The sequence below is a fragment of the Mytilus californianus genome, unplaced genomic scaffold, assembly GCF_021869535.1.
Source record: "Mytilus californianus isolate M0D057914Y unplaced genomic scaffold, xbMytCali1.0.p SCAF_5, whole genome shotgun sequence".
Taxonomy (NCBI): Eukaryota; Metazoa; Mollusca; class Bivalvia; order Mytilida; family Mytilidae; genus Mytilus; species Mytilus californianus.
In genome coordinates, this window is record NW_026262701.1 from 61,578,919 (window position 1) to 61,651,007 (window position 72,089).

The 72,089-nt window shown below is 33.2% G+C and overlaps 1 protein-coding gene across 2 annotated transcripts; it reads left to right on the forward strand.

Annotated features, from left to right (window-relative positions):
• Positions 1 to 23,762: 23,762 nt before the first annotated feature.
• LOC127701177 (transmembrane protein 231-like) lies at positions 23,763 to 59,457 on the forward strand. 2 transcript variants are annotated; one of them, XM_052205005.1, is made up of 7 exons: positions 23,763 to 23,908; positions 24,892 to 25,058; positions 38,144 to 38,272; positions 38,997 to 39,140; positions 41,445 to 41,526; positions 49,828 to 49,933; positions 58,043 to 59,457. In XM_052205005.1, exons 1-7 carry the CDS (start codon positions 23,770 to 23,772, stop codon positions 58,206 to 58,208), a joined length of 933 nt encoding a protein of 310 aa, XP_052060965.1. In that variant the 5' UTR covers positions 23,763 to 23,769; the 3' UTR covers positions 58,209 to 59,457. The 2 variants fall into 2 exon arrangements, with proteins under 2 accessions (XP_052060965.1, XP_052060964.1); XM_052205004.1 differs by lacking the exon at positions 58,043 to 59,457 and adding an exon at positions 53,399 to 54,813.
• The last annotated feature ends 12,632 nt before the right edge of the window (positions 59,458 to 72,089 follow it).

Genomic DNA, 72,089 nt, shown 5'->3' on the forward strand with positions numbered 1-72,089 from the left:
TTGCGTCATTGCGCTGCAATTCATGTATCGATTCGACACTAAATCCCTTTTTCCCGAAAAATGTCAAACGATGTCAAAATATTTACATTTGAATCAGTAACCAGTAACAGAGTCTCGTTTTTTGGTATAATTGTTCATGATTTCATTTTCACTCATATCATTATAACTAGTAGCAGTAACCTGCGTATCATTAATGTCAGTACTTTGTTCAAATATTTTGTCCGAATCCTGTATATAATCACTTGCAGTACTTTGATTAAATATTTTGTCTGGATCTTGAATATGAGAGCTTTCAGTGCAAAAATGTTGCATCAGCTTGAGAAGTAGCACTATCAGTACTTTGATCAAATATTTGATCCGATTTATGTAAATTAGTTGTTTGAGTGATTTGTTGATAAACGTTGTCTGACTGATTCAACTGATCCGAAATCGACATTTGAATATGTTTTGAATCACAATCGGTCAGTTTTAACTTTACTATGGATATCCAAAGGTTTGAAATCTTTCACTACGTTATATTTCTTTCGTGTGTAAAGTTGTATTGTTTTTTGCGGTTTGCGTTTCTTTGATACATGTATATACTGTTGATCAATGTCTTCAATGTCGGCACCATATTCATTTTGTGTCTGCAACATTATAATTATTACGTGGAAGACTATTGACGACGGTGTACATCGGAACTGGCGCAAACAGACAGATATTGTTCAGTTGTAAATTTTTACTGTCGCTTGTATCGGAATCACGTAATAAAGTGGTCAACTGTATACCTCCTGGAACAATAATTTGTCCTGTATTATCCGGTTCATGGGGGAAGTACGGATCGTTCTCGTCTGGACTTTCAAAAGCATTACTTGTATCTTGCGTGCATCGTGACAAGGAATCCAGAACAATTTCCCTCGCAGGCTTGTATTGAATTTCAAAGTTATACTGCTGCAAAATAGCGACCCAACGCTCATGAATGGCGCCTTTCAGTTGGTTGCTAAAGAGTGGTTTCAGCGCTTGGTGGTCGCATTCTACAACAAACGGCTTTGTTCGTAGGTACGATGAACATTCTAGAACGACTGTAACCATGCCAAGTAATTCTAGTTTTGTTGGACGGTGTGATTTCTGCCATTTACTTAGTGCCTTAGATCCGAATCGTTTAACACGTATTTCATCAATTTCCTTCATTTTCTGATATATCACGTAACCAATGCCCTTACAACAAGAGTCTACAGCAAGTCTAAATGGTAAATTGTAGTCTGGAAAGGCCTGAATAGGAGAATTCAGCAGGAGCAATTTAGCATTCTGAAATGCACATTGTTGTTCATCGGTCGAGCTACAACGTTCACATTTCTTTAAGTCTAGTCATAGGTTCCATTTCAGCACTGAAATTTTTCATATATTTTCTAAACCAATTAAATAGACCAACAAGGCGACGTAACTCTTTGACACTTTTTGGTATAGGGTAATTAACGATGGTTTGAACACGGTCCGGTGGCGGCTCAATTCCTTTATTTGAAATTTTATGACCTAAGTATATACAACAGTTCTGATCAAAGGTGCACTTTTTGGGTCCTAGCTTTAAACCTGCATTCGAAAGTCTTTGGAAAACGTTCCGTAAATCTTCAATATGCTGATCAAATGTTTCGGATGCAACAAGGACATCATCAAGATAGCACAAACATGATTTAAAAGTCAATCCTTTAAGAACTTTGTCCATCAAAAGTTGAAAAGATGCCGGAGATGTGCTCAGTCCCATCGGTAATCTTAAGAGTCTGAAAGTATACCAAAACATGTATTAAAGGCTGTGTAACGTTGACTTTCTTTTGAGATCGGTAACTGGAAAAATCCAGATGACAAGTCTATTGAAGTCAGAAAATTCGGTGTTTTATTTCAAACCGATTCGGTGAGATCTTGTAAATCAGGAATTGAATAAGAAAAGTGCTGAGTTATGGAATTTGAATACCTAAAGTCGCAGCAGAAACGAAACTTAGACAAACTAGTCTCTTTCGATGAAGTATTTGCTTTGCCTTTTTGGTTCGTTCATTTCGACACAAGTACAACCGGACTTGTAATAGTGACATCTTCTGTTTCGTCTACCGGTGCAATTACTCCTTGTCGTAAAAGTTCATCTAAATGATGTCTTAGAATATCCTTCTATTCAGGAGTTAAACTATATGAACGTTGTTGTTTCGGTTTAAAGTCGGACTTCAGACATATTTGGTGTTGGACAACATAAGTAAAGCCTAAGTCAGGGTTTTCCTCGGTTACAAATAATCCTTTATGAGAATGTAAAAATTCAATCAAGGTCGATTTCTGTACTTCCGTTAAGTATTCGGGAATATTGAAATAAGAAATAACTTTAGAGTCGATCTCAGTACCTTTATTCACCAGTTCAGTCGACAATTGAATATTTTGAACAAAATGAGTGCCATTATTTTCACTCAAATGCATACATACATGATCCTTAGAAAATGGTTCAAGCTCCGCTAAAATCTGTCCTTTATTCAAATGTACAGTTTCATCGGTAAAATTCAATATCTTAATCGGGATTTGTTTCTCTCGATTCACCGTCACCACAGCTTTTGATACTATGAATCCTCGGTCTCTAGATACTTTAGAAGTACATATACCTTGCATTCCGTATTGCACTTTTCCATGAACTTGTCCCCAAATAAGTACTTCTGAATTCGGAGGTATAGAAGCGGGACTTTGAGTTAAAACTTTGAGCTGTTTCGATTTTATGCAACAATCACTAAAGTCAAGAACGATATTCTTGGAAAATAAATAATGCGTTCCTAAAATTAAAGAATGCGATGTTTACACTAAAATATATACATGAATCCAGTGCTTTCCCTGAGGCACAGCAATCTTAACCTTAGCAGTTCCATAAATTTGCACCGTTTGATAATTCGCTAAAGTAATTTTGTCATTTGTAGCACTAAACTCTAACTTCATGGAATCGGGTATCGAGTTAAAAAGTTGCGAAGACATGACATTTATTGAACTACCTGTATCAATTAATGCGGAAATTTCCAGATTTGCAATTCGCACAGGCATATACAAAAATTTACAAACAAATGATGAATCGTCGTCATTTGTACATTCAGTTGATGATGAATAATGATTGTAATGAAATTTATTGTGTTCATGGTCAGAATCAGGCACAGTATTATTAGAAATGTTAACATGGGCAGACTGGTGTATATCTATTTCATTTAGTTGCCACCCCGGGGGTCCTGCCCTGTGAACCCCGGGTTCCTCCGGTTTCCCAAATAATTTACACACTGTGGACTCTTATGGCCCGTTTGGCCACAAATATGACAAATAAAAGAGGAATCTATATTGCCCCGTTCATTCCAATTGCAGGCACGTGCAAAGTGTCCAGGCGCTAGACATTAACGGCACAATCCACGGTCAGATTGAGATACCTGACGATCTCGATTTCGAGGACGAGGAAAATTATCATTTCCTTTCACATCACGAGTACAGTCTAGTTGCTGAGCAAAAATCGATGGTAAGTTTTGACACGGCTTGTGTGAGACTGTTTATTTGTCCTTGTAATTCACTAACCACATCAGTTTAAAAATTGTTTAAATCTTTCACCGCAACGGGTGTGTTATCGGCAGATTTAGTAGCAGCAGCTACGAGCGGTGCATCATCCTTTCGATAACCGTAAGCTTCGCCCATTTTGGCAGCTGCTATGCAATTGGCGCTATCACTATGGTGACCTGCCCGAACAAAAAAAGGCGAGCTGATCAGACAACCCCTTTATAAATTTAATCAGTATTTCGTGATCACTTTTGTGCAAAATGGTTGCTTTTTCAAGTAGTTGAGCATAAACATCGTCAATTGATTGCCCATTCAAAGTTTCAATGTTTCGAATATTTCACCTTCAAGAAGTATAGTTGTACTTCGAAAGTCAACATCGACATATTGCTTCTTGTAAACCTGTTCAAAAATTTGCCATGATTGTTTACTGTCGGCTGGAAGAGTATTGAACCAAGTCAGAGCTGGGCCACAAAGGTGCAAATGTAAAGCGGCAATTTTTCCAGCATTCTCTTCAGGTAATGTATATGATGCAACACGGCATAAGTCTCGAACTCACTCAAAAATTGAAATGCATTTTCATGTGTGTATTCCCCAAATTTTCGACAATTAGCTAACTTTTCCATTTTGTGAACAGAATTATGTTTTAAATCAGATATGACATTTACTCAATAAAAATACAATGTTATATATGCAACACAGAAAAATCAGTAATCAGGAAAACAATCTTACATACTGTACACTCAGCTGTAAGTAAACGAGTAGAAATGAGATAAATCTCACATTCTACATAAACGAAAATAAATACAAGCAATGCATATTAGTTTATTGGTGAATCTTTATTTTTGCAATCTTCAATTATCCTAAGTAAAATTCGAATCAACCACAAACGTGCCAAATATGTATGTGGGTGAATTCCGGCTATATAAAGACCATAGTTATTTGAATATACTGACCGACGACCATGATGTTTTCTGACTTTAATTAAGTCCAAACCAAAATCTGGTGAATGAACACGAAGCAAAATATTTGTTTCCCTAATAAATCTGTTGACCTCGGCAACCTGGTATTCTAATAATCTATCCTGCACACGAAACTGCTCCGGTTATGTTGAACGAATCTATCCCATCGAACTAGAGATAAAGGATACTACAGATACAGTTAAGACTGCCTCATATCTTGACTTACATCTAGAAATTGACAATGAGGGTCGGTTGAAAACAAAACTTTACGACAAAAGAGATGATTTCAGCTTCCCAATTGTGAACTTTCCATTTCTATGTAGCAGCATTCCAGCAGCGCCTGCATACGGAGTATATATCTCCCAATTAATACGATATTCCCGGGCTTGTTTTTCCTATGATGATTTCCTTGATAGAGGATTGCTGCTCACAAGGAAGCTATTAAACCAAGCGTTCCAAACGGTGAAGTTGAAATCGTCCCTTCGTAAATTTTACGAATGCCATCACGAGTAAGTTGACCGTTATGGAATAACCGTTTCACAGATGATATCGGATATGTTCCTTATGTCGTAACTACAATACCCTTCCCTTTTCACGAATTTGATCTACCGAATTAGACTATTTACCGGATTTGTAATAACATAAGCAACAAGACGGGTGCCACATGTGGAGCAGGATCTGCTTACCCTTCCGGAGCACCTGAGATCACCCCCAGTTTTGGTGGGGTTCGTGTTGCTTAGTCTTTAGTTTTCTATGTTGTGTCATCTGTACTATTATTTGTCTGTTTGTCTTTTTATTTTTGGCCATGGCGTTGTCAGTTTGTTTTCGATCTATGAGTTTGACTGTCCCTCTGGTATCTTTCGTCCCTCTTCAGGGTGTTGTTGAAATAAATTCCACAAATAAATTGAATAGTAGGGAAGCTCGAGAAAAACAAGTTTGAATGTCGGGTAATCTGAAAGGAACTTGTAAATTTGTTTGTATGTATCACATATGTGTTTTACTCGAATTTTCCCGATTTTTCTGTCAGGTCACAAGTACCTAGTCAAATGTATATTGTAAGATGTCGTGAGGAAAGTACGTGAATTTTTGAAACTAAATTTGGTTTAAGCCACGTAAACTGAGTTTCAGTGTCCGCACCACTTTTCCACCACCAAAATATTTTATTTTCAGAATGTGATGACCAGTCAATAATGTTAGATAAATATTTGGCCTTGTTATCCGACAGTACAACAGGTATTGTGCGCAAAAAGGGCGCTTGGTGAAGTCTCTGGTCTAGATTACGCACTTGTTTACGCACATGGGCAAGACTCATTTACATATAAATAGCGAATACATGTGTTAAAATAGATTTCTATGTTTGTGTGGAAATACATGCAGTGTTATAAAATGAATATTTGTTCGTTTAAGTCACTGGTCAAAATGCTCTCATAATTTATCAAATTTGTCTTGACCACATTGATGAATAACAACCACGTGTCAGTACTCGTGTACGAGGTATATACATGTATGTAAAAATGCACGAGGTCACATTTTCGGAAATAATTTTTTTTAGTAAAAGTCTTCTTAAAAGCTTTTTAGGGTCTCTCCACCATGTGACGATATGTGCCTCGTCTTTTAACTTTAGATTTTGGTTTGGGAACTAGCTCATAAAATCAGAGAGAGAGTAACTAAAAAGGCGTTTCCGAACATCACTTGTACAATTCCGTATAAACATATGAAACTGAATTACACATATATATATATATATATATATATATATATATATATATATATATATATATCTAAATATATAACAGGAGTATCATATACTATTTCAAATCCACAAGGCTTCATGAACGAAGCCCAACTTATTATTGATAATGACAAACAAAGTAAAGGATTTGCAAAGTTCTATGAAGTCCTTGCCGTTCCAAAACAACTTGAACAATTTGATTCTGACTCATCAGGAAAACATTCAACTTCATATAGAGCTTATTCGACAAATAATTCAAGAAAGTGGTGATGCCTTTTCACCTATTATGCCTGCTGAAATGGAATCCGCTATTCTGAAACTCAATAACAATAAATCAAGCGATGAATTTGGAATTTGCGCAGACCATCTTCAAATTGCAATTCCTAATATTTTCAGTGTACTGTCTGTCCTATTTAATGCCATAATTGATTATTGTCACATACCGTTACAATTTCTATCTGGAATCATAACACCAGTTCACAATCAAAGTACTGAAGTACTGAACATCGGATGGCCACAAGTTCTTGAGGATGGTCAAAAGCACTTGTCTCAGAAAAAAACAACATATCTCTTTACCTGAAACTGAGGTTAATGTACAGAGATATATTTTTTTCTGAGACAAGTTCGTGCGTGGATGATGAATAAATGACAGGAAATTCAACTTCACCGTAATAACTATTATATTGTAGTGATACAAATCAGTATACATGGTGGACACTTTTCTGTAAAAATTCGATTTTTCTAAGATTGGATACGAGTAGGCATTCATATTTTCCCGCAAAAACAATTACAGAGTTACCGGTCCTCGCAAAAAGTTCTCTGAGATATTCTTCCGCATGCTTTAACACAATTTTTCGGTACGTCTGCATTGATATTATCAATGATTTTTTACTTATATATATATATCTAACTACAAAACATTTTCATATTATTAATTTATGTTGTAAACAAAAATATTTTTATCAGTATTCATTGAAGAGGTGTATTTATATCAAACGATAAGGAATGTTATTTTGCATTCGTTTATGTGCGCATATTTATCATGTTTATAGATCGGTTACAAACCCAAAACTAATTTACATAATGGAAATCTAGGCGATAGCAATACATCTGAATGACCCCAAGGTCATCGCGATGTAAAAAAGGGAACGATGCTGCTGATATTGGAAATTACAGAGGCATAACTGTTTCATGCACCATAGGAAAAGTACTTGAACATGTCATAATTAACAGGATTGAACATCTGTTACCTTCAGATCAGTCATCATTACAATTTGGCTTCACCAAAAATACCTCAATATTACTGTCAGCTCTACTGATCAACAAATCCATCGTAAGGAAGCAAAGGAACCCAATCTTCCACTATTTTAGCTTTTCAATATGACCAACAGGTTAACTCAGATTTAAGTTATAAAGTTACGTAACAAAAAATTGTCAGGTAATGTAAAGGAATAGCCATCCGGTGACTTAAGCATCCTGTCAGTGTGTACACATGTATTTCCAGAGTTTAGAATTAGAGATGAGGGGGCGGACAGGGTAAAGGGAGACAGGGAGAGAGGGTGGGAGAAAGAAGAGAGGGGGGCGGGAGAAAGGAGAGTGGGGACGGGAGAAAGGAGAGAAGGGGCAGGAGAAAGGAAAAAGGGGTAGAAAAAGGAGACAAAAATGTATATGAAAATTATTAAAATTTAACTGGAAAACAATTATCTTATTAAATTAGTTAATAAAAAGCTTCAAGAAAGTGCTAATAAAAGTAAAATAACAAAAATACCGAACTCCGAGAAAAATTAAAAACGGAACGTCCGTAATCAAATTGCAAAATCAAAAGCTCAAACACATCAAACGAATGGATAACAACTGTCATATTCCTGACTTGGTACAGATATTTTCTTCTGTAGAAAATGGTGGATTAAACCTGGATTTATAGCTAGCCAAACCTCTCACTGGTATGACAGTCGCATAAAATTTCATAAAATGTCATAGAAACGAAAGCGATCTCATAAATACTCCGAGTGTCGTCACTAATTCATTGCGATCTTTCATATACGGAGAAAGACTAAACACTAAAAATTTCTAGGATTTTATAGTGAGTCTGTGCAAGTAAAGAGACACATGTCACCATCCTTAATTTTTAGATAAATTGCTTCAAAGTTGACCGATATGCATAGAATTTGGCAGATAAAGGTTGACGTTACTGAATATCTGAGACTATATGTGTTATAGTAGTCTCAGTGAATATAGAGTAAAGTTATTTTTACTCAGAGGTATTGAAAAAATATGTAACGGGATCTGATTCGTGTTTGTTATTTTGTTTTCACTCCCTGTCTGGTTTCGTAAATTTCCTATTAATTTTACTGATTTAACTTTCTTTCGAACTAACTATGTGCACATTCAGCTTAGAAAAAAAATATCTTCAACTTTACCCTACCAAACTAGACAAAGATAATGCCACCGCTACTTCCATGCATGGATAAAGTGCTTCAAAAATTTGATTCAGTAAACAGTGATTTTCAAGTACAATTTGAATTGATTGATTTGAGGTTGCAAAATGTCTGGTGGCAAATATTTCAGGCATGTTCAGGACGATACAATACAATTTGAAATAGGTGTGTCTAAAAGACACATTTTTAATGCAGCCATCAAAAGGTTTCTTATAAAAACATTCCGTCAGTTGTAAAAGTGATATATAAAATAATATATACTCTGTATGATGTAAACGTGTGGGTTGTGTGCGGACAAACCTTGCAAACTGTATTTCAAAAAATACATTTGAAAAGACAAAGTTCAACATTCTGTCATTCGAGAAAACTTATACAATAAATCCTGAGAATATATATGCATCCTCTATAAGTAAAACAATCGGCGCATTATAAAAGTTTCACCTTGAAATTGTACACTGTAGGAGTATGTCGGACTATGTGCTCTGCGTGCCTTTATATATTTTCAAAATGCCAAATTTAGCAACCTGTCATTAAAAAAAAAATCCTGACAATATGCACACTTTTAGTATATATATATATATATATATATACTAACACCAGGTATATAATGTAAAGTTGAAGCTAAAAAAAATATAGCACTAAGAAATAAATTGTATAAACCCTTAGCTATATACCAAGTGAGGGACGGGCGGTCAAATTTACACGGGTACAACAGTATGCTCCCCGCATTTTGCCGAGGGACCAAAATATATATTAAGCGTATATGATTATGTTCTGACTATTTTACAAGGCATTTGGTGACAACATATATTTTTTAATAAGCAGTTCATAGTGGAATGTAATTGGGAAATCTCAATTGTACATCATGTCCAATTCAAACAACAAAACACACCCATCCCTGTACACCCAAGTGTAAATTAACATGAATCTAAATCAAAATGATGTTAAAATGTCAGTTTGTATGCCCCGGTAACTTGAAATTGGGGGGCATTTTGTTTTACCCCTATCCGTCCGTCCGTCTGTCCGTCCTTCCGTCAGTCCGTCCCATTATATAGTTATTCCGCAAAACTCCTCCTACAGTTTGAATCCTAGGAAGTTTTCACTTTGCTGTCTGTTTGTACACATATTGAAGGCGTGCATGTGGTCAGGGTTTTGATTTTTATTAATATTTGCTCTTTTGGGAGATAGGTGAACTTTGTCATTTTTTTGGAGTATTTACTTGCATAAGAGGAGCGTTTCCAGATAACTCCTCCTACAGTTTGAATGCTAGGAAGTTTTCACTTTGCTGGCTGTTTGTACATATATTGAAGGTGTGCATGTGGTCAGGGTTTTGATTTTTATTAATATTTGCTCTTTTAGGAGATAGTTGAACTTTGTCATTTTTGGGGTATAAACGGTTAAATGTTATAGTTATTTTAAAATAACACTTTGCATCTGCGGGGGCATCAATTCAGTCTTGCATCCAAACCCTACAGAGTGAAATTTTCAAATCTTCTCTCAATTATAAAATGGTTAGCTAAAGCTGTAAATCTGTCACCTGATGCTGATAAAGGGTCAGATAATAATACTTGACAAACAGATGTTTAAAACAAAAAACTGAGTTTGTAATAACAGTAGAGATGATAATACACAATGTGTCCAGTTTCTGATATTACCATTACCATTCCAGAACAGGAACAATGAAATTAATTGAAATTTTGATTATTTTAACATTTTATTAACTACTCATGGAAATTAAATATTAAAAAGGATGAAGGAAAGTTTGTGATGTTATATTTACCTACACATTAAAAAAGAAATTTTTATTTGTCTTCCTATAATTTTTAATTTGTATTACATTTTGTACATGTTTACATTTGTAATTAACTAAATATTCACATTTGTATTTACTATTAATTCATTCATGCAACAAGTACCACCAATTATCAAGAAAACTAAACATGTGGTATCCATCAACTAACAAACTTATAATTGGAGTGACAAATTTATTTGAAAATTTTATGTTTTCTAAGTGGTGTTGGTGATAAGCTGATTTTCAATCCAACATCATTTTGATGCAATTCTTGGGCATAGTTGTAGGACTGAATTGTGATTCCCAGACACAATAATATCTCAAAGAAAGTCCTACATTGACTTTGTTATAATACAGTTACTTCAGAGTGGAGTGCGGGGGCATCACTTTGTCTAGTTTCAGTTTGTTTCTGTCGTTTTAAAGGGGCACTAGCTACGAGATACATAAAAAATATAAAATATGATTTTTTTTGTTCAAATATTAATGAAAATGAAATAGTGGAATAATAATTCGCTTTTAGTAGCCAGTATGGTCGAATTTTGTCAAAATAAGCTAAGAAACATTGCTTGTGAATTATTCACGTGCAAGTGAATAATTCGACCTCATTGAATCCGTATTCATGTGAACTTCAATTTAACCCCTTAGCTAGAGATGGATAACGCATGAATTGTGTGCGTGTTTGATTATTTAAAGGAAAAGAATGTCAACATTGAAAGTGAAACAAAGGTAAATCATTTGATTGACTGATTCGATCCTCAAAAAAATCATTCTTATACATATGGCACGCCTGAACCACTTTTATAGATAATCCTAGATTATCTCAGATAAACAATGATTATCTCAGAAGAATCCAATTCCACGAGTTCCGCTATCTATTTATATCTATATTTATGTTTATATCGCTAATATATATCGGTGGTATTTGGGAGGTCAACTCGATTGTTAATTAGATGACGTCTAAATTAAAATACACACGAAACGAAGCTACGTATTATGATGCCCATGCCATGTACACTGTTTATTTTAGACTTTTTATAATTTGGATAATGTTTTACATTGTTATAAAACAAATATGAGAATTTGAGTCAAATCGGTGAACATGAATTTGACAGCTAGTGCCCCTTTAAGTGTTGACATCCCAAAATGTGAAGCCTTTGTTAACTTTTTCCTCATTCCGATGTTGCTGTCCCGTGTAAACTGCGCTTATACGATTACAGTGTTGGCAATTTATTTTTTACAAGCTTCCGCAACCATATTTTCTGTACAGTCCTATAATATTCAGAAACTGGTTACACTTGGAACATAGGGAAAGTTGTGCGGCAAAATAACCAAGTTCAAAGACAATTTAATTATTCTTCTTTGTTAATTCCACTCCAACAAACCATTTTCTGCCTGATTTTCCGCGGCTGCTTGTACTATGAATTTTTTGCCAAATCATATCCCATATTCTTTTCCTTAAAATTATATAAGTCAGTGAAAAAGTTATTGAGGTTCTTAAGTAGAAGAAACAACACTTCTATCTTGTGAAAGGATAAGACAGGGACGAGCCATAAAAAACAAGGCATTTGATCGATTTCTTTTAAAATGAGCTTCCTTTACATTAGTTTTGGATGTTTTAGGGCGGGAGTCAATTAAGAGAAATGGGGCGGGAGAAAGGAGAAGAGGGGCGGGAGAAAGGAGAAGAGGGGCGGGAGAAGGGAGAAAGGTACCCCCTGTCCGCCCCCTCAGTGATATACACAAGTTTTCTAAAATGTACAAACAGAGACATATAATACAATTGTATTATATGTCTCTGGTACAAATATATAAAATTTTCTTTCCCGTGTACACTACCGAAGAAATATATATCATAAAGAACTTTAAGAAAATGTGAACATTAAGAAAAATTCTTCGATAAGTTGATTTTTGATTAAAAAAATAACCAAATATTAATGTTTCACGATAATTGTTTAAAAAAAAATACTCTCAATTCAAATTTTATATTTAATAGATATTTTTATTTCATAGAAAATCAAACGAGACTTCATTGCATATGATTTTTGTCATTTATTTTATTAATTCAATGTTGTCTCCCTTACTTGCAGAGTGAGTGTTTTTAAGCTCCGATAAATTTTTGATTTTCTATTGTAATATAGTCTTGGAGTCTAAAACTTTTTGGATTTTCGTATGCATACAGGATTTTGCTATGTGTTTCCTGTATTTATAGACTTTTTCAGATAGGAGATAGTGAGATTCTTTTCACTATTGACATTTTTATGTGTGCGACATCTGAATTCAACTCACCAGTTTTTCAAAATGGCCAATAGTGGTTCTGCAATGAGAACCGTGAGAGGATTTTCCGGTTATGCTTGAATGGAGTAATTGTCATCGCTTCCAAAGGTATGTATATTTCTAAATCGCAATTTTCTAATTCAACTGATCAAAATATTGAAAATCGGAGAATGCTATACTGTGGTGAATACGTTAACGAAGAGACACATGTATCATTTACTGTTGTGCATGGAGTAAAACTTCTACAAAATCAATCGTCCCACGAGTAATTGCCGAAAAAAGTGACATTTAAATTTTCAGATGGTTCTATTTACAGACCTACAAGTTCAAATTAAGTTTTTTTTCTGTCAACGGGATTGATTGTCGTTTTGGGCGGCGTGTACGCTGTCCGAAGTTGATAGTCGTCTTAATAAATCTAAAAACTGCTAATTTTCATTATTTCATGCGTGAGGGGATCGGTTCTGATTGAGGACATCGTGAATGCTTGAGTGGAAGTGCAATCATATCTTTATATCGAAAAATGCAACAATCACTTCAAAGAAAGGCAAGTAACTTGCATAGTTTTATTGAAGTTCATACTAAATATAAATTGACAATGGAAATGAAAATGGCTACAACGTAAATATAAGTGGTTTAGATTTATGATTGACTATGATTTTTTCTCGTGTAGTTCTGCCAAAAAACCAAGGCATTTATAAAGTCTAGTATATCACATTTTTTTGGTATTTACTTGACCAATATAAAACAAATAAAATATAATATATAAATAAACCTGAGTATGTACGAGATCACTTCTCGAACAAATAAAAAAAATAGAACATATATAAGTAAATTAACTGTCAATAAATTAACTGTCATGTTTTCTCATCTGGTGTCTCCTATAGGAGGACTTATATGTGAAAAAGTGTCCACAACGTTCACATACAAATGTTAAATTCTTGTGTTGACTGTTCACATGTGATGTAAGTGCTCTCCTTGTTGTGAACGATGCAGAGCAATTTCCATTTCCACAACAGATAAATTTTGGAGGTGATCTTGTGCCGCAACTTTCTTTGTGTTCCACCAATGTAACTATGATAATAGGAAAACTCCCATCCACAAATGTCACATTTTAATTTCTCCGCGTGCTTATGTCTTGTATGTTGTAGCCTTTTCCATTTCCATTGTCAATTTATATTTAGTATGAACTTCAATAAAACTATGCAAGTTACTTGCCTTTCTTTGAAGTGATTATTACATTTTTCGATATAAAGATATGATTGCACTTCCCCTCACGCACTCACGATGTCCTCAATCAGAACCGATCCCCTCACGCATGAAATGATAAAAATTGGCAGTTTTTAGATTTTTTAAGACGTCTATCAACTTCGGACAGCGTACACGCCGCCCAAAACGACATTCAATCCCGTTGACAGAAAAAAAACTAAATTTGAACTTGTAGGTCTGTTAATAGAACCATCTGAAAATTTAAATGTCACTTTTTTCGGCAATTACTCGTGGGACGATTGATTTTGTAGGAGTTTTACTCCATGCACAACAGTAAATGATACATGTGTCTCTTCGTTAACGTATTCACCACAGCATAGCATTCTCCGATTTTCAATATTTTGATCAGTTGAATTAGAAAATTGCGATTTAGAAATGTACATACCTTTCGAAGCGGTGACAATTACTCCACTCAAGCATAACCGGAAAATCCTCTCACGGTTTTCATTGCAGAACCAATTGTTCTGCGTGTGTAGATTACCAGCCGTGAATATACAAAGAACACTATCGGTTCATTTTTATACTCGTGGTTTTAAGGGGATAACACACGATGAAATAATAAAGGAACTTGAAAAACAAATTAGATTAGAGAGTTTTAAATCCATCCAATTGACTCAAAGGTTAGTACAGTGTGATTTAACAATAAAAAGTAGGAGCGTCAAATTTATTGATGTAGACAACACAATAACAAACATAACAATCAAAGACCTTCCATATGAACTAAATGACTGCTATGTAGCTACACAAATGCTTCAGTATGGCAATGTCGTCCCGGGTTCAATAAAGCGGGGATATATTCGAGGAAAAAATATAGAAAATGGTTCAAGATACATTCAAATCATTAATTGTGTACCGACAATACCAAACAAAAAAAAAAAATTTGGGAGATATGATGTCCGAATGTTTGCCATAAATGGTCGTACTGAATGTACACATTGTAAACAAAGAAATCACCCTCCCTATGCTTGAAAAGATAAACCAGATCATAGTAAGCGCTGCTATAACTGTTCAGAAATTGGGCATTTTGCAAGTGGACCGTCTTAACGAAGCTAAATGTTCCTTCTGTAAAAAAAACGGGCATGTCCGTAATGACTGCGTTGACTTTAAACACCATGCAATGATTAAGTCTTATGGTAATTATGCTAGCGAAATTCTAGAAGGTAGAGAAGCACAAGAAAACAACAAAAATGAAAGCCAGTCCATCGACCCCTTACAAGTGGCAACCAACCATCTACAGACACCTGATAAATACTACACCAAATCAAAAGGGACAAACGTAATGTTAGGAGCTTCAAATTGTTTGAGAGTTGGTCGATTTGAGGACAATTTAATCAATGCCTCTATCAATGGTGCCTCCCTAGAAAAAATAGATCAGTGTTTGGGTGCGGCTTTTGAAAACCATCGTGTGAAAAGCAATGGTTCAAATGTAGGCAAGGTCATCATAAGCTTGGGTACTAATGACTTGGATAAAAACAAACATGACAGTGATCAGGTGAATGTTTTTGCAACACAAGCCATAGCCAAAATCAAACAAGCATTTCCGAATGCGGATATTGGACTTTGTGGTCTCATTCTGAGAAAACGGGACAGTAACCATATTCACACAGTAAATGAAACAGCTACAAATGTGAATAAGTTTTAAAAAAAAATATGTCTCATATAATCAAAGATGAAGTACTGACCTATATTGATGTAGAACTCATTTTCATAAAAAATGGTACCGTGATTAAGGCGCTTTATGAAAAAACAGATACTAGTGGAGTTCATATCACAATTGTAGTGTCTCAAACATTTCGAGTCAAACTACGTGAGTTTCTTCGCCCTAAGCTGGCACAAATTCAGCACAACACTTGTCCTGGTGACACCAAGCGCAAACTTAGTGACATATTGCTGACGCCAATGTCTGCAGAGAAAGAGAGTAAACAAAGCAAACAAGGTTCTCCAGATGAAACTGAGTGATAATACACAAACCAAAACTACTATCGTATATGTATATGTTACTTTTTATGTAAAACTATAAAAAAAAAAAAATCAAAAAATGTTATTTGTACATATGTTTTATTTTTCTGAATTGCAGTTTTTGAATTATTTTTATGGATTATTTTTCAATCTATTGTACTTCAAACTGAATCGATGTAATTGTTATATTTTTAGATAGACAATTTGAAATGTGTTCCCTAATAGTGTATTGTTATAATCGGCCAATGACTCGTAAAATTGAAAGTAAACATAAAACGGTGGCGTTGATCGTGAATGTTAAGGTTCATCATATCATAACCTTTTGGCTAATATGGCCGTATTTACACCACAAATTTTACTCTAAGTACGGTGCCAAAATAAACTAAGTTGGGAAAGAGATTTGAAAAGCTTCCCTCATATAATAAATGTTGTGAGTAGTATTGGTTTATAAGGACAATAGACATCTGCAAACAATAGGTGATTTAAACTGGACCGTATCAAATGAAACTCGTGTCTTTGTTTATTTTGCTATCTTCTGCAGACTGGAAAAAAATGCACATGAAAATCCAGGTCAGTTTTTAATTTTCTGAAACATAGACTACATATAACTTTTATATATCTAGGTCCTGCCATGCCTTAAAACTTTCCTAGATGCATCAGTTTGTCTGTACTCATAGTAGATTTTGTGGAGTAAACACGGCCATATTTTTCTATTCCTTTTGATGAACCTTATACTGTTTTTTTTTCAAACTAAATCAACGAGGCATAGCGGTGTTAAAATGTTACAGTAAATCAAATCGTGTACCTTAAAAAAACTCTTAATAATGTCGATCCAAATCATAACTTTGAATGTAAACGGCTTACGTGATAAAAAGAAACGTAATTTAGTTTTGAATTGGTTAGCTAACAAAAAATATGATTTAATTTGTCATTGCACAGTAAATAATATAATACAGTGGCAAAATGAATGGAAGATAAATGGGGGCGATAAAAGTGCTTGGAATTGCGGAACCTGTGATTCTCGCGGTGTCTCTATTTTACAAACCAAAAATTGTCCCGGCGAAGTTGTGTTTGATAATACTAACTCGCAGAAGGTCGAATAATAAAATGCAGCATCAAAACGGAAAGTGCGATTTATCACATATCAAATATATATGCCAACAATAGTGGCATCGAGAGGAAACGGGTTTTTGAATCGTTTCATAATTTTTTTTGGTAATTTTACAGATGATAGTGCAGATCATTACAATATCTTGGCAGGTGATTTTAACTGTACACTTGACAAAACAAATGATAGAAATCCTACTCATTCTCGTGATGATATTGGTACAAAGGAATTACTTTTTTTATTGTCACAATATGATCTAACAATTATATGGAGGGACAGATATCCAAAGGACATAAGGTATATGTTTCAGAGAGGAAACTCTAAGTCTAGAATCGACTATATCTTTTGTGATAAAAGTCTTACAACCTTGAACAAAAATTAGAAAAACTCAAATTAAATAGTATCACGTCTGGGGAGGTTGAAAATAAGATATCAGAAATGGAATCACTAATTAAAAACTGCTATGAGAACAAATCAGAGGCGTCAAAAATAAGGGCGCGTGTTAAATGGGCGGAAGAAGGGGAAAATCGTCAAGCTATTTTTTCAATCTCGAAAAGCAAAACGGAAAAAATAAATTATGGAGTCGAATCAAAACAGAAAATGGGCATTATAAATACAATATAGACGAAATACTAAATAAACAAGTTAAATTTTACTCCAACTTATTTAGCTCCGAGGGATGGCATTTAGAAAGTGCTCAAGATTTAACAAGCCACATCGAAAGCAAACTAAATGACGACGACAAAAAATTACTAGACCGTGATATTACCGCGGGGGAAATAATGAAAGTTTTAAAAATAATAAAAACAAATAAATCCCCAGGGGAGGACGGGATCATTTCTGAATTCTATTTATTGTTTTGGAATATCATACAAGAAGAATTGTGTACGTTATTGCGAGAAATATCTAATAAAAAAACAATGTCGGACTCACAATATAAGGGAGTTTTAACATTACTATTTAAGGGCGGGGAACGAGAAAATATACGAAATTGGCGCCCTCTTACACTACTGAATTGCGATTACAAAATTATAGCAAAAATACTAGCAGAAAGATTAAAAATAGTCCTCCCAAAACTTATTCACCCCGACCAAAAAGGGTTTGTAAAAGGCAGACATATAACTGAAGCGAATAGAATAATACAGGATATCATAGAATATATTGATGATGATGATGTCTTTTTAGACCAACAAAAAGTCTTTGATAGGATGGAATGGGGATGGCTAGACTTCGTTATGAAGGAATTTAATTAGACAAATATTATAACAGGCACCGGGTTCTAAAATTAATTACGAAAAGACTAAGGGAATAAATATTGGCGCAAATAAACGCAGACGGCCTACTTTTAAAAAGATAAGCTGGACAACAGATAACATAAAAACACTAGGTATTCACCAAGCTTATAACATTGATAATGACAAAATTTGGAAATCAATATTAGAAAAGGTACAAAATTGTGTACACGTCTGGAAAAGTAGAAAATTGAAATACTCTGGTCCTTATTGTTAAAATTTTAATTATTTCAGTGTGTGGTTATGAGTAAGAAATAAGAGGTATACCTGAAAAATTACAAAAAAGATTTGAATAAGATAATATGGGATTTTATTTGGGATGGTAGGGGGAATCAAGTAGACCGTAAGGTTTGCTGTTTAGATCTTAAAAAGGGGGGGCATGTGGATGGTAAATTTGGATAGTTGGATAGCAATTAGATATATCAAATCGTTATATTCGGTATTACACAAGCCATTATCTATAGTTGGAATGCAATAGGTAAATTTTGGTTAAAAAATTTTACTCAAATTTATTTAGCTCCGAGGGATGGCATTTAGAAAGTGCTCAAGATTTAACAAGCCACATCGAAAGCAAACTAAATGACGACGACAAAAAAATACTTGACCGTGATATTACCGCGGCGGAAATAATGAAAGTTTTAAAAATAATAAAAACAAATAAATCCCCAGGGGAGGACGGGATCATTTCAGAATTCTATTTATTGTTTTGGAATATCATACAAGAAGAATTTTGTACGTTATTGCGAGAAATATTTAATAAAAAAAACAGTGTCGGACTCACAATATAAGGGAGTTATAACATTACTATTTAAGGGCGGGGAACGAGAAAATATACGAAATTGGCGCCCTCTTACACTACTGAATTGCGATTACAAAATTATAGCAAAAATACTAGCAGAAAGATTAAAAATATTCCTCCCAAAACTTATTCACCCCGACCAAAAAGGGTTTGTAAAAGGCAGACATATAACTGAAGCGAATAGAATGATACAGGATATATATCATAGAATATATTGATGATGATGTCTTTTTAGACCAACAAAAAGTCTTTGATAGGATGGAATGGGGATGGCTAGACTTCGTTATGAAGGAATTTAATTAGACAAATATTATAACAGGCACCGGGTTCTAAAATTAATTACGAAAAGACTAAGGGAATAAATATTGGCGCAAATAAACGCAGACGGCCTACTTTTAAAAAGATAAGCTGGACAACAGATAACATAAAAACACTAGGTATTCACCATGCTTATAACATTGATAATGACAAAATTTGGAAATCAATATTAGAAAAGGTACAAAATTGTGTGCACGTCTGGAAAAGTAGAAAATTGACATACTCTGGAAAAGTCCTTATTGTTTAAATTTTAATTATTTCAGTGTGTGGTTATGAGTAAGAAATAAGAGGTATACCTGAAAAATTACAAAAAAGATTTGAATAAGATAATATGGGATTTTATTTGGGATGGTAGGGGGAATCAAGTAGACCTAAGGTTTGCTGTTTAGATCTTAAAAGGGGGGGCATGTGGATGGTAAATTTGGATAGTTGGATAGAAATTAGATATATCAAATCGTTATATTCGGTATTACACAAGCCATTATCTATAGTTGGAATGCAATAGGTAAATTTTGGTTAAAAAATTTTACTCAAATTTATTTAGCTCCGAGGGATGGCATTTAGAAAGTGCTCAAGATTTAACAAGCCACATCGAAAGCAAACTAAATGACGACGACAAAAAAATACTTGACCGTGATATTACCGCGGCGGAAATAATGAAAGTTTTAAAAATAATAAAAACAAATAAATCCCCAGGGGAGGACGGGATCATTTCAGAATTCTATTTATTGTTTTGGAATATCATACAAGAAGAATTTTGTACGTTATTGCGAGAAATATTTAATAAAAAAAACAGTGTCGGACTCACAATATAAGGGAGTTATAACATTACTATTTAAGGGCGGGGAACGAGAAAATATACGAAATTGGCGCCCTCTTACACTACTGAATTGCGATTACAAAATTATAGCAAAAATACTAGCAGAAAGATTGAAAATATTCCTCCCAAAACTTATTCACCCCGACCAAAAAGGGTTTGTAAAAGGCAGACATATAACTGAAGCGAATAGAATGATACAGGATATATATCATAGAATATATTGATGATGATGATGTCTTTTTAGACCAACAAAAAGTCTTTGATAGGATGGAATGGGGATGGCTAGACTTCGTTATGAAGGAATTTAATTAGACAAATATTATAACAGGCACCGGGTTCTAAAATTAATTACGAAAAGACTAAGGGAATAAATATTGGCGCAAATAAACGCAGACGGCCTACTTTTAAAAAGATAAGCTGGACAACAGATAACATAAAAACACCATGCTTATAACATTGATAATGACAAAATTTGGAAATCAATATTAGAAAAGGTACAAAATTGTGTGCACGTCTGGAAAAGTAGAAAATTGACATACTCTGGAAAAGTCCTTATTGTTTAAATTTTAATTATTTCAGTGTGTGGTTATGAGTAAGAAATAAGAGGTATACCTGAAAAATTACAAAAAAGATTTGAATAAGATAATATGGGATTTTATTTGGGATGGTAGGGGGAATCAAGTAGACCGTAAGGTTTGCTGTTTAGATCTTAAAAGGGGGGCATGTGGATGGTAAATTTGGATAGTTGGATAGAAATTAGATATATCAAATCGTTATATTCGGTATTACACAAGCCATTATCTATAGTTGGAATGCAATAGGTAAATTTTGGTTAAAAAATTTGATAAGAATTTTGCCGATAAACTTTTTCTGTGCAGATGTTCTGACCTTTCAGGTCTTGATATCAAAACCCTACCACATTATTACAAAAGCGCTTTACAATCGTGGTCAAAGTTGACAGGGATCACACAGGGTAATGTTTAACGAAATGGATGTAAAGAAACAGAGATTATTTGGAAACTCAAATATTTTATTTCAGGGCAGATCTTTATTTTATTCTTCTTTTTCAAAAAGTCGAATAAAAACTATTGGTGATATATGGAACGATAATACACCAAAGATTTTAAATCGTGCAATGAAATATATCAACAACTAATAGATAAAGGTAATTGTATTTCGGAATACTCGCGAATTAAAAGTTCCATACCACAAACATTCATGCAGATTTAAAAAAAAAAAACACATATTTTCAACGCACTTTAAAGAGCCACAAAATCAAAATTTCTGAAAACTTGTCAAACAAAATGGGAAAATTTGTATAGCGAGTATATAAATTGGGAAAAAATTTGGCTAAATCTCAGTATATATGTAGAGCAAAAGTTGAACTCTTTATCGAAAAAATATAAGAAGATGTACTTAGTTTTACGGTTTTAAACTAAAGGTGTGTTCGATTCCATATATAATAATCTTATTGTATCTTAGGAAGAACTTAGTGAACAATGTGTTATTTTTACAGAAGAAAACTAATATTTTTACTGTAATCGATATTTGAATCTATGTCTGTGCATATTATGTATATAAGTAAATTACCACATATATCATGCTTCTAACTACATTATTACTTACCACGTGTGCTTATCAGGTAAAATCAATTGTATTGGGTATCTAAATATATGTATGTAAAACTATTTGATTTTTTCCCTGGTCAAGTGAGGCTGTTGAAAATACAGGGGTCCCTAAGTATGCGACCTGGGCTACTTAGGTATTTATATATCAGGAAAAGATTGAATACAAATATTTGTTATCGTTAAAAAATAAAAATGTTTTAAGCAAATCCAGGCATTAACAAAAATCAATATTGAAATCTTAACTTGTGTACAAAAATATGTCATTGCGTACATTTCAACATTGTATACCCGCCAATATTTATCGACAGAGTTATCGGTCCGGAATAGGACTGATATAGTTGGGTATGTAAAGCAATATCACTTTGATGCTCTAGAAAAATTTTATCTTGATTTTCTTTGAAAAATTCAGTGTTTACCTAATAGATCAGTTAAAGGTATTACTTATCTACTTCTTGGTGTCAGACCAGCCACAGCCGAGCTCCATATTAGACAACTGAACCTTTCAGGCGGTATCATTAGAAGTGAAAACTTAATTTAAAATCACTACATAGACAGATGTCAACAAAATCAGAAATTTCTGACAGTTTGTGTACCTATGTAGATAAGCTTCTAGTGCAATATGAGCTTCCTAGTATTGCAGAAATGATGAAAAATATTTTTTTTAAAAACACGCCGTGTAAGTTGTCGTGGAAAAAGAATGTGAAATTAACAATTGACAAATTTTGGACACGTAAATTATCATTTGACTGTCAAAATAAATCTACCCTGTCATACTGCGATCTGTCAAGTTTGAAGATTGGAACTATTCACAAATTGTGATCCTCAATTGAAAGTAATATTAAAGATGTCCACCGTGGTGGTATAAAAACTCGTCTAATCATAGGCACATAATTATGCTTTACTCCAGTTCAACAGAAGTTAATTCAATCAACACGAAGTCAAAGCTGTCTGACCACTTTGCAAATATGGAGATGAAGAAATTAAACATTTTATTTTGAAATGCAACGCTCTATTTAAATACAGAAAGACATATATAGAGGAATTAAAATCAACTATAAACATCATAAGTAATCCAAATACGTGTTTATGGAAGAGGCTAGCCGGAGATATTTGTCTATTAACCCAATTGATTTTGGACCCAAGTGTTTTGATAAAACAGAATATATTATCATGCAGCGACAATATTCTCACTAAAATAGAGGACTGCTCAAGAAAACTGTTCTTCTCCCTGCATTGTGGAAGAACATTGATTATAAACTCAGAGACATCAGTCAAGGGTGTACTTAATTTCTTAGGCCCAAATTTTAAATATCGTTAATTTTTGTGTAAATACTAATTGATAAATTATCCCCGAATGTGACTATACATTTGTACTCAAGAACATTTATCTACTTTGGGGTATACAAACTAAAGAAGAAGACATGTTTCTGTCGTTACTTACTGAAAGAGGCTCTTATGTTGTCAACATTTCTTGATTATATTAAAATATGATTCATTTTTGCTTGTTGTTGCAAAATATAGATATTTGTTGTCACAAATTTTAATTGGTTTCAAATGTCCTATGTTAAAACTGGGACTATTTACTATACTAATATATTATGTCCCAGGTCCAAAAGGTGGAAGAAAATAGAAAATAGGTTCACGTAATGCTTTTCTTTTTTCGCAGCTAAGAGGATAAAGGGGCGTAACTGTCTATAAAACATTTTTTAAATACAAATTCACCAATTTTCTCATGTTACAAAATTAATTCGAATCAATCGTGACGAATAACCGAAAAATAACTCATATTGTTTGTTTTCTTTATTTATTTATGTTATAAGCAATCATTCACTTCGTTCCTGTTTTGTTTGAAAATGGCTGTGTACGAAGTATTTTCTCATCCAGAACTTCGACGTTACAAAACTCACATCTGTTCAAAGGCATCTATAATATTAATTGTGGTGTTGTTTGTTACAGTTATTCCGCCACTGTTCGTTGTTTATAGGAGTTATGGTAAGTGGGATGCAAGGAAAATAAAAAAAAACCCAGAATTTTTCACCGGTATCATATATATATCAAGTTGAAGCACGTTGACAAAGAAATATGGTTTCGTGTATATTGACAAAAAAAAAATATTGTGACTAACATTTGAACGGAAATTGTCACGTGGCTTGAACAAACACTTTCAATTTGTAGAAAATTTACATCACCTTTGAGGGCTTTCATGGGGGAAAATATCATATTTTTGACATTATCATGATAATGAAATAGGCTAGCTCTTAGCTGTTGGACATATGATTTAAGTTTTAAATTTTCTAAACCATACAATGCATTTGAATTTTATTAATCTAGGGCATGCTATGTTTTGAAAACTTTTCCAGATGCACAGTACTCAGAGTAAATTTTGAGGTGAAAATGCAGCCATTTTAGCCAAAGGGTCCACATGAACCTTAATGTTAAACTGTTCATATTTTGAAGTTGCTTAAAACTTGTCTTATGATTTTGATATTTACCTAAAATCAGTTTGCAGTAAGAAGTACATTAATAGAAAAACAAAGGATATGAGGTATCCTTCCATGAGTCATGACACAAAATCAGTACATGCACAGTAAAAAAGCACACAAAAAGCAAAGGAACACCACTTTCATTGCCGATCTTCATCTCAAAGTCACAGTGAGGCCTTCAACACGAAGCTGTTCCAAATATTGTATTAACCTCTCATGATTTTGGCCACGGTGACTATAATGTTTTATCAAAGAGGATTTCCTATGCTTTTAGCCAATGAGAAAACAGAAAATTTACAGTTGTTTAATAATATATGTTATGCATGTAGGCCTTATAACATGTATAAGGATAACTATGCACCAACTTCTGTTTTATACTTCTACTTTTCTCACTAAATTGATGTGCCAATTAATTATGAATAATACAAGACTCCTAGTCCATATCATATGGACATTGTTGACCTTTTAGCTTATTTTCATGTATATTTTCAGGATTTTGGTTAAAGGAGGGTTTTTATGAGGAAATGCCTGACATAGAGTTTAAGAGGCAGCTACTCCTGGTTTTAGAGCTTGAAAATGAAGGAGATTTTATTACCTATAGTACTTACCAAAGATATAACCAACTTCAACAACAAAATCTACGAGTACCACTGATTCAAGTAAGACAACTAACAAGGCAATACAGAATACAGGGATATATTGGGAAGGGGTTTCTTAGGTTAAAAAATTTGTAAGGATGTCTCGCCTGCTTTTGCTGTTAATCGCTCGCTCAACAAAAATGAGGGAAAAAAAATAAAAATATTCCTCTCTATACTCATGATACTATCTTTTGAAGATCTTGTATTGCTGATCACTTATGCTGTGTACAATTTCTAGGACAGTAAGGTTACAAGATAATAATGCTATAAGGGTGAATTCATCATTTCACTCATGCAGGCAGTATAGTAGATCCTTTATTATATAGGCAAAACTGTTAAATAAGAACCAATAAGAACCTTATTTGTCCTTATTCTTCACAGAAATTTGAATTTTGAACTAAGACTTAAATTTATATTCATTTTCAAGTTGGGACAAAACTATGAACAAAATTAGGAAGTTTAGGATACATTACATGTACATAATACATGTCATAGTAAAGCCGTTATCAACTATTTATTTAATTATATGTAATACACGTGTGCATGATAAGACACTATAGTATGTGAAGTTATTTCAACTAATGAAACTAATATCCATCAAAAGAAAAAACTTTTACAGGTAATAAAATTAACAAAACAGTGATTTCCTGCCATTAGCATAATTAGATCAACCTTAAAATCCTTGTAGATGAATGCATTCCCATTCAAAATTAATGATTTACTTGAAACCTCTTGTTTTTATTTTGTTTCTCAAAATCTATTCCTGAGGAATTTATTAAAATTTGATTTTAAAGTGTTGCTTTCCACAAATCGTTCTTAATTTTAAAAAAAATTCGTAAGGGTTCCGCGGAACCCAGTGTCTCGCCTACTTTTGCTGTTAATCGCAGGCTCATCAAAAATGAGGAAAAAAATTAATAAAAATATTCCTCTCTATACTATCTTTTGATAGCCAGAATAGTTTAAGAAAGTTATTAAAATTTCAAAAACTTTAACCACAGAGTGAATGTAATGTTTCCCGGCAGGAAAAATTAAGTCCATTTATAAGTAAAATACGGAAAGAAATAGATTTTTTTTTTTACAAAATTTACTTTTTGATATTATCTTATGATCATAAACAAGCTTCTGTCCAAGTTTGGTAGAAATCCAGGATAGTTTAAGAAAGTTATTAAAATTCAAAAACTTTAACCACAGAGTGAATATTTGTGGTCGACGCCGCCGCCGACGGAATGTAGGATCGCTATGTCTCGCTTTTTCAACAAAAGTCAAAGGCTCGACAAAAAATCAAGTTGTTTAATTTTTATATGACCGCAAAAATTTTTTGCGGTCGTATATTGGTATGACGTTGGCGTCTCCGGCGTCATTGTCGTCGTCGTCGGAAGACACATTGGTTTTCGCACTCTAACTTTAGTTTAGTGAATGGATCTCTTTGAAATTTTACCATAAGGTTCAATACCACAAAAGGAAGGTGGGGATTGATTTTGGGGGTTATGGTACCAACAGTTAAGGAATTAGGGGCTAAAGAGGGGCCAAAAATAAGCATTTTCTAGTTTCCAGACAATAACTGTGGAACGGTGTATGGATCTCTCTGAAATTATACTACAAGTTTCCATACCACAAAGGGATGGTTAGGATTTGCTTTGGGGGGTTATGGCTCAAACCGTTTAGGAATTAGAGGCAAAAAAGGGGGAAAAACAAGGTTGTCCTGGTTAATGGACAAATACTTTAGTACAAAACATAATTTAAAGCAGTGTAAGGGAGATAAATCAAATACATCATTGAAATTATCTCCCTTACACTGCTTTTAAATTATGTATAAAGTAATGGTTAATAAACAATTAAGATAATTTAAAACAGTGTAAGGGAGGTAATCCAAATACAATGTTTTGGTTACTTCCCTTACACTGCTTTTAAATTATGTTTAAAGAAATGCATATTTATAAAGGAAGACCAGTGAAAATATCTGCAAATGTTGCATCTTTTTTTTTACAAAAAAATCCATATGAAAGATTTGACACTATATTTTAAATTCTATTATAAAATAGATTAAGTTAGCACTATGGTAAATTTAAATGGGTAATTATGGTTGCAAACTCCATTGGAAATTTGATTGAGATTATGACCATATCTTGAGGGAAAGAATTTTTTTGGGGGAAAAAGGGGGGTGGGGGTAAAAAGAAATTGTGGGGGGTCAATTTTTTCTCATTTCAGATATCAGAAATTAAAAAGAATTATTCTTCAAATATTGTTTTTTTATCAAATTTCAAATATTGAAAAATTTCAAGAAGTAATCTTTAATTGCATAGTATGGCGCATTAGATTTGTAAAATCTTTGACCACATTTATTTATTTGTTATGCCGAATCTAACCGTGTATTTAGATTTTTAATTTTGGGTCCAGTTTTCAAATTTGTCTACATTAAGGTCCAAAGGGTCCAAAATTAAACTTTGCTTGATTTTAACAAAAATTGAATATAAAGGGTTCTTTGATATGCTGAATCTAAACATGTATTTAGATTTTTGATTTTTGGCCCAGTTTTCAAGTTGGTCCAAATTGGGGTCCAAAATTAAACTTTGTTTGATTTCAACAAAAATTGAATATATGGGGTTCTTTGATATGCTGAATCTAACCATGTATTTAGACTTTTTATTTGTGGATCCCGCTATCAAATTGGTTCATATTGAGGTCAAAAGGGTCCAAAATTAAACTTTGTTTGATTTCATCAAAAATTGAATTATTGGGGTTCTTTGATATGCCAAATCTAACCGTGTTTTTAGATTTTTAATTTTGGGTCCCGTTTTTTAAATTTGTCTACATTAAGGTCCAAAGGGTCCAAAATTAAACTTAGTTTGATTTTAACAAAAATTGAATTCTTCGGGTACTTTGATATGCTGAATCTAAACATGTGTTTAGATTTTTGATTATGGGACCAGTTTTCAAGTTTGTCCAAGTTGGGGTCCAAAATTAAACTTTTGTTTGATTTCAACAAAAATTGAATATATGGGGTTCTTTGATATGCTGAATCTAACCATGTATTTTGATTTTGGACATTGGACCATAATAGGTAAATTAAAAAAATTCAAGTTCTTATTAGACCACATTCTTTCTGTGTCAGAAACCTATGCTGTGTCAAGTATTTAATCACAATCCAAATTCAGAGCTGTATCAAGCTTGAATGTTGTGTCCATACTTGCCCCAACTGTTCAGGGTTCGACCTCTGCGGTCGTATCAAGCTGCGCCCAGCGAAGCATTTTATTATACATTTATAGGAGTCAATCATGTCAAGGTCACTTGATTCACTTAATCGAATTTATCTGGCCTGTGTTGTTTTCATTAGGCCATTCTTTGACATTCTCTAAAATTTTCATTTTGTCAATAGAATTTTCTTTTTGTTATAATAGCCAATATCCAAATCACTTTCTATAATTAAACTTCTTCAAATTCTGTCTTAACTACTTATTTTATGGTCATGATTACATCATGCATAAGGTTTGCAAATCATTGAAAATGGCAGATCTGAATAACAAATTCTTATAATGAATATATATACCATGAAACATGAGACTATTCAACACACAATAATAAGGCTAATAAAACATGCATTCCACTAAAAATAACAGGGATATTAAAAAAATGTATTCCTTTCACAATAACAGGGTATTAAAACATGTATTCCACTCAATAACAGGGTTTTAAAAACTTGCACATTCAAACATATTCCTGGGGCCTCGGTGGCTGAGTGGTCTTAAGTAGTCCCTGTATCACTAGCTTGTTAACACTGAGGTTGTGAGGTTGAGTCCAGTATGTTGCATGTACATTAGACTCCACTCTTAATTTACAAGGCTTCCTCCACCAATAAATATGGGCAGCCACAAAAATAGCTAACAGTGCTAAAAAGTGGTGTTAATCACCAATCAATCAAATGTATTTCACACTCAATAACATAGGTATTAAGAACAAGAAATGGGAAATATAAACCTAAACATGTCTTCCACACACAATAACAAGGCCCTTAGGGTATTAAAAACAAGAAAGTGATTGAGCTATATTTCAATTTACACATTCTGGGTTACTAATAAAGGAGTAGGGAAATTATGGCACGTTTTTTGTTCAAGAAAATAAAGTTTTGATTATTATATTTAAATTTACCTGTGTACGTTACTTTATTTAACGCCATTTTGTCTTAGGATAAAGTTGTCTTTTTGACATTGATACATCTTTTTTATTTATATATATTGTGTCATAGATCAAACTTATTCGTTCAGAGTAAATTTACTTGTTTTTGTGTATTGTCTTTTTGATCGAGTTAAGCCATTTCAATTATTATTTTATTGTGTGTTTTTTTACGTTGTAATGTACATGTTATACCACTGTTTCCGGTTAGGGTAAAGGTTGGCACCTGTTTAAACCCGCTGCATTTTTATGCACCTGTCCTTAGTAAGGAGCCTCAGCCCTGTTGTTCAGTGGTTGTCGTTTGTTGGTGTAGTTCATAAGTGTTTCTCGTTTCTCGTTTTTTATATAGATTAGACCGTTGGTTTTCCTGTTTGAATTGTTTTACACTAGTCTTTTTGGGGCCCTTTATAGCTTGCTGTTCGGTGTGAGCCAAGGCTCCGTGTTGAAGGCTGTACTTTGACCTATAATTGTTTACTTTTTATACGACCGCAAAAAAATTTTACAGTCTTATATTGGTATAACGTTGGCGTAGTCGTCGTCGTTCGAAGACATATTGGTTTTCGCACTCTAACTTTAGTTTAAGTGAATGGATCTCTATGAAATTTTACCATTAGGTTCAATACCACAAAAGGAAGGTTGGGATTGATTTTGGGGGTTATGGTACCAACAGTAAAGGAATTAGGGGCCAAAAATAAGCATTTTTGTAACTTCCAGACATAGCTTGTGTGTTAGTGCATGGATCTCTCTGACATTGTACCACAAGGTTCCATATCACAAAGGGAATGCTGGGATTGATTTTGGGGGTAATTGCCTCAAAATTTTAGGAATTTAAGGGGGCAAAAAACAAGCATTTTTCTAGTTTCATGACAATAACTTGTGTGTAAGTGTAAAGATCTTTCTCAAATTGTACTACAAGGTTCCATATCACAAAGGAAAGCTGTAATTGAGTTTGGGGGTAATTGCCCAAAATGTTTAGGAATAAGGGGCCAAAAATGGGCCAAAAATAAGCATTTTTCTAGTTTCCAGACAATAACTTGTGCTCAAGTGTATGGATCTTTCTGAAATTGTACTCCAAGGTACCATACCACAAAGGGAAGGCTGGGATTGATTTTGGGGGTAATTGCCTCAAAATTTTAGGAATTAGGGGCAAAAAAGGGGCTAAAACAAGCATGTTTCTAGTTTCAGGACAATAACTTGTGTGTAAGTGTATGGATCTTTATGAAATTGTACTACATGGTTCCATATCACAAAAAGAAAGATGGGTTTGAGTTTGGGGGTAATTGCCCTAAACGTTGAGGAATTTGGGGCCAAAAAACAAGCATTTTTCTAGTTTTATAGACAATAACTTGTGTTCAAGTGTATGGATCTCTCTGAAATTGTACTGCAAGGTACCATACCACAAAGGGAAGGCTGGGATTGAGTTTGGGGGTGATGAATCATAAGGGGGTTCAAAAAATTGGGGGGGGGAGGGATTTTTTTTTCCTTTTTATACGACCGCAAAAAATTTTGCAGTTGTATTTTGGTATGACGTTGTCGTCGTCGTCATTGTCCAAAGACACATTGGTTTTCGCACTCTAACTTTTAATAAGTGAATGGATCTCTTTGAAATTTTACCATAAGGTTCAATACCACAAAAGGAAGGTTGGGATTGATTTTGGGGGTTATGGTACCAACAGTTAAGGAATAAGGGGCCAAAAATAAACATTTTTGTAACTCCCAGACATAACTTGTGTGTTAGTGTATGGATCTCTCTGACATTGTACCACAAGGTTCCATATCACAAATTTTAAAGGGAATGCTGGGATTGATTTTGGGGGTAATTGCCTCAAAATTTTAGGAATTAGGGGCCAAAAAAGGGGCAAAAAACAAGCATTTTTCTAGTTTCATGACAATAACTTATGTGTAAGTGTATGGATCTTTCTGAAATTGTACTACTAGGTTCCATATCACAAAGGAAAAGCTGGGTTTGAGTTTGGGGGTAATTGCCCAAAACGTTTAGGAATAAGGGGCCAAAAAGGGGCCAAAAATAAGCATTTTTCTAGTTTCCAGACAATAACTTGTGTTCAAGTGTATGGATCTCTCTGAAATTGTACTGCAAGGTATCATACCACAAAGGGAAGGCTGGGATTGATTTTGGGGGTAATTGCATCAAAATTTTAGGAATAAGGGGCCAAAAAGGGGCAAAAAACAAGCATTTTTCTAGTTTCAGGACAATAACTTGTGTGTAAGTGTATGGATCTTTATGAAATTGTACTACAAGGTTCCATGTCACAAAGGGAAAGCTGGAATTGAGTTTGGGGGTAATTTCCGTAAACGTTTAGGAATTTGGGGCCAAAAAGGGGCCAAAAAACAAGCATTTTTCTAGTTTCCAGACAATAACTTGTGTTCAAGTGTATGGATCTCTCTGAAATTGTACTGCAAGGTACCATACCACAAAGGGAAGGCTGGGATTGAGTTTGGGGGTGATGAATCATAAGGGGGTTCAAAAAATTGGGGGGGGGAGGGATTTTTTTTTCCTTTTTAAACGACCGCAAAAATTTGCAGTTGTATTTTGATATGACGTTGGCGTCGTTGTCCAAAGACACATTGGTTTTCGCACTCTAACTTTTAATAAGTGAATGGATCTCTTTGAATTTTTACCATAAGGTTCAATACCACAAAAGGAAGGTTGGGATTGATTTTGGGGGTTATGGTACCAACAGTTAAGGAATAAGGGGCCAAAAATAAACATTTTTGTAACTCCCAGACATAACTTGTGTGTTAGTGTATGGATCTCTCTGACATTGTACCACAAGGTTCCATATCACAAATTTTAAAGGGAATGCTGGGATTGATTTTGGGGTTAATTGCCTCATAATTTTAGGAATTAGGGGCCAAAAAAGGGGCAAAAAACAAGCATTTTTCTAGTTTCATGACAATAACTTATGTGTTAGTGTATGGATCTTTCTGAAATTGTACTACTAGGTTCCATATCACAAAGGAAAAGCTGGGTTTGAGTTTGGGGGTAATTGCCCAAAACGTTTAGGAATAAGGGGCCAAAAATAAGCATTTTTCTAGTTTCCAGATAATAACTTGTGTTCAAGTGTATGGATCTCTCTGAAATTGTACTGCAAGGTACCATACCACAAAGGGAAGGCTGGGATTGATTTTGGGGGTAATTGCATCAAAATTTTAGGAATTAGGGGCCAAAAAGGGGCAAAAAACAAGCATTTTTCTAGTTTCAGGACAATAACTTGTGTGTAAGTGTATGGATCTTTATGAAATTGTACTACAAGGTTCCATGTCACAAAGGGAAAGCTGGAATTGAGTTTGGGGGTGATGAACCATAAGGGGGTTCAAAAAATTGGGGGGGGGGATTTTTTTTCCCTTTTTTTCCTATTTTTTTTTTTTTAATTTTCCATTTTAGATTGGTTTTTTCTGATTTATATATAAAAGCAAATAATAATGATATGGTTTGAATAGGTAAATTAAAAATCTTTAAATTCTTAGACCACATTCATTCTGTGTCAGAAACCTATGCTGTGTCAAATATTTAATCACAATCCAAATTCAGTGCTGTATCAAGCTTGAATGTTGTGTCCATACTTGCCCCAACTGTTCATGGTTCGACCTCTGTGGTCATATCAAGCTGCGCCCAGTGGAGCATTTTATTAACATTGAGGTTGAGTTTTACTTCTTAATCAAAATATAACCTTTACAGTATACAAAAATGATCTGTTTTTATACGACCGCAAACACATTTTTGTGGTCGTATATTGGTATGACGTTGGCGTCTTCGTCGTCCGAAGACACATTAGTTTTCGCACTCTAACTTTAGTTTAAGTGAATGGATCTCTTTGAAATTTTACCATAAGGTTCAATACCACAAAAGGAAGGTTGTGATTGATTTTGGGGGTTATGGTACCAACAGTTAAGGAATTAGGGGCCAAAAATAAGCATTTTTGTAACTTCCAGACATAACTTGTGTGTTAGTGTATGGATCTCTCTGACATTGTACCACAAGGTTCCATATCACAAAGGGAATGCTGGGATTGATTTTGGGGGTAATTGCATCAAAATTTTAGGAATTAGGGGCCAAAAAAGGGGCAAAAAACAAGCATTTTTCTAGTTTCAAAGTTCATGACAATAACTTGTGTGTAAGTGTATGGATCTTTCTGAAATTGTACTACAAGGTTCCATATCACAAAGGGAAAGCTGGAATTGAGTTGGGGGGTAATTGCGGTAAACGTTTAGGAATAAGGGGTAAAAAAAGGGGCAAAAAACAAGCATTTTTCTAAATTCGAGACAATAACTTGTGTTCGAGTGTATGGATCTCTGACATTATACTGCGAGGTACCATATCACAAAGGGAATGCTGGGATTGATTTTGGGGGTAATTGCCTCAAAATGTTAGGAATTAGGGGCCAAAAAAGGGGCAAAAAACAAGCATTTTTCTAGTTTCATGACAATAACTTGTGTGAAAGTGTATGGATCTTTTTTGAAATTGTACTACAAGGTTCCATATCACAAATGGAAAGCTGGAATTGAGTTTGGGGGTAATTGCCCAAAAAGTTTAGGAATTAGGGGCCAAAAATAAGCATTTTTCTAGTTTCCAGACAATAACTTGTTTTCAAGTGTATGGATCACTCTGAATTTGTACTGCAAGGTACCATACCACAAAGGGAAGGCTGGGATTGATTTTGGGGGTAATTGCCTCAAAATTTTAGGAATTAGGGGAAAAAAACAAGCATTTTTCTTGTTTCAGGACAATAACTTGTGTGTAAGTGTATGGATCTTTATGAAATTGTACTACAAGGTTCCATATCACAAAGGGAAAGATGGGTTTGAGTTTGGGGGTAATTGCCCTAAATGTTTAGGAATTTGGGGCCAAAAAACAAGCATTTTTCTAGTTTCCAGACAATAACTTGTGTTCAAGTGTATGGATCTCTCTGAAATTGTACTGAAAGGTACCATACCACAAAGGGAAGACTGGGATTGAGTTTGGGGGTGATGAATCATAAGGGGGTTCAAAAAATTAGGGGGGGGGTTTCCTTTTTTTTATGCCCCCGCCGTAGCGGTGGGGGCATTAAGTTTTACCCTTGTCCGTCTGTACGTACGAACGTACATACGTACGTACGTACGTCCGTCCGTACGTCCCAAAATTGGTTTCCGTTCTCTAACTTGAGTTTGCCTCAACCAAATGTTATGAAACTTATACATAATGCTTATTACCACAAAACACAGATCAAGTTTGAATTTTGGTGGCGTGACTGTAACCGTTCTAGAGTTATGCCCCTTTAAAAATGGAATAATTGCAAAATTTTTAGTTTCCGTTCTCTAACTTAAGTTTGCCTCAACCAAATGTTATGAAACTTATACACAGTGCTAATTACCACAAAACACAGATCAAGTTTGAATTTTGGTGGCGTCATTTTAACCGTTCTAGAGTTATGCCCCTTTATAAATGGAAAAATTGCAAAATTTTTAGTTTCCGTTCTCTAACTTAAGTTTGCCTCAACCAAATGTTATGAAACTTATACACAATGCTTATTACCACAAAACACAGATCAAGTTTGAATTTTGGTGGCGTGATTGTAACCGTTCTAGAGTTATGCCCCTTTATAAATGGAATAATTGGAAAATTTTTAGCTTCCGTTCTCTAACTTAAGTTTGCCTCAACCAAATGTTATGAAACTTATACACAGTGCTTATTACCACAAAACACAGATCAAGTTTGAATTTTGGTGGAGTCACTTTAACCGTTCTAGAGTTATGCCCCTTTATAAATGGAAAAATTGCAAAATTTTTAGTTTCCGTTCTCTAACTTAAGTTTGCCTCAACCAAATGTTATGAAACTTATACACAATGCTTATTACCACAAAACACAGATCAAGTTTGAATTTTGGTGGCGTCACTGTAACCGTTCTAGAGTTATGCCCCTTTATAAATGGAATAATTGGAAAATTTTTAGTTTCCGTTCTCTAACTTAAGTTTGCCTCAACCAAATGTTATGAAACTTTAACACAGTGCTTATTACCACAAAACACAGATCAAGTCTGAATTTTGGTGGCGTCACTTTAACTGTTCTAGAGTTATGCCCCTTTATAAATGTAAAAATTGCAAAATTTTTAGTTTCCGTTCTCTAACTCAAGTTTGCCTCAACCAAATGTTATGAAACTTATACACAATGCTTATTACCACAAAACAATATCAAGTAATTTATATTAAAATTGGAGTTATCTTCCTTTGTCCATGATTATAGTTGAATCAACTACAATCAATGCTTTATACAATGCAATGTTTAATTTTGACTTCCACTGATAAAACACAGATCAAGTTGAATTTGGGTAGTGTCACTCTAACCATTATTGAGGTATGCCCTTTATAAATCGAAAGATTGCAAAATTTTTAGTTTCCATTCTGTTACTTTAGTTTGCCCTAACCAAACATTATGCAAGCGGGGGCATCATCTGTGTCCACATGTGGACACTATCCACATTTATTTTCTTTAAAATTTTCCATTTTAAATTGGTTATTTCTGATTTATATATAAAAGCAAATAATAATGATATGGTTTGAATAGGTAAATTAAAAAAATTTAAGTTCTTAGACCACATTTATTCTGTGTCAGAAACCTATGCTGTGTCAAATATTTAATCACAATCCAAATTCAATGCTGTATCAAGCTTGAATGTTGTGTCCATACTTGCCCCAACTGTTCATGGTTCGACCTCTGAGGTCGTATCAAGCTGCGCCCAGCGGAACATTTTATTACACATTGTGACTTGGATGGATAGTTGTCTCATTGGCACTCATACCACATCTTCCTATTTATATTTGAGAATTATTTCCAATTTGCACATTATGTTTGGAAATGCAAAAGGAAAAAAATATATAAATGAATTACAGAATTTTTGATGTTTTTATGCCTCTTTCATGAAATATAGAAAATGGCTTACTTTATGGAGTTTTCGATCCATATTTCCTTTGTGGAAGCATCATGCCCAGCCAAGTAACAACAAAGTCATCTTAGAGAAGTTTTAATCTAGCTACTTGCATAAACTTTTTCCAATCCAAAATAAAACAAGGGAAATCAAGGAATTTAACAAAACATGCAAATATGTTAATGTTTTGTTTCCATGGTAACTCTTTAAATATGAAACTTGTTTTTATATTTTAAACACATTGTGACTTAACTAAGATGAAACACATGTAAAGACTTGTACTGCGACTTTTTAATTTTGTCTCGCCTTTCGTCGCAGTATGCGAGACATAGGTATTACCATCCAGCGGCGGCGGTGTAAACTATTTGTATAAAGCTTTATATTTCAGAAGGTAGAAGACCTGGATGCTTTATACCTTAAGCTTGTATGCAGATACCTTATGTTACGAAGTTTCCGTCTGTCATATGCCCAATGTCTTGACCTCATTTTCATGGTTCAGTGACAGCTTGAAAAAAAATTACTTTGTCATGTGAATTTCTCACTTATTATGAGTAATAGGATAACTATATTTGGTATATGGGTTCCTTGCAATGTCTACATGTCCGTCAGACAGGGTTAACCTGACCTTGACCTCAATTCATGGATCAGTGATCAAGGTTAAAGTTACATGATTAGGTCCGTTACTCAGATATTACAAGCAGCAGGCCAACTATATGTGGTGTATGGAATGATTGTAAGGGATACATGTCAGACTGGCAGGTTTCATCTGACCTTGACCTCATTTTCATGGTTCATTGGTCATTGTTAAATTTTTGTGTTTTGGTCTGTTTTTCAAGTACTGTAAGCAATAGGTGAACTATATTTGGTCTATGGAATGATTGTAAGGTGTACATGTCTGTCTAGCTGGTGTCATGTGATCTTGACCTCATTTTAATGGTTCATTGGTCGATGTAAAATTTTTGTGTTTTGGTCTGTTTTTCAAGTACTGTAAGCAATAGGTCAACTATATTTAGTCTATGGAATGATTGTAAGGTGAACATGTCTGTCTAGCTGGTGTCATCTGACCTTGACCTCATTTTAATGGTTCATTGGTCGATGTTAAGTTTTTGTGTTTTAGTCTGTTTTTCAAGGACTATAAGCAATAGGTCAACTATATTTGATTTATGGAATGATTGTAAGGTGTATGTTTTTCAAGGACTATAAACAATAGGTCAACTATATTTGATTTATGGAATGATTGTAAGGTGTACGTCTGTCTAGCCTGTGTCATCTGACTATGACCTCATTTTCAAGGTTCATTTAATGTTAACTTTTTGTGTTTTGGTCTGTTTTTCAAATACTAATAGCAATAGGTCAACTATAATTGGTGAATGGAATGATTGTAAGGTGTACATGTCTGTCTAGCCAGTATCATCTGACCTTGACCTCATTTCCATGGTTCATTGGTTAACATTTAGTTTATGTGTTTTGGTCTATTTTTCAATTTCCATAAGCAATGGGTCAGCTTTATTTGGTTTATGGAATAATTGTTAGGTGTACATGTCTGTGTGACAGTTTTTATCTGACCTTGACCTCATTGTCTTGGATCTTTAAAAATGTTAAGTTTATGTGATTCTTGTAGTAAAACCTTTATCTTTAAGACTTTCAACATGAAATCAAAGGTCAGTAAAACAGGCGAGACATTTCAGCGTGTGCACTCTTGTTATATTAATTTTAAACACATTATGACTTAATCAACATGGAACGCATGTAAAGACTTGTACTGCGACTTTTTAATTAGTACTAACATTTGGGCAAAATAAGAGCCTGATGGCCCTACTCCCTTGCCACGCTGATATTTAAAAAAGTAGGAAGAAAAATAGTGCAAATGATTGTTACGTACATGTTCACAGATTAATCAAATAATGCATATGGATATTTACATAAAAACTGATATATTTATCTAAATTTTGATATTTTGAAAAAAAGACAAAATAAATGTAAATGTGTAATGACAAACTTACTAATTTTCAGTCCAGAGAAGAGGATTGGAATAGAGATGGTAAAGCTGATGGATTAGATTTCCATTTGGAAATGCCACTACAGGACAAAGAAAAAGTCACCGGAGTTAAACTGATCCTTATTTTCCAATACAAGTTATTTGTAAGTTCCCAGAATATTGTGAAAATATTTTAATTCTTCAAATGGCACTGAAGAAAAAACTAGTTGAATGTGCTTATTAGCAACTATCTATACTGTACAGCTGATGCCTTTTAAAGCAATATTTAGGCTTCTGAAAATAATCAAAACAGTATTTTTTACTATGGGGCTATTTTTAATACTAGTAATATGATTTAAAAGCTTGAATGGCTCAGACGGCCATTTTGAGCTATTTGCCATCTCATGTTATCTATCAGGACTGCCTTTTGGTGTTCAGGGCAGACTTTTAAAAAATTTCCACTTGGCAAATTACATTTTGTAGGATTCTACTTGGTCGACATCATCTTTATGATGGTTACTTTTAATGATCTGATACCTGAAATAATGACCAAAATGGCAGCTTATTCTAAAAGTTTAACATACTTGTTGTAGCACTTGGTAAAATCAACAAAAATTAGAAAAAAAATCCTTTAGAGAACCAATTTGTATCAAGCTTTGAAGAAATGGTAAATTTACAATCTTTGTTTGACAAAAAGGTTTTATAAGTTAAATCTGTTTTTTGTTGTTGACTTTCTGTTAACCTAATTATGAACATTGGACTTTCATAAAAGAGATAGTATTGTGCTTCTTTTTAGTTTTACTTTATTATATTATTAGAATATTTTATAATTATTCAATGAGAAACTATAAAAAAGATCATTAAATTTTTTTTTTTTTAATGTTTCAGAGGTATTCCACTTTTACCATGGAATGCATGGCATATATGTATCATGATTCTGCCAAAGCCGGATCTAAATATGAAGTTTTTGGAGATCTAAAAATGAGTCAGAGAACACCATTAGCTCACAGAGGAACTGATACCAGATTCAATGTAGGTTTTATGTGAAATATCCATTTTATATTAGATTTAAAATATGTAAATGTAAAGACTTTACCTTACTCTTTCACTTACAAGGCTTTTCTAAAAACCAGAAGAGTTCATCTTTATTTTCCAAGAATGGCTTGTCATATTTAATTTGTCCCCATAGCTTATTACTTAAGGTTATTTCTGAACATTTCAAACATAAATCGAATTAAAGATTTAGTTGTGCAACAGTCAAAAATAAAGAATTGAGAATAGAACACAAAATGAAGGTGGTAGATTGAAATGCTGTTGACTGTGAACTGGAAAGAGTTGATCAGCAAAAGCCCACATTGGAAATATGACTTAGGTGGCTTTTAAAATATAACCACTTGTTATTGGAGATCACTCAGGGCTCACGCTAAGAGGCTACTGGGGCGATAAAGTCACTTTCACGTCCGTCACTTCGCTTTGCCTGACCGTCAAAAGCGAAATCTAGTCGCCCTGTTGTTCATCATACTCGCTTTCAGTTGCTTTCGTCATTTCAATTTTTACCAAGTCGAGGAAACATCAATTTTTCATTTAAAGGTAAAAAAATTAAAAGACTTAAACGATTTATTTTCTTCAGAAAAGAAGTTAAAGCATTGAATTTACAGTTTGTTGCGTGTTATTTCATAAAGACAATTTTAATCACGTCCGGTACTTGTTACTCGAGAGCGTACATCAAATCATTCTAATTTTCGGCAAAATAAGTTTGTTACTTCATTAGAACGTGATGAAAGTTGCCTTCAGTAAATGTATAATCCATTTATTGCATTAAAAACGTCATATTCCTTTCCAAATATCGGTTATTTTTGTAAATATTGTTCGTCTGCCATTGAAATATTTGTACGAACTACGGATCGGAGGCGGGATTCATCGGAAACGGACCAGCTATGACCAAAATCTGTATTCTTACGATAATAACTACGGACGCACGAATGGCACAACGGACAGAAGATTTACGCATTCCACACACATTAACAGACTTTTGGTTAGATCTGCTTGATTAATGTATATATTTCCGTGTATATGCATTGTTGAAATTTATTGATTAAAGTTGCTTTACTCTGGGACTATTACACTAATAAAAATATACTATGTCCCAGCTTAACTTTGTTAAATTAATATATCTTTTAAATGAGAAACACTGAATTTCATAAACATGATAAACAGAATAGTTTTTTAATTGAATTGTAATTCATATATTATACTTTCTTTTCCTTTTTTGATATAAAAAAAAATCTTTTTAGTGCTAGATATTTAGTAGGTAGTTTCTGACAAGAGGACTAATATAATTGTGCAATTAGATGTGATAAACTTAAACAACTTTGAATTTGAACTGGTACTTTATTGTATACTCAGATCTATATGAATTGAACAATATAAAAAGAAAATAAGATACATATATATGGCCCTTTATAAAACATTGTAGCGCCGCGAGCGAACGAGCACTTCTCTTTCAAATCTCACCACATCTCCCTATCAGTTTCAAAAAGAGAAGTCACTTCTCCCTATGATTCTGAAGTAGTGTGAGCCCTCATCACATTTTGCCCTGTTGAAGAATGTGAAAACACTACATTCAAACTTAAAATACTTAAAAGCAGCAAATATCTGAATCTTTGGTAGTGGATCTCCTTTGTCATTCCATTCTTCTATACTGGAAGCTGAGTTTTTTCATAAACCACACAAACCTATGGGAACCAGAAGTCAGTTTCACAAAAAAACTTACAACTAAGATTGATCATAAGTCTTGAACAATTCAGTATACTAATGATCAATCTTGGTTGTAAGTTTTTTTGTGAAACCGACTCCAGAACATGAATATCAACTGTCATAAGTGTTACAGCTACAGAAGTGTAATAAACGAACTTTCATTTATAGTGTGGTACCACCATCAGTGTGACAAATGAATTGTCATTAGCTTGACACTGCCAGCAGTGTAACAAAGAAATGACGCAAGCTTTTTGATAAAAAAAACTTTTTTCAGATAAATACCTTTGTAAGTCTTAGATACATGTATTAACTGTCCCTTTATAAAGTTATATGGCCTGTAATTAGTTTAATTTTCGTACTGGTAGATTTAGAAAAAAAACTTTGAGGTATTTTTAATACAGCTGTAGGTGAATACATTTTAATAACTGTTAGATGAAGTGTAAATTTGATTTTGTTAAAAGAAAATTTTTAAACTTTTGAAAAAAAATTGAAATTTAACGAAATTTTATTACAAAAAAATGTAGCAATGTGATATGCGTGCCATATGAAATTTAAAATTGACTTTTTTTTTTTTTTCAGACTCCAGTTGTTAATTCTACAAGTGTTTATGCTAAAGATTATGAATTTTCAAAAATATTTAAAGAATACACAGCAAGGAATGGTAAATATTAGCATTTGTCAAAAAGGAATTTGTTATATTTTATTAAATATTAAGCACAAAAGTGCCTTATTTTAATAATTTCAGAATATAAAACAGTTGATTTTTTATACAACTGCAAAATTTTTGCGGTCGTATATTGGTATGACATTGGTGTCAGCAGCGTCGTCTTCGTCCAAAGACACATTGGTTTTCGCACAATAACTTTAGTTTAAGTGAATGGATCTCTATGAAATTTTACCATACGGTTCAATACCACAAAAGGAAGGTTGGGACTGTTTTTTGGGGTTATGGTACCAACAGTTAAGGAATTAAGGGCCAAAAAGGGGCCAAAAATAAGCATTTTTGTAACTTCCAGACAATAACTTGTGTTTAAAGGAGACATGACACGATTTTCAATTTGTGTTTCAAAATGTTTATTTATACTTAACTTTCCCCAAAAATACATCGATAGCAATATAAGTGTCAAATATTTGTTAAAATATGTATTTTAATGAGGTTTTAATGCAACGATTTATCGACCTGTCAAATATGCATATTTCCATCCCGGAAGTCACTCAGAACGAGGCTACTACGTCAGTGGTTCCTTTCATTCATATTAACATATGGGTACAGTGCAAATTTAGTTTCGATTATTATCCAACAAAACGCATGACAGTGATAAAAAATGAGTATGTGTGGTGCCGAATTATTCAACAATATAATTAAAAAAATATTTTCTGTTTTTCGAATGACACGCGGACTTAGGTGTAAAGATAGGATTTTTTAACAAGCCCAAACTACACTTCTTTCCGCCCACTTTCATAAGGAATCCAGAGTTGGGGTCTCGGGTGCCATGCCATGAGTTCATCATAGGCCACAGGTGAAAGGTACAGGTGATTGAGTTTCGCAATTTCAGGTCTCGTTTGAAGTTGCAAGCTTCAGGTGTCACGCCACGTGGGGGATTGATAAGATATAGTTATTACGCAATATTACTTCATAAGCTCTTTGTGTACATCCTGGCACATTCACAATGTGTCGGTGGAGGGGGGGGGGGATATATGTTTGTATACCCCCCCCCCTCCAAACGTGTGATAGCGGACTTACAGCAGTACATAAGAACTATAAAAACCAGTCTAACTCAAAAGATTGGTACGAAGTACAGAAACCACTAACGTAAAAACAATAGAGATAACGCACAAATAATGTAAGCTAGATCAAAGCCAAATACAAATAATACATAATTCATGTATTCTAAGACTGAAGTATGTAACATGTAAACATTTTCATGCTCAGTACGATTGAAAATTTAACATCTATTCAAATGACCCCTTTTTGAAGAAATATTAAGTTGTGAATATTTTCCTGGACTCAAGCATTTTGCTGGTAGCAATAAACAAATTGATTGCTAAAAGATGTTTGGAAGAGAAGGGTGGAAATGTGTGAACTTGAATTTACTTTGTGTAATTCCTTAAATTTGAAGTTAGATTTATAAGGGTTTGGATGGAATTGCATACTTTAGAAGTGTAATATAACTATATTAATTATTTCAACATAAGACTACAGTATTTCAAGGTAAATAACATAACACACGACTAAACCACACTACAGGTGCCTTCTTACCTTTCACCTGGTCAAGTATGCTATAGGTGTCAAAATTTAAATACTAATACAACAGCCTCCAATAAATGTTTTGTATTGTTTAATTTTATACATAAGGTGAGATGTAAATAAAATATTGAATTGAGTTGTTTACATAAAAAGGGGGAAAGTAATAAAATTGTTAATTGAATATCCTAATGCAGAAAAAGTGTGATAAAGGAATTGTCACTATACAAATCCTTGGCATGATGTATGGTTTCCAACCAAAAAAAATATATGCATAACTTTTGGTGATAGTTTATACCTATTAAAAGTATCACCGTAACCAAAACAAAACAAAAAACGTACCCTTTGCGAACGCATAATTTTACTTTAACTTTCGTTTTTTTTTTCTTTTCTTTCTGCTTCGGGCGCACACATAATTATAACATTACCGTAACAGAGAGAAAAAAGAACAATTTGATCATCAATAATAAAATTTATATTTTGAATCATGATTAAAAGTAGTTTTATTTGAATAAATAAAAAATGAGGAAAGCGGTTTATTAAGGGTGCATTTCTTTCTAACCTAAATTTTGTAAACGTTGTGTGGAGTTTGTTATCGTTTGCTGAACGCTAAAAAAGTAGAAACAAATACATCGTTTAATACGTGTTTACTGACCCTGTTTGAACTTTCAATAATGCATGCAAATGTTGTTGGTAAATACTAAACAGACTTATTTTGGTCATAATTAAATGCGGTTCCTTCAACCAACATACCTAATAAATCTCAAGTTAGAAACAAATGTAGCGTTTGCACAAACATTAGATGAACGACAAACTGTAGACACATTTTAGCGAGTGCATAGTTTGTCAAAGTTTATGTAAATTTTGCAAGCGTATGTTAGAAACAAATGATCAAAACATATGCGCGCTTAGCCTTTGCATCATTTTTGTTAGAAAGAAATGCACTCTAAATTTATTCATCAGACAAACCTATATGACGAAGTCGATACACTATGGACGGTATTGAAAGCACTTTTCACGATTACTGACAAACTACAAAGACAATTGACCTCATCAATTTGAGCCATTGTGTGTGAAAAATAACCAAGAAAAATATATTAATTCTTCATGCGAAAAGTCCAACAACGACGATCTTTCAGACAATACCGATCGGATTGTTACCACAGTAAGATTCATTTTCCCAGCTTGTAACCACTGACGTAAGCACGATCACGTGATCGTTATCTAATTAAAAAATCATTCATTAAGACAAGCGCTGGATTCTTTGACCTAAAAAATGCCGATTGATCAGGTTTTGACTAGCAAAATTGTAAAAAATATGTTTTAAGACTAATATTAATCAATTTAATAAAAAAAAAAAAAAAAAATTTAAATCGTGTCACGTCTCCTTTAAGTGTATGGATCTCTCTGAAATTAAACCACAAGTTTCCATGCCACAAAGGGATGGTTAGGATTGGCTCTGGGGGGTTATGGCTCAAACTGCTTAGGAATTAGGGGCAAAAAAGGGGAAAAAACAAGGGTTTCCTCGTTAATGGACAATTTAAAAGCAGTGTAAGGGAGGTAAGGTAGCAATACACAGTTAGGGGTTTGGTTTCGCATTTTGGCCCCGGTGGATTTTTCAAATATGAAAGTTATTGTGTAATAAAATTAATTTTTAGACAGCTGAGTACTAATTTAGCCTTCAAAGGTGGTTTATAAGAACATCAAGATTATTTTTTACATGTTTTATGGGCTATTTTCTGTTTGACTCTCCGTATTTTCATAGCTAGACCGGTCATTGGTCCAGAAATTAATGTAATGTTTACAAACACTTTTTTTCTACACGAAGTTTTTGACGCAATTTTACAAAAAAAATGAGATGAAAGACATATGATTTTCATTGGATTTATTGAAAGATATATGTAAACAGTTTCAGAAAAGGTATTACTTGAAGTGATTGAAATTCTACTTTTGGTCAAATTTTGGGGAAATATGTGACATCTTTTCCCCCCTTTTTGCTATATTTTATAACAAAAAAATGCAGATTGTTGCCATGGATACACCAAGAAGAAATTATATTTTACCATTTCATATACTGGATATGAAATCTATGGAAGATTCTGATTACATACATATGCACATATATGACACAAACAGTAAGCTTAATATTGCAAGAAGGCAATGAAAAGGGGATGGTAAAATTTATGAGGGAACATTTTAATATTTTTTCCTAACTGTTTATTGCTACCTTATGGCATACTTACCAAGCTCAGAATTGTACAATTTAAGACTTTTCATACCACAAATCTATTGATATTTAGATTCTAAATCAACTTCTGATGGGATTAAGTGTTTAAGAATGACAATACATGTCAATTTTATTGTTTACAGTCCTTAGCAACCAAAATTAGACATTTTGACACAAGGCTTATAATTGTACTCTATTTGCTTAACCCTTGCTTCTGAAGGATTGCGCAGTATGTAGTAGCCTAAGTATTGAATGTTTTGTATTTTTTCTTGCGAATATATCAAATTATTATTTTTATCAAGATTTCATGTTACATTTTGACATATATTAAATGTATAGTTGATTCAACTGTAAGAAATTGATTCCCCATTACCAAGTGTTTTACTCAAGTCTTTGGTATACATTAAACATAAAGATTAACATTTTCATGCTTGAAATTGTTAAATTTTGTACAATTTTGCATCATCAGAGGTTTTATAAAGATTTTCAACATTAAAAAACTGACAAAAGAGGTATAGTTTTTAAGATTTTGCCAAAAATTGAGGTAGAAACAAGATTTTACACTTTGACTTGGCACCTTTCTTTAAATCAGTTTTTGTCGAGTTTCAGTGTCAACTGCTAACCTTCATAAAATATTCATTACTCAACCAATTTTCAAAAATAAAAGGCCATTTTACTCGTTTTAGCTAGCAGAACACAGAAAATTAGTTAAAGGGGAGAATTTGAAAAAAATATTTACTATTAAAATAGCAATACACAGTTAGGGGTTTGGTTTCGCATTTTGGCCCCGGTGGATTTTTCAAATATGAAAGTTATTGTGTAATAAAATTAATTTTTAGACAGCTGAGTACTAATTTAGCCTTCAAAGGTGGTTTATAAGAACATCAAGATTATTTTTTACATGTTTTATGGGCTATTTTCTGTTTGACTCTCCGTATTTTCATAGCTACACCGGTCATCGGTCCAGAAATTAATGTAATGTTTACAAACACTTTTTTTCTACACGAAGTTTTTGACGCAATTTAACAAAAAAATGAGATGAAAGACATATGATTTTCATTGGATTTATTGAAAGATATATGTAAACAGTTTCAGAAAAGGTATTACTTGAAGTGATTGAAATTCTACTTTTGGTCAAATTTTGGGGAAATATGTGACATCTTTTCCCCCCTTTTTGCTATATTTTATAACAAAAAAATGCAGATTGTTGCCATGGATACACCAAGGAGAAATTATATTTTACCATTTCATATACTGGATATGAAATCTATGGAAGATTCTGATTACATACATATGCACATATATGACACAAACAGTAAGCTTAATATTGCAAGAAGGCAATGAAAAGGGGATGGTAAAATTTATGAGGGAACATTTTAATATTTTTTCCTAACTGTTTATTGCTACCTAATCCAAAAACAAAATTGTACAATGTTGTACAATGTTGGATTACCTCCCTTACACTGCTTTTAAATATCTATTTAACCCTTTCAACGCTATACACGGCATATGCCGCGATGACGTACGCCGTCCGCCACTGCTATTCACGGCATATGCATATTCCAGACTCTTAAACCATTCGGTTTTCATTCGGGTCGTCTCTAATTTTTCCTCATATGAATTGAGGATATACAAGGTCCCGTTTGCGCTTGAAATCCCGGGAATTTTTATGGTAAAATCATGCAGTAGAAGGAAAATAGAAGGAAAATAAATGCAAATGGCGGAAATCGGAAAAGACGCTGTAAATATGGAAATATTTCAGCATTTCTATGGCGAAACTGACAAACGGATTAGTTAAAAGGTTTTCCGTTATCTCAATGTGTTTATTACATTCAATTTGTGTGGGAAATATGATTTGATCGATCTTTAAGAGATGTAGAAAAAGGGGGAAACGGAGGTTGACTGAAAATTTTGAGGACGGAGCCACTTATTTGCGCCACGATTACATTATACGTTGTGTATGGTGCAATACGCTACGGAATCTAGCAACTGGTTTCTTCTTTATTATATGGCAGGGGGGGGTCAATACGCAACAGCATAGTGTATTTCACAAAAGCAAAAAATTGAATATAAGTTCAAATCATATCACCAATTCTAAGTTGTTTGACTACAGTTATTCGGTGTCAGAAACCTATTATGTGTCAAATATTTAATTACAATCCAAATTCAGATCTGTATCAAGCGCGAATATTGTGTCCATTTTCACCCCAACTGTTCAGGGTTGGACCTCTGCGGTCGTATCCAGCTGCACTCAGCGAAGCATTTTATTTTATGCAGAACAAAACAATCATTGTTTATAATCAACAGTAATGATCAATTTTTATCATTTCCTACCTACAAAATTAGAAATTCTCAGGTTTTTAGCTAACCTGGTCTCAAGGGCCTAGTGAGCTTTTCTCATCACTTGGTGTCCGTCGTCATTGTCTGTTATCTTTAACAAAAATCTTCTCCTCTGAAACTACTTTGCCAAATTTAACCAAACTTGACCACAATCATCATTGGGATATCTAGTTTAAAAATGTGTCCATTGACCCTGCTTGCCAACCAACTTTGCCGACATGGATAAAAATAGAAGATAGGTGTAAAATGCAAGTTTTGTCTATTATTGTGAAAACCTTTATAAATAGAGAAAATCTGACAGAAGCAGAAGTGTTCAAAATGTTGAGCTCTACCAATTGTTGCTATATGTCAAAACTGTCAGACGACTTCTTATAGGGGTTATTGCCCTTAAATGACCAATTTTACCATTTTTTAAAAATTTTGTACGCCCGTTTACGGGACGTATTATGGTATACAGTTGTCCGTCTGTCCGTCCGTCGTCAACATGTCGGACATTAACTCAAAAACGCTTTAAATAATATGCATGAAACTTTGGTGAATTGTTTATATCTATTGATGCGAGCTCTCTTTTATTTTTTATAAATTTCAGATTTACCGTTTCTGAGTTTTGGGGTTTTATTCATTAAAAAAGGGGGGATTTTCCAGTTTTCCGACAATAACTCAAGAATGCTTTCACCAACTTGCAAGAAATTTTGGTGAATTGTTTATGTCTATTGACATGAGCTCCCTTTTGATTTTTATAAATTTTAGATTTTACGTTTATGAGTACCAGGGTTTTATTCATAAAAAAGGGTGATTTTCCAGTTTTCGGACAATAAATAAAAAATGCTTTCAGCAGTTCTCATGAAACTTTGGTGAATTGTTTATATCTGTTGATGAAAGCTCCCTTTAGAATTTTATAAATTTTAGATTTTACATTTCTGAGTTATGGGGTTTTATTCATTAAAAAAGGGGGGATTTTCCAGTTTTTGGACAATAACTCAAAAATGCTTTAAGCAGTTCGCATGAAACTTTGGTGAATTATTTATAGCTATTGATGTAATCTTCAAATATGACATTGAGAAGAAATTGAACTTTATTTGTTTATAGTCTGACAACAGATTTACTAAGTATTGCGCAACAGCACAGTGTATTGCACAACAGCAAGAAATCTTTAATTGAATATAATTTAATTCATATAACCAATTTCAAGTTCTTTGACTACATTTATTCAGAAACGTCAAATATTTAATTACAATCCAAATTCAGACCTGTATCAAGCTTGAATATTATGTCAATTTTTGCCCCAACTGTTCAGGGTTGGACCTCTGCAGGCGTATCCAGCTGCGCTCAGCGAAGCAGTTTATTGCCTATTATCTTGAAAACTATAATAGATAGAGAGGAACTTTAAACTGCAAAAATGATCAGCAAGACAAGTTCTACAAATACGTCAACATGGTCGAAATTGTCAGTCTACTCCTTGTTAGAGTTATTGCCTTTTGATGAAGATTTTTAGCAATTTTTTGCATTTTTGCCTTATATCTTAAAAATTATAATAGATAGTTAGAAATTCAAACAAGCGAAAATGATAAGCAATAAAAGATCAACAAAACAGGTTTTTGTACCAAATTCTATTCTAGTCTACAATTTTGGAGAGTGTCCTTTGCTGAATATGCACATAGACCAAGGTGAACCTTTAGAGCCGCTAGTTATTGGAGTTCTTGATTATTAATGAAAATTTTTACCAATTTTTTGCATTTTTGTCTATTTTATCTTGAAAACCGTAAAAGATAGATAGACACTTTAAAAACCAAAAATGATCAGCAAGACAAGATCTACAGTTAAAGTTTGCTTAAATCCTTGGTAGACTCTTAATGATTGCCCTTTAAAGGCAATTTGTTTACCCTTTTTTTTTGTTTTGGGCAAAAACTAAAGAAGTTAAAGAGAAACTGTAAATAGAAAAAAATATTCATCAATATAGGATCAACAAAAATGGGATTTTTGTCACGAATTCTTTTTTAAGTCTACTATGTTGGAGAGTGTCCATTGTTGATGATGCACATAGAGCTAGATGAGGAACACATGCTCATTAGAGCATCTGTTTGTTTTTCTTTTATTGAGCTATAATTTGCTATCCTTTGTCTCTTCCAAATTTTTGATTTTTTTTTCAGTAACAACATATCTGCAGGCTCCATACACATCCTGGATTACAGGACGAGGTGCTGGCCAACCATTTGTCATCAGTGCCAATATTACTTATCCAGAAGAGAGATATCTGTATCCTTTTATATTTTTACAAATTATTATATATTCTTTTCCCACTTACTAAAGTGGTGACACATTTATTCCTTTAGGGTCCTGCTGCTAGTGGGAAATAAGTGGAGACAGTGCACCTGCTTCTGGCTATTTACCCGTATCTTATTTTCAGTAGGTCACTTAGAGGGACATTAGCTACAAAGTTGACAAAAAATCTAAATATTGTTTCAAACATTTATAAAATTGTTATTGTGAAATAATATTTTGCTATTAGCAGTCAGTTTGGGTCCATTTTGTCAAAGTAAGCTCAAAAACATTGATGATGTATTGGCTTGCAAGTCAATAACTTTAACTCATTTGAATCCGTATTCATGGGAATTTCAATTTAATCCTTAACTGGGATGGGCTAAGTATGTTTAGTTATTAAAAAGAAAAGAATGTCAACATTAAAGATTGAAACCAGGCAGTCACTCGGAAGATCTTTTTAATCAACTGATTCTTGCCCACAAAAAATCATTCAAGTACAGATACAACAATGGTTTACATATTTTTTTGTGAACAGTGGAAAGCTGTTCTTATATTTATACAAAAGTTTTTAACACAAGGTAGAAGCTTCAATCATTTGCTAATTTTCCTATTATAATTGTTTGCACCATTTTTATTCTACAAGACAACTAGGTCATTAGGAACTTTGTTATCAAGGTAGTTCCAGCAAACTTTGCCATATGACTCTATTTACCCTTTCAATGCTATACACGGCATATGCCGCGATGACGTACACCGCCCGCCACTGCTGTTGGAGGCATATGTCGCGATGACGATGGATTTTTCATACAGACTCTTAACCATTCGGGTTCTCTCTAATTTTTCCTCGTATGAATCGAGGATATACAAGGTCCTGTTTGCGCTTGAAATCGCGGGAATTTTAATGGTAAAAGCATGCAGTAGAAGAAAAATTAAAAAAAATATTTTGACAAATGCAAATGGCGGAAATCGAAAAAGACGCTGTAAATATGGAAATATTTCAGCATTTCTATGGCGAAACTGACAACGAGGAATAGTTAAAAGGTTTCCTGTTATCTCAATGCGTTAATTACAATCAATTTGTGTGGGAAATATGATTTGATCGATCTTTAAGAGACGTAGAAAAAGGGGGAAACAGAGGTTGACTGAAAATTTTGAGGACAGAGCCACTTATTTGCACCACGTTTACATTATACGTTGTGTATGGTGCAAATACGCTACGGAATCTAGCAACTAGTGTCTTCTTTATTATATGGCAGATAAAACAACAAAGTAAATGAAGATTAAAAGTTGTTTTTATTCAAAATTCAACACAAATACAATAATTTACACCTTTTACCTGTTAATTACCTGAAAATGCAGGTAGCTTGATGAAAATTTTACTAAAATAATTGCATAACATTACAGTTCATGCTCTCCTGAGCATTTTTCATGCACTAAGTTTGTCTGTATCTCTTATAATAAAAAAGATACAGCAGTCTGAAAAGGAATATACTGTTCTAATGAATGAACACAAAAAAAATGCAGCAGCAGCAGCCATTTTTTTGTTTTTTTGTGTAACGTTGAAAGGGTTATTATCAAAATAAGGAGATGTGGTATAATTGCCACCAAAGTTCAAATGAAGTGGATGTAAGCAATTATAGCCAACCGTTCAACAATGAGAAAACCCCATACTGTATAGTCAGCATTATGTTTAGTTTCTAAAACGGAAAACAGCAACAAAATAAAATGAGCAATTTTTTTTATATAATCAGGCTTTAGAAAATTTGAATATCTCAATATCAGTAATCTCTGATCTATTGTAAAAGATTTGATACATGATATTCATTCATTTTTGCCAGAATATGTCTCAAACAATTTCTACTGGATGTGAATCACCTTAAGAAAGCAAAAATTAATTAATCCATTAATTGTATTTTTATACGACCGCAAAAAAATTTTGTGGTCGTATATTGGTATGACGTTGGCGTCGTCGTCGTCCGAAGACACATTGGTTTTCGCACTCTAACTTTAGTTTAAGTGAATGGATCTCTATGAAATTTTACCATAAGGTTCAATACCACAAAAGGAAGGTTGGGATTGATTTTTTGGGGTTATGGTACCAACAGTGAAGGAATTAGGGGCCAAAAAGGGGCCAAAAATAAGCATTTTTGTAACTTCCAGACATAACTTGTGTGTTAGTGTATGGATCTCTCTGACATTGTACCACAAGGTTCCATATTACAAAGGGAATGCTGGGATTGATTTTGGGGGTAATTGCCTCAAAATTTTAGGAATTAGGGGCAAAAAAGGGGCAAAAAACAAGCATTTTTCTAGTTTCAGGACAATAACTTGTGTGTAAGTGTATGGATCTTTCTGAAATTGTACTACAAGGTTCCATATCACAAAGGGAAGGCTGGGATTGATTTTGGGGGTAATTGCCTCGAAATTTTAGGAATTAGGGGCCAAAAAGGGGCAAAAAACAAGCATTTTTCTAGTTTCAGGACAATAACTTGTGTGTAAGTGTATGGATCTTTCTGAAATTGTACTACAAGGTTCCATATCACAAAGGGAAAGCTGGAATTGAGTTTGGGGGTAATTGCCCTAAACGTTTAGGAATAAGGGGCCAAAAATAAGCATTTTTTTAGTTTCCAGACAATAACTTGTTTTCAAGTGGATGGATCTCTCTGAAATTGTACTGCAAGGTACCATACCAAAAAGGGAAAGCTGGAATTGAGTTTGGGGATAATTGTCTCAAAATTTTAGGAATTAGGGGCCAAAAAGGGGCAAAAAACAATCATTTTTCTAGTTTCAGGACAATAACTTGTGTGTAAGTGTATGGATCTTTATGAAATTGTACTACAAGGTCCAAATCACAAAGGGAAAGCTGGGTTTGAGTTTGGGGGTAATTGCCCTAAATGTTTAGGAATTTGGGGCCAAAAGGGGTCCTAAAAACAAGCATTTTTCTAGTTTCCAGACAATAACTTGTGTTCAAGTGTATGGATCTCTCTGAAATTGTACTGCAAGGTACCATACCACAAAGGGAAGGCTGGGGTTGAGTTTGGAGGTGATGAATCATAAGGGGGTTCAAAAAATTTTGGGGAGGGATTTTTTTTTCCTTTTTTTCCTTTTTTTTCTTTAAAATTTTCCATTTTAAATTGGTTATTTCTGATTTATATATAAAAGCAAATAATAATGATATGGTTTGAATAGATAAATTAAAATTTTTTAAGTTCTTAGACCACATTCATTCTGTGTCAGAAACCTATGCTGTGTCAAATATTTAATCACAATCCAAATTCAGTGCTGTATCAAGCTTGAATGTTGTGTCCATACTTGCCCCAACTGTTCAGGGTTCGACCTCTGCGGTCGTATCAAGCTGCGCCCAGTGGAGCATTTTATTATAAACCTCAGTATTTGTGTGGTTTACTATTGTTGTTTGTATTGTGTTTTAGATAAATCATTTCCTTAACAACACAATAGGTACACAACAGGATTCTGGTATATGATAAAGTGGGGATGGATCCAGTATGTCTCAGTTCTACTCATATTCCTCTTCCTCTTTGATAGAGTCAAAGTGTTTATCTATCAAAACCAGCTTGTACAAACTATTGTTGAAACTCCTTTCCGTAAAGAGAAAATGCAGTGATGAATGTTTTGATTGGATTTAAAGACAATTTCAAGAATCTAAAACATTCAATCTGTTTACAATTTGTGCAACACCTTTCAGCTAGAAAATACAGAATTGAATGTTGTGCTTAGCTTTTACATCAATATCTAATGATGAGTGACTATTGAAATGAAAAAGTGAGGATACAGAATATATATTAAATATTTGGACTGTTGGAATGTAATAGAGGTTCATTCATTACAATGAATGCATTGGAAATTAGGGGTTGAAAAAACTGATGTCCCAGTATTACGGATTTTGAATGGGGCCTTTTGGAAATAAAGCCGAAAAGTCATATGTCAGCAAAAAATGTAGCTTTCAAGAAGCTACTTATCCTTGCAAAATTTTTTATTGACTTCTAACATTTTTCATAATGAATAAAAATAGACCTGAGTAAAACTCTTCCTCTAAATTTAATTTAAAAAATTAATAGATGGAAATTAAGATGCACAAACTGTAAATGGGAATATTCAATAAGCATGAATAATATAGGATGGGTTATGTATATGTTGGTCAGAAGATACAGACTGTTACAATTTCTATGATGTAGTCATTGTGTACATCTGGTTTTAATCATGAAATCACTGATAGAATCAAAATTATGAGATTTTAAGGAATATTGAAAATTAATAGTGATTTTTAAATGCAAAAGTGATATTTTTATGTTCCAGTTTATTAGTGTCTGAATGATAATTGGTGTTTGCTGAAACTTTCCTTATGCATAGGCTGGAGTACCATTGATGATATAGGTAATTTTCAATTTAAACATCAACTACTGTTTGGGAATTATGCTTATGAAAATGGAAAAATCAGCAGAAACCTTTTTTTACATTATAAGTTAGATAAGGTATCTAGTATGTTATAAGAATGAAGAGATATGATTTAAATCTGCTAGAGTTATTTTTCTTTTATCAATTTGCAGTCAAATAATGATACTAATAAGTTTAGTGGAATCTACATGTTTAATAGAGATATTTTGACACAATTGTATGTGTTATGTTTTGTTGTTAGATGTTCTACAAATATTGAATGAATATGTGATCATTGTTACATATTATTTGTGACAAATGGAATGTTTGTGTAAAAAAAAAGAATGAAAATGTCATTGTATGTTTGTTAATGGTATGAAACAATAAGTTTATAACATATTTGTACATAGTCAGTAATTTATAATCATATTATTACTAGTATTTTTGTAGAAAAGTATTAAAAATATATTTAAAACAAATTGATGTGTTGGTGTTCATGTAACAGAGGACAAGTTTATAATATGAGATGATTTTTGTTACCTATTTTTTTATTGTTAGTGGTTTAGCAAAGAAGAGATATGGGAATGCAATATGACAGATGTCACATGTGTAGCTGGATCTGCCCTCCCCTCCTGGAAAACCTGAGATCATCCCCCGGTTTTGGGGGGTTTGTGTTGCTCAGTCTTTAGTTTTCTATGCTGTGTTATGAATACTGTTGTTTGTCTTTTGGTTGTTTTTTGTTTGTTTTATGCCATCACTTTGTCAGTTAGTCCATGACTGATTAGTTTTAATGTCCCTTTGGTTCATTCAGCCTCTTTTTGGCATTTCAAAATTCAGCAATGATAAATTATTTTTTGAGAAAAGATTGCATAATATGCAGTCCAATCCCTGTAACCACTGGCTGGTTGGTATTATTTCAGACATTTTCTCTAACCTTGCTTTGTGAGTACTTTTAAGAAATTGCAGTGAGGTGAACATTCTTTAGATCCTTTCCTTGGCCATATCAAGCAATTTATTAATAACATATTATCAGATATTCAAGTATATACATATTACTATATTTTTCAAGATTACCATTTTATTAAAGGTTATGCAAGTTACTGAAGAAGTGCATGATGAATGAATCTATCTGTTTTTACCTACAATTATGGACAAAGGAAAACGATTATATTCAAAATATTGCCCAAATATGTTTCTTTACTTAATACAATTTACTGTTTAGTGTTAAGTATTTTATAATATAAAGCAATCTTAATCTCCTTAAAGCTCAGAAGCACTTTGAATTTTAGGAGTTATGCCTCTTGGAATCTGAAATGTGAAAAAATATCTCATCAGAGTTGATTGAAATTTATGTCAAATCAGCAATATCTTGGACAACTTTGAAAATAAGATCAGATAGACTATTTTTATGTAACCTTGGAAATGTAAATATAATATTGAAAATCAAAATTGTTTGGATTCATGGCAGGGTTAACTTCTGTAATATTGCATTAGAGTTCAATGAAATTCGTGTCAGTAATATCTTATAAAAGTTTAATGCAATTCATGATGAGGTTAACTTCAGTAATATCTTATAAAAGTTTAATGCAATTCATGTTAAGGTTAACTTTAGCAATACAAATGTATCTTATAAAAGTTTAATGCAATTCATGTTAAGGTTAACTTTAGCAATATCTTATAAAAGTTTAATGCAATTCATGTTAAGGTTAACTTTAGCAATATCTTATAAAAGTTTAATGCAATTCATGTTAAGGTTAACTTCCGTAATATCTTATAAAAGTTTAATGCAATTTATGTTGAGGTTAACTTCAGTAATATCTTATAAAAGTTTAATGCAATTTATGTTAAGGTTAATTTCAGTAATATCTTATAAAAATTTTAATGCAATTCATGTTAAGGTTAACTTCAGTAATATCTTATAAAAGTTTAATGCAATTCATGTTAAGGTTAACTTTAGCAATACAAATGTATCTTATAAAAGTTTAATGCAATTCATGTTAAGGTTAACTTTAGCAATATCTTATAAAAGTTTAATGCAATTCATGTTAAGGTTAACTTTAGCAATATCTTATAAAAGTTTAATGCAATTCATGTTAAGGTTAACTTCCGTAATATCTTATAAAAGTTTAATGCAATTTATGTTGAGGTTAACTTCAGTAATATCTTATAAAAGTTTAATGCAATTTATGTTAAGGTTAATTTCAGTAATATCTTATAAAAATTTTAATGCAATTCATGTTAAGGTTAACTTCAGTAATATCTTATAAAAGTTTAATGCAGTTTATCTTGAGGTTAACTTCAAGTAATGTCTTATAAAAGTTTAATGCAATTCATGTTAAGGTTAACTTCAGTTATATCTTCTAAAATAATAATAATAATCCGTTTCAATTGTCAGCAGGTGGAACAGTATAAGGTCGATTTTCTAAGTTCTGTTTGATCTTATTTTATAGATAAAAACATAAAAAAATTAAATGTAAAATCTTTACTAATAAACCTGTATAAGACTGATTTTGTGCGTCGAATCATCTTCCTGCTGCTGCCTTACTTGTTTCACTTCCTAACTGACATCCGTTTCAATTGTAACAGGAGACAGTTCTACCTTTTTATTTTTCTCTGCTTAAAATGTCGTTTTAAATTATCCTTGTAATTTTTATACGACCCGCAAAAAAATGCGGTCGTATATTGGTATGACGTTGGCGTCATCGTCATCCGAAGACACATTGGTTTTTGCACTCTAACTTTAGTTTAAGTGAATGGATCTCTATGAAATTTTACCATAAGGTTCAATACAACAAAAGGAAGGTTGGGATTGATTTTGGGTGTAATGGTACCAACAGTTAAGGAATTAGGGGCCAAAAATAAGCATTTTTGTAACTTCCAGACATAACTTGTGTGTTAGTGTATTGATCTTTCTGATATTGTACTACAAGGTTCCATATCACAAAGGGAAAGCTGGAATTGAGTTTGGGGGTAATTGCCTCAAAATTTTAGGAATTAGGGGCCAAAAAGGGGCAAAAAACAATCATTTTTCTAGTTTCAGGACAATAACTTGTGTGTAAGTGTATGGATCTTTATGAAATTGTACTACAAGGTCCAAATCACAAAGGGAAAGCTGGGTTTGAGTTTGGGGGTAATTGCCCTAAATGTTTAGGAATTTGGGGCCAAAAGGGGTCCTAAAAACAAGCATTTTTCTAGTTTCCAGACAATAACTTGTGTTCAAGTGTATGGATCTCTCTGAAATTGTACTGCAAGGTACCATACCACAAAGGGAAGGCTGGGGTTGAGTTTGGAGGTGATGAATCATAAGGGGGTTCAAAAAATTTTGGGGAGGGATTTTTTTTTCCTTTTTTTCCTTTTTTTTCTTTAAAATTTTCCATTTTAAATTGGTTATTTCTGATTTATATATAAAAGCAAATAATAATGATATGGTTTGAATAGATAAATTAAAATTTTTTAAGTTCTTAGACCACATTCATTCTGTGTCAGAAACCTATGCTGTGTCAAATATTTAATCACAATCCAAATTCAGTGCTGTATCAAGCTTGAATGTTGTGTCCATACTTGCCCCAACTGTTCAGGGTTCGACCTCTGCGGTCGTATCAAGCTGCGCCCAGTGGAGCATTTTATTATAAACCTCAGTATTTGTGTGGTTTACTATTGTTGTTTGTATTGTGTTTTAGATAAATCATTTCCTTAACAACACAATAGGTACACAACAGGATTCTGGTATATGATAAAGTGGGGATGGATCCAGTATGTCTCAGTTCTACTCATATTCCTCTTCCTCTTTGATAGAGTCAAAGTGTTTATCTATCAAAACCAGCTTGTACAAACTATTGTTGAAACTCCTTTCCGTAAAGAGAAAATGCAGTGATGAATGTTTTGATTGGATTTAAAGACAATTTCAAGAATCTAAAACATTCAATCTGTTTACAATTTGTGCAACACCTTTCAGCTAGAAAATACAGAATTGAATGTTGTGCTTAGCTTTTACATCAATATCTAATGATGAGTGACTATTGAAATGAAAAAGTGAGGATACAGAATATATATTAAATATTTGGACTGTTGGAATGTAATAGAGGTTCATTCATTACAATGAATGTATTGGAAATTAGGGGTTGAAAAAACTGATGTCCCAGTATTACGGATTTTGAATGGGGCCTTTTGGAAATAAAGCCGAAAAGTCATATGTCAGCAAAAAATGTAGCTTTCAAGAAGCTACTTATCCTTGCAAAATTTTTTATTGACTTCTAACATTTTTCATAATGAATAAAAATAGACCTGAGTAAAACTCTTCCTCTAAATTTAATTTAAAAAATTAATAGATGGAAATTAAGATGCACAAACTGTAAATGGGAATATTCAATAAGCATGAATAATATAGGATGGGTTATGTATATGTTGGTCAGAAGATACAGACTGTTACAATTTCTATGATGTAGTCATTGTGTACATCTGGTTTTAATCATGAAATCACTGATAGAATCAAAATTATGAGATTTTAAGGAATATTGAAAATTAATAGTGATTTTTAAATGCAAAAGTGATATTTTTATGTTCCAGTTTATTAGTGTCTGAATGATAATTGGTGTTTGCTGAAACTTTCCTTATGCATAGGCTGGAGTACCATTGATGATATAGGTAATTTTCAATTTAAACATCAACTACTGTTTGGGAATTATGCTTATGAAAATGGAAAAATCAGCAGAAACCTTTTTTTACATTATAAGTTAGATAAGGTATCTAGTATGTTATAAGAATGAAGAGATATGATTTAAATCTGCTAGAGTTATTTTTCTTTTATCAATTTGCAGTCAAATAATGATACTAATAAGTTTAGTGGAATCTACATGTTTAATAGAGATATTTTGACACAATTGTATGTGTTATGTTTTGTTGTTAGATGTTCTACAAATATTGAATGAATATGTGATCATTGTTACATATTATTTGTGACAAATGGAATGTTTGTGTAAAAAAAAAGAATGAAAATGTCATTGTATGTTTGTTAATGGTATGAAACAATAAGTTTATAACATATTTGTACATAGTCAGTAATTTATAATCATATTATTACTAGTATTTTTGTAGAAAAGTATTAAAAATATATTTAAAACAAATTGATGTGTTGGTGTTCATGTAACAGAGGACAAGTTTATAATATGAGATGATTTTTGTTACCTATTTTTTTATTGTTAGTGGTTTAGCAAAGAAGAGATATGGGAATGCAATATGACAGATGTCACATGTGTAGCTGGATCTGCCCTCCCCTCCTGGAAAACCTGAGATCATCCCCCGGTTTTGGGGGGTTTGTGTTGCTCAGTCTTTAGTTTTCTATGCTGTGTTATGAATACTGTTGTTTGTCTTTTGGTTGTTTTTTGTTTGTTTTATGCCATCACTTTGTCAGTTAGTCCATGACTGATTAGTTTTAATGTCCCTTTGGTTCATTCAGCCTCTTTTTGGCATTTCAAAATTCAGCAATGATAAATTATTTTTTGAGAAAAGATTGCATAATATGCAGTCCAATCCCTGTAACCACTGGCTGGTTGGTATTATTTCAGACATTTTCTCTAACCTTGCTTTGTGAGTACTTTTAAGAAATTGCAGTGAGGTGAACATTCTTTAGATCCTTTCCTTGGCCATATCAAGCAATTTATTAATAACATATTATCAGATATTCAAGTATATACATATTACTATATTTTTCAAGATTACCATTTTATTAAAGGTTATGCAAGTTACTGAAGAAGTGCATGATGAATGAATCTATCTGTTTTTACCTACAATTATGGACAAAGGAAAACGATTATATTCAAAATATTGCCCAAATATGTTTCTTTACTTAATACAATTTACTGTTTAGTGTTAAGTATTTTATAATATAAAGCAATCTTAATCTCCTTAAAGCTCAGAAGCACTTTGAATTTTAGGAGTTATGCCTCTTGGAATCTGAAATGTGAAAAAATATCTCATCAGAGTTGATTGAAATTTATGTCAAATCAGCAATATCTTGGACAACTTTGAAAATAAGATCAGATAGACTATTTTTATGTAACCTTGGAAATGTAAATATAATATTGAAAATCAAAATTGTTTGGATTCATGGCAGGGTTAACTTCTGTAATATTGCATTAGAGTTCAATGAAATTCGTGTCAGTAATATCTTATAAAAGTTTAATGCAATTCATGATGAGGTTAACTTCAGTAATATCTTATAAAAGTTTAATGCAATTCATGTTAAGGTTAACTTTAGCAATACAAATGTATCTTATAAAAGTTTAATGCAATTCATGTTAAGGTTAACTTTAGCAATATCTTATAAAAGTTTAATGCAATTCATGTTAAGGTTAACTTTAGCAATATCTTATAAAAGTTTAATGCAATTCATGTTAAGGTTAACTTCCGTAATATCTTATAAAAGTTTAATGCAATTTATGTTGAGGTTAACTTCAGTAATATCTTATAAAAGTTTAATGCAATTTATGTTAAGGTTAATTTCAGTAATATCTTATAAAAATTTTAATGCAATTCATGTTAAGGTTAACTTCAGTAATATCTTATAAAAGTTTAATGCAATTCATGTTAAGGTTAACTTTAGCAATACAAATGTATCTTATAAAAGTTTAATGCAATTCATGTTAAGGTTAACTTTAGCAATATCTTATAAAAGTTTAATGCAATTCATGTTAAGGTTAACTTTAGCAATATCTTATAAAAGTTTAATGCAATTCATGTTAAGGTTAACTTCCGTAATATCTTATAAAAGTTTAATGCAATTTATGTTGAGGTTAACTTCAGTAATATCTTATAAAAGTTTAATGCAATTTATGTTAAGGTTAATTTCAGTAATATCTTATAAAAATTTTAATGCAATTCATGTTAAGGTTAACTTCAGTAATATCTTATAAAAGTTTAATGCAGTTTATCTTGAGGTTAACTTCAAGTAATGTCTTATAAAAGTTTAATGCAATTCATGTTAAGGTTAACTTCAGTTATATCTTCTAAAATAATAATAATAATCCGTTTCAATTGTCAGCAGGTGGAACAGTATAAGGTCGATTTTCTAAGTTCTGTTTGATCTTATTTTATAGATAAAAACATAAAAAAATTAAATGTAAAATCTTTACTAATAAACCTGTATAAGACTGATTTTGTGCGTCGAATCATCTTCCTGCTGCTGCCTTACTTGTTTCACTTCCTAACTGACATCCGTTTCAATTGTAACAGGAGACAGTTCTACCTTTTTATTTTTCTCTGCTTAAAATGTCGTTTTAAATTATCCTTGTAATTTTTATACGACCCGCAAAAAAATGCGGTCGTATATTGGTATGACGTTGGCGTCATCGTCATCCGAAGACACATTGGTTTTTGCACTCTAACTTTAGTTTAAGTGAATGGATCTCTATGAAATTTTACCATAAGGTTCAATACAACAAAAGGAAGGTTGGGATTGATTTTGGGTGTAATGGTACCAACAGTTAAGGAATTAGGGGCCAAAAATAAGCATTTTTGTAACTTCCAGACATAACTTGTGTGTTAGTGTATTGATCTTTCTGATATTGTACTACAAGGTTCCATATCACAAAGGGAAAGCTGGAATTGAGTTTGGGGGTAATTGCCTCAAAATTTTAGGAATTTGGGGCCAAAAAGGGGCAAAAAACAAGCATTTTTGTTGAGCCTTCGACTTTAGTTGAAAAAGCGAGACATAGCGATCCTACATTCCGTCGGCAGCGTCCACAAATATTCACTCTGTGGTTAAAAGTTTTTGAAATTTTAATAACTTTCTTAAACTATCTTAGATTTCTACCAAACTTGGATAGAAGCTTGTTTATGATCATAAGATAGTATCCAGAAGTAAATTTTGTAAAAATAAAATTCCATTTTTTCCGTATTTTACTTATAAATGGACTTAGTTTTTCTGCCGGGAAATATTACATTCACTCTGTGGTTAAAGTTTTTAAAATTTTAATAACTTTCTTAAACTATCCTGGGTTTTTACCAAACTTGGACAGAAGCTTGTTTATGATCATAAGATAGTATCTAGAAGGAAATTTGTAAAATAATAAATCCATTTTTTCCGTATTTTACTTTTAAATGGACTTAGATTTTCTGCCAGGAAACAACACATTCACTCTGTGGTTAAAGTTTTTAAAATTTTAATAACTTTCTTATACTATTTTGGATTTGTACCAAACTTGGACAGAAGCTTGTTTATGATCAAAAGCTAGTATCTAGAAGGAAATTTTGTAAAATAATAAATCCATTTTTTCAGTATTTTACTTTTAAATGGACTTAGATTTTCTGTCAGGAAACAACACATTCACTCTGTGGTTAAAGTTTTTAAAATTTTAATAACTTTCTTATACTATTTTGGATTTGTACCAAACTTTAACAGAAGCTTGTTTATGATCAAATGCTAGTATCTTGAAGGAAATTTTGGTTTTCTTCCAGTTAACATTACATCCAGTCTGCAGTTAAAGTTTTTAAACATTTATTAGATTCATAAACTATCCTGGATTTTTACCAAACTTGGACAGAAGCTTCTTACAATCAAAAGATAGTATCAAGAGGAATATTTTTATTGATTTACTTCCTCATTTTTGTTGAGCCTGCGATTAACAGAAAAAGTAGGCGAGACACTGGGTTCCGCGGAACCCTTACGAATTTTTCTAGTTTCAGGACAATAACTTGTGTGTAAGTGTATGGATCTTTATGAAATTGTCCTACAAGGTTCCATATCACAAAGGGAAAGCTGGGGTTGAGTTTGGGGGTAATTGCCCTAAAACGTTTAGGAATAAGGGGCCAAAAATAAGCATTTTTTTCTAGTTTCCAGACAATAACTTGTGTTCAAGTGTATGGATCTCTCTGTAATTGTACTGCAAGGTACCATACCACAAAGGGAAGGTGGGGATTGAGTTTGGGGTGATGAATCATAAGGGGGTTCAAAAAATTTGGGGGAGAGTTTTTTTTTTTCTTTAAAATTTTCCATTTTAAATTGGTTATTTCTGATTTATATATAAAAGTAAATAATAATGATATGGTTTGAATAGGTTAATTAAAAAAATTTAAGTTCTTAGACCACATTCATTCTGTGTCAGAAACCTATGCTGTGTCAAATATTTAATCACAATCCAAATTCAGTGCTGTATCAAGCTTGAATGTTGTGTCCATACTTGCCCCAACTGTTCATGGTTCGACCTCTGCGGTTGTATCAAGCTGCGCCCAGCGGAGCATTTTATTATTTGGTAAAATACTCCAAAGTCAGTATTGTTAGCTCAGTGTCCAAATCTCTAAAGCTACATGTATTCTGATGAGCTTCTTTTTTATTGTGCGTGAAAATCTACTCCAACAATATCAAAATCAAATCAAAATCAAATCAAATATTTATTATTCGAATCATGGTCCCACAGGGGGCATTTACAATTAACAATTATGATAGTATAAGCAACAAACATGAGACATTGTACAGTATATAACGTGACGGATATTATAATAGACAATGAAAATAGCATTAATAACAAAAATACATTAAAAGTACTCTTGAGTATTTTTTTTTTTTCCTTCCTTCCTTATGTCCAGCAGTGTTAAAAAAAAAAAGAAAAAAAAAAGGTATTAATAATAAAGTTTGAACAAACTTAAATTATTATCTATAAAGATGGAAATTTGTTCATCTGCAGGAGACACCAAGGGACGGTGCTCTAGGATATACTGTTGATTGCAATAGGCAATAACAGCAATCCTCCCTGTGTCAGAAGCAGATGAACAAAATAAATAGAGAAACTGAATCCGGTCAATTAACAAATAATTATTATTTTTTTTTTTTAAATAACAACAATTGCTAATTATGCGAAACATGTCATATAAATCTGCTATTTGCAGTGTTTAACCAGGAATATACACAACTCTTTTAATACAGTTAAGTTCTCACAAGACAACAGCCATAGCAATTTCTCTTGGGAATTTAAGTTAATGAAATTGTGACATGATTCCGAAATAATGTGATATAAATGGTGTCTGTCTTCGTTATATTTTGTGCAATAAAAGAGAAAATGAACTTCATCTTCAATATGACCAGAGTTACACTGCTGACATAGTCTAAGGTGTGGAGGAGTACCCTGGTATCGTCCTATTTCAATCTGCAAATGGTGAGATGACACCCTAAATTTTGTTAATGATCTAAGTTCAAAATTGGACATGATATTTTTCGAAACCATAATTATTCTTAAATTTTACATAAATGCGGAGCTTCCCTTCTGAATTCTTGGTCAGTTGATCCTTCCAAATTTTTATGCATGTCTCTTTCAATATTTTCCTGATGGTATTTTTTGAAATATTTTTCCCATCACTTAGGTTTGCAAACCCAGGAAGAGTTTTTAAAATTTGTTGGAGAGAGCCATACCATGACGATTTATGCTGAGAAAATAAAGTTTTTGAATGCTGGTATGCATCTTGTAATAAAGGAAATGAGTCTTAATTTTCTAGTCTAATATCTATTTCTACTAATCGAACACACCCTGAAAAACGAACTCCCCAACACAATCAAAACTCTTATATTGATTACGAACCTTGACCTTTATATCTTAAAATCAACTGTGAATTGACGACCTACAATCGGACAATTATATTTTATCAAGCTAAACTGATCTTATGGCTTGGATATAATCAGTTTCCGAAACACAAGTCTACTTGATTTATCCGACTTTAAATAATAAACCGTCTGTTAACCTCTTAAGGTTCGAACCACTAGGCCTCGAGTCTTCATGGCTGAAGAGATCGAGATGAGTAAGTTTTTATAATTTAATAACAGTCAGGATTCTACTTCGTCAAAATTATCTCCCCATTTCGCCAGTGGAAGCCATTGTAGGATGACGCACTTCCAATTTAGCAATTGAAAACCGATATATTTATCCACATAGCACCATTACGCTCCTTATATGCCAGTTGTATTTTAAAAGATTTGATTTGATTTGATTTTTGGTGTTTTAACGCCACTTTTAAGCACCGCTTTTGGGCTTTTTCGTGGTGGCCAGTTTTTATTGGTGTAGGAAGCCGGAGCGCCCGGAGAAAACCACCGACCTTTGATAGAAAAACTGACAATCCTAGGGCGTGTTTTTTTGTTCTTCGGTAGTGAGCCAGAAGAGGTCCATTTCTGTTTTTGTCGCAGAAAGCTCGACATAGGGATAGTGATTCGGCGGCGGCGGCGGCGGCGGCGGCGGCGGCGTTAGCTAACTTCTTAAAAGCTTTATATTTTAGAAGGTGGAAGGTCTGGATGCTTCATACTTTGTATATGGATGCCTCATGTTACGAAGATTCCGTCAGTCACATGTCCAATGTCCTTGACCTCATTTTCATGGTTCAGTGACTACTTGAAAAAAAAGTTAAGATTTTTTGTAATGTTAGATTCTCTCTTATTATAAGTAATAGGATAACTATATTTGGTGTGTGCGTACCTTGCAAGGTCCTCATGCCCGTCAGACAGTTTTCACTTGACCTCGACCTCATTTCATGGATCAGTGAACAAGGTTAAGTTTTGGTGGTCAAGTCCATATCTCAGATACTATAAGCAATAGGTCTAGTATATTCGGTGTATGGAAGGACTGTAAGGTGTACATGTCCACCTGGCAGGTGTCATCTGACCTTGACCTCATTTTCATGGTTCAGTGGTTATAGTTAAGTTTTTGTGTTTTAGTCTGTTTTTCTTATACAGTATGCCATAGGTCTACTATATTTGGTGTATGGAATGATTGTAAGGTGTACATGTCTAGCGGGCAGGTGTCATCTGACCTTGACTTCATTTTCATGGTTCAGTGGTCAAAGTTAAGTTTTTGAGTTTTGGTCTTTTTTTCTAATACTATATGCAATAGTTCAACTATATTTGGTATGTGCGTACCTTGCAAGGTCCTCATGCCCGTCACACAGTTTTCACTTGACCTCGACCTCATTTCATGGATCAATGAACAAGGTTAAGTTTTGGTGGTCAAGTCCATATCTCAGATACTATAAGCAATAGGTCTAGTATATTCGGTGTATGGAAGGACTGTAAGGTGTACATGTCCAACTGGCAGGTGTCATCTGACCTTGACCTCATTTTCATGGTTCAGTGGTTATAGTTAATTTTTTGTGTTTTGGTCTGTTTTTCTTATACTGTATGCCATAGGTCTACTATATCTGGTGTATGGAATGATTGTAAGGTGTACATGTCTAGCTGGTAAGTGTCTTCTGACCTTGACCTCATTTTCATGGTTCAGTGGTCAAAGTTAAGTTTTTGAGTTTTGGTCTTTTTTTCTAATACTATATGCAATAGGTCATCTATATTTGGTGTATGGAAATATTTTATGATGTACCTGTCAGTCTTGCAGGTTTTATTTGACCTTGACCTCATTTTCACGGTTCATTGCTCAGTGTTAAGTTTTTGTGTTTTGGTCTGTTTTTCTAAACTATAAGCAATAGGTCAACTATATTTGTTGTATGGAAGGATTGCAAGCTGTAGTACATGTCTGCCTGGCATTGTTCATCTGACCTTGACCTCATTTTCTTGGTTCATTGGTCAATGTTTAGTTTTCTTGGTTAAGTCTGTATCTTAGAAACTATAAACAATAGGTCAACTATATTTAGTGTATTGAATGATTGTAAGGTGTACATGTATTTCTTGTTTGGTTTATATGACCTTGACCTCATTTTCTTGGATCATGTTAAGTTTATGTGATAGTTGTAGTAAAGCTTTATATTTAGGACTATCAACATAATATCAATGATTAGTAAAGAAGGCGGGACATTTCAGCGTGTGCACTCTTGTTTTGAATAGGGAAGATCTTCTGGTTCTCTTCCACCTCTTCTTTTTTGATAGGTAGTTTATACGGCAGAGTCACATAACAAACATGGCGTCGTTTAGTCTAAATGACATTAATAAATTGATGAATGCAGATATATTAGAATGTGAGCTGTGTTATAAACGTTTTTATGGTATGCCAGTCTTAGTAGGACATCCCTGTAGGACGATAAGCTGGATAAATATAAGAACTACGCGGACAATAACAGTAAAGGGACGACTATTTGATATTCTACGGAAGGGATTTTGATTGATTGGTGTTTAACGCTAATGTCAACACTAAGTTGGGCTATTCCGTGGTGGTCAGTTTAAATTTAAAGACGAAGGATGGGGAAGGGAAGAGAGCATTATTAACTTTTTTAATCTGTCGCTAATTATGCCTGTTTTTCAGCTCTTACCAGGCAACCATATTCATATATGAAATCCTCCTGTCCCCCACCCCAATAAATGAATAAATATCAAATGGTTTTTCTTCTTATTTAACACAAGTTAAAATTGATTGATTGTTTGTTGCTAATTTTTAACGCCCAGTGAAAAATATTTCATGCATGTTCAGGACTCGGTTCAGGAAAACACGAGTTTAAAAGTCAGGTATATAATATAAAAACGAAGAGATGTATGATTGCTAATGAGGCAACTATCCACCGGAGTTCAAATATGAAGTGGATGTAAGCAATTATAGGCAACCGTAATTAAGGCATTCAACAATGACAAAACCCGATACTGTATTAAAAGTCGTCTATAAAAGGCCCGACGTGAAAAGTGTGAGAAACAATTCAAACGAAAAAACTAACTGCCTAATTATACATAACAAAATAATTTACAAAATATCAAATATGAGTCGAGGCATAAACCAACGACAACCACTAAACTACAGGCTCCTGACTTGGGACAGGCACACAAAGAATATGGCAGGGATGATATAAAAACGAAGATTGCCAATGAGACAACCCTCCACAAGAGACCAAATGACACAGCAATTAACAGCTATAGGTCACCGTACGGCCTTCAACAATAAGCAAAGCCCATACCGCATAGTCAGCTATAAAAGGCCCCGAAATCACAAATGTAAAACAATTCAAACGAGAAAACTAACGGTCTAATTAATGTACAAAAAATGAACGAAAAACAAATATGTAACACAGCAACAAACGACAACCACTAAATAACAGGCTCCTGACTTGGGACAGGCACATGACATACAGAATGTGGCGGGGTTAAACATGTTAGCGGGATCCGGCCCAAGCCGCCCTCCCTAACGTGGGACAGTGGTGAAACAGTACAAGAACATGTTTGTGAGCGCTCAACCCTTCCCGAAAGCTGGGACATTGGTGTAACAGTACAATATAAGAACAACCTGCACAAATCAATTGCAATTAGATTAATTCAAAAGATCGGTACGAGACACACAAAAAAAACCTTACATATAGACAATAGACACAAAGCACCGAAATAAGAGTATTTGCAATTACTGGAAGTTTGTTCAAAGCTAATAACAACTAGTACTGAAATAAATCTTGTTCTCCCAGACTGAAGTATCAATCAGTACACAACCAACGGATTTATCAAAAAAGAAGAAGAAAAAACCAGTCTGAGAAATGTCTGGTATACATTGTATACTTGCATATTGATACATATACAATGAAAATTTTTGAAAAGTGGTGGTCCGAAGGTTTTGACCATGGAAATTTTGCAATAGAAATAATAGTTAGGACCAGAAGATTTTCTTCAAGGACCACCAGAGAAAAATGATTTCGAGAACTTTCCGATATCTTTGCTTTATACAAAAATTATCCAGTTTGGTTACTTTAAAAAAAATTGGATAGACAAGATGTCCTTTTTGATCATATTCGAGACAAACATTGACGAATTTGTGTGCAGTTTAAGATTATTCTTAAAAATCAAATAGTGGGGGTTTAAGCCAGATTTGTCTATCAAAATTGAGTTAGAGGAAAGAACAAAGAAAAATGTCACGAACAGAGCACACTTTTACAGTCATGTCTACCGGACGTATCTTTTCTATAAAATCATCGTAAACTTCATTTATGTCATCCAACATAACAAAAATCTGCTATATTCGACGGCAAATTGAATTTTTGTTTTATTGATCTTCCGTAGAATATCTCCAGAAGAGGTCCAGATTCAATTTTTTTTGACTCTTGACCAGAAGACATTCTGGAGATGTGCAGAAGAGACCAATGAAACACGCCCCTGGTCAATTAAGATTGGAGTCGAGTGCACCTGCACGAGCGGGGTTCAAACTCACAACCTCAGTGTTGACTGGCTAGTGATTACAGTAGTAACAACTACTTAGACCACTCGGCCACCGAGGCCCCTATTTTAAAAGACAAATGTATCTACTAGCTATTGAACATTATTTAATGTACTTTTCTGCATTTAGTCAACTTAAAACTATTGTCTGGTCGATTGTCAGGAGGAATTTTCGAAAGTTCAAAAACATTTAAAAAAAAATTCTAATTAAATATTTCGTGGAAGTGCAGACTAAACATTTTCCGAGGTTGAAGACTAATAACCCTAGATAACACAAAAAAAAAAGAAGATTTTTTTGAAGTTATGCATTTTTAAGATCCAGTTGTAAAGTCTCGTCAAATACTTTTATAAAAAATTTGTTATTCGAACACACCTACTGTTATGACTCATTAGAAAGGTATATTTCATTTTTAGTACTGTGAATTTTAAATGTTATTAAATCAGCCTAAATATATAAAAATAATAGAATCTGAAGCGAGATGATGTATCAGATACTTTTGCTTCATACGTTTTCATGACAGAAAAGTCAACTCAAACACGCCCGAACACAAACAGGTGTATTCGACTTTCTCTTTTCGGTGAAATTATTTCCCATTTTTAGGATTTTTTCCCAAAAAAACTATCGCTGGGGGCAGAGATGCAACTTAATGCTTTGAAAAGATCGATCTATTATCTTTTTGTGGATTTTTTTCGGCGAAATTTATGCTTATGCACAAAAAAGATCCACTTATATTGCCACCTACCACAATCGATTGTTTTATGAAAATGCGTCTATAGTTTAAAGGTTTACAAATATATCGATGCTCCATACTATAATTTAAGTGAAAACACTTATATAAAATGCATAAAATCCTAAATTAAACTTTTAAAAGCCCATAGAAACAGATGTAAACAATTCAAATATACCTATTTGGCCTTTTTGGCCTTCTCTAAGAAAGAATTCCATTTCTTTTTTTTTAATTTCAACTAGGTATAATCCGCCTGATAAGGTCTCCCAAAATGTTAATACATGTAAATTGCAATAACAATATGAATACAAGTAAACGATGACAGTATCAAAGTCAACAATGTAAAACAGTGTACTCAAATAAGTCTATCAAAATATTAGCACTGTAAAATATTGTAAAAGTTCTTATCAAAAATTGTTAAGAAAATATTAACGTTTTCTAAACAAACGGAATTCTACCGTAAATACGATAAACTATTTATCGGTGTCGTAATCTCATTAAGTATTAAACTTCAAAACCCCAAAATATAAAAACTTTTGAACTCAATAATTACTAGAACATGCTGTGGAATTAGGCCCTATATTTTAGATAAAAACAAAGGATATTAACCGACCGTGCAAGGGCTGTATAGCCAGTCAAGGTCGTTAAAAACTTCCATTTGTTTGATCTACCTTAAGTCACGAAAAATCACCCTAATAAATAAAGCATATCGGTTTTACACAAACCAAGGCCCTATACAATGCAAAGAAACACAACGGTGGGTTTATTCAAACCAACATGTTGAATTTGTCTTACACAGACCTTGGCTTTATACGAGCAAGCGCCCGTATTAATAAAATTTCGATTTTATATACTAATTACATGTAAAGACATTACAACTTTAACCAACCGCGCACTTCGATACAAACTTGTTTATAAAGGTGTACTCGAAAACACTTTAACCTAAACATTTATTGTTTACTGCCGAGAAGAAAAGAAAAGCTGTTAATCATTTATCTTACGTAAAACACCGAGAGTCCTTACTGATTAACCAATAAAATTCAATTACACGTAATAGTTAAACATGGATACGTACGTGTATGAAAAATAATAACCATGACAATAAATTGGAAATTGAAATAAGCCACTCTATACGTCAATTTAAAACTCTAAAAAACGATTTCGCTACACCAAGGATTTGTATAGATTTGTATACAAATCCTTGGCTACACAATCAATGCACATGCTCAACCCGTCTCTACAAATAAGATGGAGACTTGCAAGCGAGTCAAACATACATCTGCACTGTGGTTCTATGTCCATCGAAGACGGAACGTATTATGGTATACCAATGACCGTCCGTCAACACTTCGTACAATAACTCAAATTCGCTTCAACCAATTCTCATATAACTTTAATACAACAGTAGGATTGACGGAAGAATACTCCCTTTTGATTTTTTAAATTTTGGCTTAGTTGTTCCAGAGTAACGGGACTTTAACTGTTCGATTTCAGGCATTGTTTCTCAGTCTTGACCATCTGATACATTTAAGGTATTTTGTAAATATCATGCACTAGCTCTAGTATGCTTGGATCAAATTACTACAAACCAAACACTGTTCTAAGGATTGATGAGCAAAGATTCGCTTTTGATTTTAAAATTTTTCCGGCTTGTCATCCTTTAACAGTCATATTTGACACAATATTTACACGCCTAAGGGTATCCTCGGGCACATTTTTCTGTGGAGCAATTATATTTGCTTATGCTTAAATTCTTTCTAAATAATCCATTTTACTATTGCACCATATGCACAATAAGGGCGTATCATGCTCTCTTGACGGAGCTGTTTGTTGAGCTTATTTTGACAACATTGAACCAAACTGACTTATAATTGCGAAATCGCGGCTATTTCAATATTCCACTTTTATAAATAGTTGAAACAAA

What these genes read in the sequence shown, in the direction of transcription:
- LOC127701177 (XM_052205005.1), top strand. Translation starts at nt 23,770, where the DNA reads ATGGCTGTGTACGAAGTATTTTCTCATCCAGAACTTCGACGTTACAAA. An exon ending in TACGAGTACCACTGATTCAA is followed by an intron (nt 25,059 to 38,143) that starts GTAAGACAACTA and finishes ACTAATTTTCAG; the next exon opens with TCCAGAGAAGAGGATTGGAA. An exon ending in TTTTCCAATACAAGTTATTT is followed by an intron (nt 38,273 to 38,996) that starts GTAAGTTCCCAG and finishes TTAATGTTTCAG; the next exon opens with AGGTATTCCACTTTTACCAT.